Source organism: Rhipicephalus sanguineus, chromosome 10 (genome assembly GCF_013339695.2).
Source record: "Rhipicephalus sanguineus isolate Rsan-2018 chromosome 10, BIME_Rsan_1.4, whole genome shotgun sequence".
Taxonomy (NCBI): Eukaryota; Metazoa; Arthropoda; class Arachnida; order Ixodida; family Ixodidae; genus Rhipicephalus; species Rhipicephalus sanguineus.
The window spans coordinates 24,030,686-24,102,624 of NC_051185.1; the positions used below are offsets into that span (position 1 = coordinate 24,030,686).

The 71,939-nt window shown below is 46.9% G+C and overlaps 2 protein-coding genes across 2 annotated transcripts; both read right to left on the reverse strand.

Annotated features, from left to right (window-relative positions):
- Positions 1-15,791: 15,791 nt before the first annotated feature.
- Positions 15,792-30,429, reverse strand: LOC119407270 (class E basic helix-loop-helix protein 22). Its single transcript, XM_037674159.1, has 5 exons — positions 29,860-30,429; positions 26,608-29,254; positions 24,039-24,144; positions 18,937-19,307; positions 15,792-18,115 (listed from the first exon to the last, which is right to left on the reverse strand). Exons 2-5 carry the CDS (start codon positions 26,848-26,850, stop codon positions 17,858-17,860), a joined length of 978 nt encoding a protein of 325 aa, XP_037530087.1. The 5' UTR covers positions 26,851-29,254; positions 29,860-30,429; the 3' UTR covers positions 15,792-17,857.
- An 11,684-nt stretch (positions 30,430-42,113) lies between these two features.
- Positions 42,114-58,941, reverse strand: LOC119406269 (uncharacterized). The gene is made up of 9 exons (XM_037673002.1): positions 58,643-58,941; positions 52,125-52,317; positions 49,953-50,123; positions 48,623-48,736; positions 46,174-46,369; positions 45,357-45,545; positions 45,086-45,252; positions 44,082-44,357; positions 42,114-42,557 (listed from the first exon to the last, which is right to left on the reverse strand). The coding sequence occupies exons 1-9, from the start codon at positions 58,939-58,941 to the stop codon at positions 42,114-42,116; spliced, it is 2,049 nt and encodes a 682-aa protein (XP_037528930.1).
- Between the last annotated feature and the right edge of the window lie 12,998 nt (positions 58,942-71,939).

The window sequence follows — 71,939 nt, forward strand, 5'->3', positions numbered from 1 at the left end:
CACATTGGAGTGTTTCCTTTAACAGTGGACCCTACTGCACATGCATCAGATCGAAGGCAACTATTACTTTCAATATGATGGAGCCGATGGCCTTCGTGAATGAGGAAATAGACCCGCTCATGTACTCGGCGAGAATAAACGCGGGTTCAGAACATCTTAGCCGAAATCGAGAAGAAATGGGTAGGAGCAGGGAATGTAACGAGAAGGTAAGATAGCCGCTGGTCATTAGGAATAACAGACTGGATTACAAGAGAAGGCAAGCGCGCGAGGGGGAGAAAGAAAGTTAGGTGGGCTGATGAGATGAAGTCTGCGGTGATAGCTTGGCCGCAGCAAGCACAGGACCGGGTTGATTGGCGAAACATGGGGGAGGCCTCTGCCCTGCAGTGGGAGTAGTGAGGCTGCTGATGGGGATGATGGTAGTGGTGATGATGTCCTCGGCGATGTTCTCCGACGGCGGTGGCATCAACCATGTAGCTTTATGACGTCATTCTAGAGCCCGTGCTTTTTGGTGCAGGCTTGCGTGCATCCGCCTTTGAGGTGGAATTGTCTCTGCGTTTTTAAAGCTGTACCCCACCAAAGTACTGAACAAACATAGCTGCGATCAAGAAGATTACGCGGAGGCTGAAAGTGTTTGCTAAAAATTGAGATAAATGGCAACACCATCACTGTTCCGAGTGCACCGTCTAACTTAGTAAATTTCATCTTAAGATAGAGATTAAAGCAATCTTGGTGATCGAAATATCGATAGAAGATGATCAGCCAATGGAAACGTATGCTTACGAAATAAGTGCTGTATGAGTTCGGACCTACGTACGCTTACATGCGACTATCATGTTTCTTGAACTGAGGCTTAAAGTGACATTTAGGTCACGTTGATTATGTTTCCAGGTGTTCAAGGTTAACCCTGAGTCCCCCACAGCAACGTGTGTCATAGTCAAATTATTGTTCTTAACCGTAAAACTGCAGAATATAATTGATGTTTTATTAACAGCTTTCGTCAATGTAGGCTTGCTTAACTGGCATATGTGTGTAGCAATGAATGAATCGCGCACCATGAAACGTTCCGTGATCCCCCCACTACCTGTAGTTACAGGCTAATATTCCAGCTGGAAGTAGTTTAAAAAAATCCTCACGGAGTCCCTCATGTATACTCGCCTAAGACGACTGCAAGGCGAAAGCCATCTTTTTCTTCTCAGTCGATGCATTGATCCTGCCCAGACCCCCTCTGAGAGCTTTCTGCACCTAACGTGGTTTTGCACTGCCTTTAGGATCGGCCCACCTTTGACCAAGCGATGATTTCATGCTGTGACGTCATCGTGTGAGGTCACGTTATGTGGCGCCATGTGGCGTCATCACTCAATGAAGATTTTTTGCATGACTCGTGCTGACGTCGCCTACGCCAACGGTCATATCTTGTCAAGGCGTATTTTTGGGCTAGTTCGTTCGTAGTTGCTGTAAAAAAGCGCCAGCGAGCACAAGGGACCAGAACAAGAGGAACGTTACGTTCACAGGGCGCTCTAACGACTTGAAGTTTATTCAGCGCTTGCGCAGAATAAGTATTGGCTGTACATGAATAAACATATATCTTGTATTATATCTTGTATTTTCTTACCTTTTGTTTATTTATGTACAGCCAATTATTGTGCGCAAATGCTAAATAAACTTTCAGTAGCTTCAACAGTTGCGCAGTTTCAGCATTTTCAGTTGGGGGGGGGGGGGGTACAGCCTGCGTAAGTGTCGTTTTTCTTCGTCCGGTCCGTTGTTGTCGCTGGCGCTGTTTTACTGCAAGGGACGTGTCTGCCAAAATGTATGCAATCTCTCGCCAATACACTTGTGAACAAAGTGTTGCATCTTCAACTTTCTCGTGGCGCAGGAGAAAAACTAGAACAGACGAGACGCATTTAGCCAGCCAGTTTAGCCATCCTTATTAAACTATTGCAAGCAACCTTGATCCTATTTCTCTAAAGGCTAACTAATTGACTTGTTGTTAACGTTTTACTAAGCAGAACCAACGCGGTCGACTTTGCGTAGGCTTTTTCTCCAACAGCAGGCACACACGCTGAGACAAGGGGAATGTTCCAGAGAACACGCGCAGAAAAACCAAATCCCGCTCTTCATTTACCACCATCGAAGTGGCGAAAATGGGACGCACAAAGAGACACTCCCCTTCTTTACTTTTTTTACGCAGCTTTCACAGTTCCTGCTTCCTCCTTTCCTTGCCTCGGGCGAGCTTACATTTCTCGCCGACGACAAAACCCTCATCCCCACGACGACTCCGACATCCCCAATTTCTTTTCCCGAAAGCCTTTTTTCGGCATCCCGTTCAGCGTCAAGCCCGAGGCGTCTCCAGCGTTGATGGGAAAATCCCTTTCCCCGATGACGAAGAAGACCGAACTCTCTGCTCTCGTTGTTTTGTTTGCTTGCTTGTTTGTTTGTTTTCATTTCCCTTTATCTGTCAATATACTCCAACACCCATTCTTCCACCACACACGTACACGCACAGATAGAGACACAAGTACACACATAGACAAATGTCTGTGGGCCCGCCAGGCGAAGAATTCTGGGGGAACAAAAATCCACTTGTCCATTATTGATCATAAACGTTAGTCGAATCACTTTGCGCCAGGCACCGTCGTACAAAGCCGCGAAATGACTTCTTTCTCCGGCTTTTCTTTTTATCACTCCATCTCTCTCTGTCTTTTCGCCGCTCCCCCCCCCCCCCCCTCAGCACCCCCCCCCCCTCACCGTTAACCCACCCCCTCCGTCAACCTCGGAGTACGCTTCGGAAGCAGCCCGATATACGCACCCCGACGACTCCGCCCCCTCGTGGGATTCCACGGCATTTCTTCCCTCTTTCTTGTTCGCCGATTTCTATAGTTGTTTCACTACGTTATTTTTTGCCACACGCTCTATTACGCCCGTTCCCAACCGCACCTTCCTCTCCATTGTCGATCGCTACTCGGCTTTAACGCGTCGCGTCATCGCTTTTGCGCTTTTTTTTGTTTCTTGGCATCTCGGTGGCCTCTCATTTTCTTAAGTGGTATAACATCCCCCCCCCCCTCCTCTCTTTTATCCCCCACTCTTTCTTCAAACACTTCATGCCCTAACTCCCCTCAACTTTTTTTTCTTTCCAGTGTTTTCCTTGCGGTCGTATTCGCACCCCCGCTTCACTACGAACTCTTCTGTGGGTTCTGCTAATGTTCGTGTTATCGTGGCCTAGCTACTTCCCTTGTAAAACACGGGGACAGATTCGTTCGCTCGCGGTTTTCCGCAGGCACATTAACGGAGCTCTTTTCTTTATGACGACGGGGTGCTTAAACAGCTATGACGAGGACACGCGTGATATTGGCTGCTTAAATCGCACGAAGCCTTGTATAGACAATTTTACGTAAGAGACATAGCCGCCGCCATCGCGGGCTGTTAAGTGAACGTCTTTTGTGTGTGTGTGTATGTGTGTATGTCGTGACGTGAAATTAACAAGGATCACGAAACGTCGAATGCACCAACACAACCGTTTTCATGCGCATACGTCTACCATAGCACTGTTCGTTTTATTGTTAACAATAAAAACGGCAAGGATACACCCCATTATGGTGGCATCGAAACCCGTACGTAAAATATTCTATACTCAGTGCTTGGTGCTCGTTAGAGTCGTAAGGATCAGTGCTGGCAACGTTCTAATACACTCGCTTGATTGCGGCATTCGTTTAGCGGGTAGCATTGGCAAAGTGAGGAGGCGTCTATTACAGTGGGTAAAAGCCGACGCCAGAGCGGCGAATCGAGGCCGAGATAGATGTGGTTTTCATAATTTGGCCGAGAATTTCCGTAAGTGTATAACTGTCGCAATGCGCGCGAATTACTCAACCGAGAGCGACAGAATAATGCCAATACGCGTGTATTATTTTATTACACCATTGCAAAACCAGGAAGCGAGCATTATCCAGCAGTAACGAACAACAGTAGGCAGTGTTGTCATCATTGTAATAAACACGGTAAACTTACATCCAACCATGCACTGTTGTCAGTAATAATCAATGTTCTAATGTACGTTTTCTCTTGAATGTTGTTTGATGTGACATATCCTACGTATTATTCTTGCACCCCTAAGCTTTTTTCTTTTCGTTTTTTGTTCAGGAAATGTTTCACTTTTAATTTTATGCTAACCCAAATATTGTTCTTGAAATCTCTGTGCCTTAAAAAGATTCGCATTAAAAAGAGGAGTATATCCAACGCAAGGCAAATAAGGTTGGATGTCAACAGTTTGCAGAACTTGTGAAAATGTGTATGAGCACAGGGCTATGTAGCAAAAATATCGTAATTCCCGTAGTCAAGCATGAAGTTTCATTTTACCCTCCTCCCGAGTTATGGCTGAACCTGAGTGTACAGGGTTGGACGGAAGGTGACCTAGCGGTGTGTACTAAGGCTGGTGCGTCTAATCAACGCAAACAAATAAAGAGCAAGACATCGGGAAGCCCATTCCGATCGTACACCGTCAGGCACAGTATGAGTCAAGCACGAAAATAAGAAGTTTCGGTGACGCGAGTAATATTATATACGGTAAACGAAAAAAACTTCGAGCACGCTTGAGCTGTGCCTTCAAGAGGACAACGCGATAGCGTAATCGGGCCCCGGGCGCATCGCCTCCAACCAGACCTGTAGCCAAAGGGGAGCCTATGACCCTCCCCCCGCCCCCCGCCCCCAAAATTTTGATGGAGGGGAGGGGGTGTATTACCGAAAATAAATAACGAAAATAGGTGTTTTCTCAAATAGTCAAGGCCTTCAGCAAGTCCCCCCCCCACCACCACCCCCTCCTTGAAAAAAATTCCTGGCTATGGGCCTGCCTCCAACCGTGCCGCAATGAAAGGCACAATTGTGCGCATAACATTGGCCGTTACGAACTATCCTAGAATACCTACTACAAGTACAGTTGGAAAGTGCCCACTATGCCATAATTCTTCCTTTTGGAAATTGGCGAAGTAGCCAGTACACGTCCTTAAGGTGCCCCGCGCAGCTGCAAACTTTGTAATGGGTGGGTAGCTTTAAACCACCCACTCGTTGCGTAGTTCACATGCTTTCACGCCTAGTGCGATAGCACGTGTGTTAAATGGAAGCAGAAGAGGTTTCAGAATTCAATAAAACTTCGTTGTTAGCAAGGACCGACATTATTGTCGGCGATGTAAATTTTTCAGCGGTTGTTGCAGCAGGAGGCTCTAGAATACGCGAAAGAAAAGTTTGTCTCGCTCCGCCCACGCGAGCGCACCGAAAGTGGGGACGTGGAAACCTGCGTCATCCTCGGTTCCTTTGGCAGAGCCGCGCTGCACCCTGACAGGAGGTTCCCGCCGCTCATTGATACGAACTGCGAGAGCGCTGCGACGCTGAAAGTTCTGCAGATGGATTACGATATCTGGAACAACAAAAACAGCCGAGCGCTACGAGAACAAGCGTCTTTTGTATCTTCAACCATGGCCTGCGTGACAAACTCGTGACGTGCCGTTGCCGGAGCTAATCGAGGAGACCACGCTTCAGCAGCGCTGCTGTTGCAGATAACGCGGCATACCGGGGATGAGGTCACCGCATCCGCTCAGCATCTCACGAAGCCCTGCGGGAACAGCATCTGATTTTTTCCAAAAAGTGCTGTTTGCGTTCACTTTTGAGGACTCTCACATCGCTTTTCGAATTCACCAGGAATCCAACCATCCTTACACGCTCCAAAGTCACATTTTTTAACACGAAAGTGCTTTATGCCGGGGTCCACCAAGACTTTCCTGACGTACTTCCGCCACAGAAAGACGTCAGCAAAATGAACGTCATCAGATGGCAAAGAAAAAAAAAAACTACAATAAAAAGTTCCGTTGTCGGGAGTCGAACTCATGGTCTCTCGAACCGCGACGATGGCTAGCGGGCGTTTAGCCCACTGAGCTACCGCTAAACACATTACGGAGGCTACATGTTTTAAAAAGTTCTTCAGTTTCCCTTTAGGGAGACTCTTTCCTCTACATGGAATTCTTGTAGCATTTTTTACGAAGCTCTTTCAAGCACTGGCGTGGCTCTGGGGTAGAACAACTCCTTGGCCCGCAGGCCTCGATTCGACTCTTAATCGGATCAAGTTTATTATTATTTATTTGCATCTATCTCGAAATAACTCTCACGGACAACGCAGACTTTTCCCGCACAACCAAAGACGCCGCCGCCACCGACGCAGGAATTCCGGCGAAACGAACTCTTTAACGCTATTGCGTTAACATTTGCTGACTGATTTTCAAGTAAAATAGCCCAGTCATAAAAACTCATTAACGCTATCGTGTTGAAATTTGTTGACTGATTTTCAACTAAAATAGCCCAGTCATAAAAATGCGTTTTTAGTATATGGGTTCGGGATGTGCCCTCTGCTAGTACCACAAATGAACTTGCGTGCCGCGAACGCAGCTGTCAGGGAAGCATACAACTTGTAGTTGGGGAGGTTCGTTGGAGATTATAAATTGTATATTGGCGTTACTAGAAAAGAGAGACTTGGAAGAAGCACAGAAACGATATCATCGAGCGCCAAATGCCGGTACGTCACCATTGTAATCATGCGAAAAGTGTTTCACAAATTTCCTACACCCCTAACGGCAGGAGCATTTCAAGGCTGGAGCTCGATTCTTTCATTTCTGTAGCTTTGTTCTAAATCGGCCTTTCCTATGGTTGCGACAATGAGAAATGTGTAGCTCCCAGAGCTGCGATTTTTGACTGTTTCTTTTTAGCTTTATTTTCTCACATACCTTGCTTTGTTGTATCAGGGAAGGCATGCTGAAAATCACGCGTCAGAAACGCCGTCCTTAGGGAGGCTAAGATAGTTCCAAAGCACAGAATAAATTCGTGACCCAGAGCTCCTAATTTCCCTTTCGATAAATTAATTTCTTCATTTCTTAATTTACCGCTAAATATGAACGATCCGTATATAACGGACGAACATTAAATATTTGTTTATTTGCATTGGCGAATAGCATATAAGAGTACACTTTATATTGAACCATGTCTAGTGCATAGGGTGTTTTTTTTTTTGTTATTATATAAATGATGAATATAACATAATAATATCTGGGGTTTAACGTCCCAAAACCACCATATGATTATGAGAGACGCCGTAGTGGAGGGCTCCGGAAATTTCGACCACCTGGGGTTCTTTAACGTGCACCTAAATCTAAGTACACGGGCCTCGAACATTTTCGCCTCCATCGAAAATGCAGCCGCCGCGGCCGGGATTCGATCCCGCGACCTTCGGGTCAGCAGTCGAGCGCCATAACCACTAGACCACCGTGGCGGGGCATAAATGATGAATAGGAGAGGCCATTGCCATTATGGCGGCACTGGCTACTCGTTCTCGCTTAGCAAAAGGAATATACCGTATTTACTCGATTGTAACGCGAGGAAAAAATAGTATTTCGGTATTTGAATGTAACGCGGGGGTCGACTTTAGGTAGCAAAAATCTGGGAAAAAACCCCGTGTTTCATTCGAGCAAATGCAGTACGATAATAAAAAGAAACTAGAAAGGGCACAAGATGTGTCATACAAGTAGAGCATAATATGTGCAAACGCAGTACCATTAACAGCACACAGTCACAACTCTTTACAATAATCTTTAACCATGACTTTTCATTGCGTCCGGTGTATGTTTAGGAAACAACCGGAAAAAATAACAGCAAAATATAAGAACCTTTGTACCAGACGCATTCGTGCTTTTGTTATTCAATTACGGCAACGTAGTCTTCGCGGCACTTAATAATTGTTGGTAGAAGCGAAAATTTTGAGGCCCGTGGTTCGACATTAGGCCCTCCCTAGCAAAAATCGTGGTTTTGGGGTTAAACCCCAGAAATTGTTGTTGTTGTTGTTGTTGTTGTTGTCTTATCCCAGAACCAAGGTAATGTCGCGTTACATTCAGAAAATGGCTCCTCATAAATACGGCACTGTGAGGAGGGAATACTCCGGCGGAACAAAAAAAAACAACAATATTTGGTTAAAAAAGGCACAGCGCGAAATGTGAAAATATTTTTCATACACTCGCGCTACGGCGAGAGCCCTTGGCCCAAGATGCTAAACTAATATGCAAACACGGTGTTTAAGTACCGCCGTTCATTCCCCTTGGTTTTTAACTTGGAGTTTATTCTGCGTTGTGCACACGAGTAGGCAGCAGCACATGTTTGCAGCGTTGCGTATCTTTACGAGGGGCCTTAAAGGGCGCATATTGCTTGTGCATTTTTAACCGATAAGAAATGACGCCTGGTAGCCAAAATATAACAGTTTTAATAAATACTGCAATTATATCACACCCTATGCCAACAAACGTAATAATACAAAAATCAAGCACTATATTTGACGATATATTAACACGTGTAACTCAAGGCACGAATTGTAGGTACAAGTTCACCGATAACAGGAAATATAGTAGGACTGCAACGAAGGAAACCGGAAAATAAGAACAGCAGAATACAAGAACAACCTCGCTACCAGACGCATTCGAGCTCCGTATTCACAGAACACATTGCAAAAGACCAGAACACTAGGTGCGTTCATGCAGACGCAGCGCGCCTTTCTGCACCGCCGCAAATATACGAGCTTTTCGTAATAATTAAACACTTGGCATCGTTAGAGTCATCGTGGCATCTTTAATCATTGTTGGGGTTTTACGTCCCAAAACCACGACATGATTAGGCAGTTTTAGAATAGCGTACGCAAAGATAGCGTTCGGTGCGTATGCCAGCTATTTTCGTCACTTAACGGGGGCCCGCAAGAGGATAGCGTACGAGGCATGCGCAGTGGCGACATACGCGAACGCAAACCTTTGCGTACGCTATTCTAAAACTCCCTATTATCAGGGACGCCGTGGTGGTGGTCTCGGCGTATTTCGACCATCTGGCGTTCTTTAACATGCACCTAAACCTAAGTAAACGGGCCTCAGGCGTTTCGGCTCCATCTAAAATGCGGTTGCTGCGGCCAGGATCCGATACCGCGACCTTCGGGTCAGCAGTCGAAGACCATAACTGCCTGACCACAGTGGAGGGGTATGTCTAATGCATAGGCTGTTCCTTATAATCGTGTTGAACCGCAGTATAACAGTACAGCTTCCAGCACCATCAAGGACACGTAACCGCACTATACGTTTAAGGAAACAAACAAAAAAAGTAAAAAGTACAAAAACATTTTCACTTAGCGGCTACCAGACGCACTCATGCCTTCTATTTCTTACTGCAACCCGCAAATATACCTGACGCATCGTTACAGTCTTCGTGGCATCTTTATAGCTCGTAAAGCTGGATATGCTTGGCCCCTCCTGCAAACGAGCGACCCCGCCACTTAATTCGCACCCTGAACCCAGCAGCATCGTCCATCATGAGGGGTTACCCCATAAGCATGGGAGATGATCTCCCGGCTTACAACGATCGATTGGGTAAACGACAGTGGCGATGGGGAAGCATCCACTTAGTTAATTTGATTCGAGGAAGTAAACGCGTTGTCCGACAAGTTCCTCGCTTCTACTGTCGCCTTTTTGTTTTCTTTTTTTTTGATGACCTGAGAAACAAACGATATATTCGATAACCGCGGCATTGCGTTGTCGCGTGAACACCATCTTCCAACCCCGGGTTCAATAAAAATCACGTGAGAGAGAGATACAATACGAGAATGCAGGGAAGTTAGCTAGACTTTGTCTAGTTTTCTACCCTACACGTGGGGAGTGGTTCTACCCTACACGTGGCGAGGTAAAAGAGAGAGAGAGAGAGAGAGAAAGTATGAGCGCACACCATATTCACGACACACATGCACAGTGCAGCATAGAGCTATACAGACCACCGCTCAGGCCAGAGGAGGTGGCTTCGGCCGCCGTTTTTTTTTTCATAATTATGCACAGTCCAACGTCGTAACGATACCAAGCATAGTGGTACCGCCTGCTGTAATTCAAGCACGAACGGGAGCTTTTAGCTATCGCGAGGTAGCAGCTGTGGACGGCGCCAGCGTCCACAGCACACGCGCTCGACCGCTGTGGACAAGTGTGGGTCAGACTGCACTACGGAAGTCCAACCGGCCCACTCGACTGCTTATACCAAGCCCTAATGTTGCTTCGAGACGTTCAGTCAGCTAGAGATTCATACGATCAAAATGCAGTTGCTCTTACCGGCGAATTCAGGTCACCGCAGTAACGAAGACTCCAGGCGCTTGAGCCCGGCATGGCAACGACAGGCACGAACATGTGTACAGGCACTCGGCATGCCGGACAGGTATACACCAGCAGAAAAATACAGCCATGGTCCCCCTTTAGCAAAAAAGTCTCGCTTCCTTGTGCATCTGGAGTGGCGTTGCCGTCCATCAAAAGGCTAGCGCGAGGTTTAAGATACATAACGTTCGGGAGGTTTGTTCGCGTGGCGCGATAGACCAGGTACAATAGCAAACGCACGCATTCCCGTCGGTCGGGTGACGGCAGCGGATGGATGGATGGATACAACTTTTTTTGAGACAGCAGCGGATATCTATCGGCGGAATGACGTAACTCCGAGACAAGAAGGTCCTATCTCTCGTTGCTATGGCAACCGTCGCTCCGCAGGATATTCGGAATGATTGAGCCGCGCGGCGAAAGTAGGTCAGTGGCAGACGGAAGAAACCGCCTTCGTCATGCGCGTCCGACAGCTTGGTCAGGCGGGCCGAGTTACATGAACGACCGTCAGTACCGCGAAGAGCCGGTTGCTATGGTAACGTGCGATAAAATTTTTTCTATTATAGGAGCTTTGGCCATCGAGTTTCCCAAAATATTTACTAGAGAACCGGGGCGCCGCGATTGTTTAGCCGTCATGCGAATGGTGGGTAGCCACCTCCGTGTGGGTAGCACATGATTTGCCTAGTCTTCGTGCTTGCGGCTTCGAACGCACTTGTGGCTTTGTTAATTGTTCAGTTTTAACTTTTGTATCGTATAAAAACGTGGCTCGTTGTGAACCTCGTGAGCTGATCTGAATAGGTCAGCCTAAAGGAGCGCGACTGCTGAACTTTTGCTGAAGTTCGTCTTGCGACAGAGCGGCTGCAGGCAACACGGAGCCGACAGTACGGGGCTTAGCCAAATCCATGTACTACCCATCATTTCCATGCTCGCTGAACTACCATGCGTTGCAGCTTCCATAGACACTAGCGCCACATTTCTCTCTAATGTACTAATATGAATTTCTGTGGTATTGCTGGTGGGCTCCGCGATTAGGTCCGGGAGTGTGCCATTGCTGCCGTAGCTGATCGCGGAGGCCACGCTTTTGTCGCCCCTCCGACAGAGAAACGCTGCCATGAACAGTCTGACGGGCGTGCGCCGTTGCAGTTTTATCTGGCAGATCATGCCTGGCGATTTTCTTCACCTACAGAATATATATTTGACACCATTGGCTAGCGCTAGTTGAATCTTAACGCTGTGTCAAGAACTCTGGGACGTTCCATGACGCTTCAACGGTTTCCATGTGTTCGTAAGTCGTTATCAATCGGAGACCCGATGCACCCACTTCTGCATGAGACAGGAACACCGGGCTTTGCGAGCGCTAGCCACGGTTGCACACAGGCCAATCGCCGGCGAAGCGCACCGTTAGAAATATAGTGTCATCAGGGTGTTCCCGTATAGGGGCCTCAAAGAAATAGCGTCGAGGCCACTGCAGATGCGCGAGACCCAAACAGCGTTTTGGTTTTGCGATGGGGACCCTATTGTTCGAATTTAGCGGCAGCCCCAAAGCCTGCCCCAACAGGTTTGCGTCAGACAAATATGGCGACACCCACTGAAGCGATGGCTCTCGGCCAAGGCCAGAAATGTCCCGATTTCTGAACAATCGATGGCATCATGAGTTAAAAAATGATGGCATATGCTATCGCTTTCTGATATCTCGTGAATACAACAAAGATTGGCCGCAAAATAGTCCATGTTTTTTCATCCAGTTGTCGATTTCAGAGCTCGTAGGCTTAACGCAGCTAGGGTGGTTAGAAGTTCCATTGTCTGTGGACTCACAGTTGAAGTGGAAAGAATTTGGACTCACAGAATTGATAGAGATTACCCGTGAATCCATTGCCACTGCACCTTGAAAACTAAACTGTTGTAGAATACATGTACCAAAGACAATTTTTTGTGAAAATTTCTAATTATTATTCGCTGGGGCGCTGGAAGCACAATATACAAACGCTGAGTTCAAGACCCTATTAGAAAACTCTTAGCTCCTGCTTCACCCAAAGCTAGTACACGCAAAGCGCTCTGGGGCCACTATTCGAAAACTCTCTCTTGTCCTCGCGTGTGCGCCGTCCTAGAGCAAGTTGGTCTCCCTGATGCATCTAGAATGGCACTGCCTTGCTCCGAAAGGATAGCGTCAGGTGCCTCTTAGCGCTAGTCAAATACCGGGCTTTGCCAACGGGCGCTGTGCCATCATGGGAATGGCGGTAAATCTGTCTGCGAGGCTGTGTTGGCTCGCGTTGAGCGAGGCTCGCCTAAAACGAGGATCCGGCTGCCCATATAAGCCTTCTCTAAAACAAAACCTTCATAAACAGATCTCATTCAACCGTACAGCATTCTACAGTAAACTATCACTCAACCACAGGACATAAGCAAACGGTGAAAGGAAGAAACAGACGACAGACTGTCGCAGAGTGAACACTGACCTTGTCGTCTGTCTTCAAACTTTAACGGTCGTTCGCTACATTTTACGTTTCATAAAACTGCACATCGAAGCAGAAGTTCTCAAAGTTAAATAAATCTTCCTTCTTTACAACGCTAAGAAATAATAGCTTATTTTGGGCTCCTCCAAACATAGAGTTTCCTACAATACTTACTAGAGGGAACTCTGGCGCTAGTGTCTATGGGAGCTGCAACGCATGACGCTTCAGCCAGCATGGGAATGATGGGTAGTACACAAATTTGTCTAAACTTCGTACTTTCGGCTCCGTTTGGCTCTGCGTCGGCTGCAGCCGCTTTGTCGCAAAACGAATTTCAGTAAAAGTCAGCAGTTTCACTTCGCCACTTTATCTTCTTTAGGCTCAGCGATTAAAATCTGGTCACGAAGTTCACAACGATCCATTCTTTTATCCGAAAGAAAACCAAAACATAGCAATAAACAAAGCCACAAGTACGTTTGAAGCCGTAAGCACGAAGACTAAGCAAATTTGTGTACTACCCATCATTCCCATGGTAGCTGAACGATCGCAGCGCCAGAGTCCCCTCTAGTTAATTTTAGGAAACTCTATGCCTCCAAAGGAAGGCTAACCAAAAGAACGGTTCTAGCCAGACCTGGTACCGAGGTGACCGGTCTCTTTGTGAACGATATCAATCCGAATCCGACACATCCCATCATTCGCATGCATACAACAGCTCGCAGCGCCAGTTTTCCTTCCAGGTAATAGTAGGAACTCGATAAGCCCCTGGCGTTAGCCAGCACGCGTTATGCGAGTAAAGCGAGCAGACGGCAGCACCTAAAAAAAAGTGACATGGCTGCGGCCATTCACGCTGGCGCCCTCCGCCTCGAGTTTATGAATTCGTCGTCGTGCCTAGTGTGACCCGCAAGTTCCAAACTGACGCTTCTATTTGCTTTAAATTTATGTCCTGACGCTTCGTCAGCAATGTATTGGTGACTACATTGCGCTATTTTCATGAACCGTTACCAAATTCTCGGCGCGTTTGGCTTAGCAGGCGTGGCTAAACAAATAGCTGATCTCGCCAATAACGACACAACGTACCTTATGTTTTGTCCTCAACATGGGATGTCACAGAGCGATGATCCATTTCAGCATTTATTTGTTGCTGTCAGCGTTGTGGGCAAGAAGAAAGCGCAAGTTCAGATTGAAGCGGGCGGTCGCGTATGCGTGGACGCTGTCATGTTCACTTGTAACCACAGTTACCGGTGGTCACTGATACAACAATTCAATAAATATGACGCAAATGCGATGAAGAATAAGCACATCACGTACTGATGCGAAGTTCCACGAGCTAAACAAGCGAAAATGTCTCAACCCTGCGAATCGTAACGTAATGATATCTGGAACTACGTTGTGCTCCGCAAGCTGTGCACGTGGTTGGCTTACGCCCAGTTGCTTTGGTGCTGAACGGTAGCGGTGAGATGGAGTATAGAGGACAAACTGGCACTGCGACGTCGTCGTACGCATGGGAATTCTGGGATATGTCGAATTCGGATTGGCATCGTTCGCGAAGAACCTGGACATTTCGGAGACCTGTCTGGCTACAACGCGTTCTTTGCATCAAAATGGTTAATTTCGTAGTGAAGCAGCACGTAGTAAGGAATTTATTTTCTAACATTACGCAGAAACGAGTTTTATTTAAACTTGAAAACTTCCTGCACCGATGTACGATTTTACGAAACGTAAAATGTAACGAGCGGCTACTAAACTTTGAAGGCAGACGACAAGGTCAGCGTTCACTCTGCGACTATTTGTCGTCTGTTTCTTTCTTTTGCCGTGGCGCAACGCATAGAGTTTCCTACAATACTTACTAGAGGGAACTCTGGCGCTAGTGTCTATGGGAGCTGCAACGCATGACGCTTCAGCCAGCATGGGAATGATGGGTAGTACACAAATTTGTCTAAACTTCGTTCTTTCGGCTCCGTTTGGCTCCGCGTCGGCTGCATCCGCTTTGTCGCAAAACTAAATTCAGCAAAAGTCAGTAGTTCCACTTCACCACTTTAACTTTTTTAGGCTAACCAAATCAAACCTGGTCACGAAGTTCACAGCGGTCTATTCTTTTATCCGAAACGAACGCCAAAACACGGCAATAAACAAAGCCACAAGTACGTTTGAAGCCGCAAGCACGAAGACTAGGCAAATTTGTGTACTACCCATCATTCCCATGGTAGCTGAACGATCGCAGCGCCAGAGTCCCCTCTAGTTAATTTTAGCAAACTCTATGGCGCAACGCCCCTTAAGAAGTTCGCATAGATGGTGGCGCCAGATTTCCCTCTAGGTATTACTGTGAGAAACTCTATGTCGCCATGCACGTGGGTGAAGCAAGGTGTGTGGGAAAGTGTTACTTGAAGAAATACTGTCACAATACGTCACGTCGTTGACGGCTTTAGTGACACACAGTAGAGCGCTTTAGTAGTGCCTGTTAACCGTATGGTAAGTACGGAAATACCGTGCCGTCGTGGTCGGCACGGAGTCGTCTTTAAATTTATTCGGCCGCGCGACTTGCGCATTGCGTACGGTAACGTCATAAGATGAAAGTGGTAATAGAGGTCTTGCAGTCTAAAAAGGCTACATGCCAACCACTACAGTACGTTATTGTCGTACTTACCGTAGGGTATTATGTTCACTGCTAAAACACGAAGTCTGTTCTCTTATTAAGTCGAAAGCCTTAGATGTCTCGTCCAACGCGAGAATTCACCGTCGGCGTCGACCGTCGTCCCGTGGCATCAACACGAGTGATGCAAAAAATCATCGTGACGTCGCAGGTCACCAAAATTTCTGAAATCATTATCACTTCATCGCATAACATTGTCACTTCGTCAAAGGTGGGCCGATCACGGAGGCAGTGCAAAACCAGATGAGGTCCAGCAAGCTTGTAATGCCTCCGATCCTGGAGGCAGTGCAAAATCACGTTAGGCGCAGAAAGCTTTCGGATGGGGGCGGGGGAGGATCAATACATCGACAGAAAAAAAAAGAAGATGGTTTTCACCTTCGAGTCGTCTTAGGCGAATGCATTAGGGAACCTGTGAGTTTTTGAAGAGATGGTGCCGTGGCGCACTGGTAAAAAAAAAAGTGAGGCCCAGACTCTCAAGTTGAAGTCGACTCTTCAGTCTTTTTATGCATAAATCTCGCACGCTCGCGTTCACACCGCGAACAACCGCGTTTTGAAAAAGTCCGTTGACGGAGTCTTCTTCACCGAAGAGCTGGGACACAACGAACACTCGAGGAACACAAGAAAGTCAGGGGCAGCACTTTTGTTAACACCTACAGACCAAAGCAGGTAAGTTGAAAAGAAGATAAGTTGTTAGGCCTCGGCCTAACGTACACAAGGGATTATAGAAGACCAAAAAAAAAGATGTTCCAAAAATCACCGTTAAAGCACTTCCGTACAGATGATTAACCGGCGATGCTGAAACGTGTGGATCCAGTGTTTTATCACTGCGTTGATCCTGACGATTCGTTAAAGTCTTTCTTAAGTACTGGTTACGTCTATCCAGAAATCTTAATTGATGTTTGTCGCCCGTGTGTCAAATTCTTCATTTTTAGTGGATCAGTGGCGAGTAGTGAGAATCACCCAATTTCTTTGACAGGTACGCGCTAGGAGTTTTCGCGCACATAGGACGGACGAATTTTGGTTCCGCATAGCCGTACAGCTTAGCTGTAACAACAACTAGAGAATCGCGTTATTTGGCGCATTAGCCATTTGAACACATAAATGTTATTTGCGGCGCTTGTAGTTGCGTCGATGTTCTGGCTACAGCGGTTACCGAATTACAACCTGTGCTCTTCAACAACCTCTCCCTGGTCACAATTGATTCGCGCCTTTCGCAACAGTTTTGCAACCCGAACAAATTTTTCGAGATAACAAAAAGGCGAACTGCTCTATCAAAGAGGACGTCGAGGCGCCCTCAATATTTTGTGCTAATTTCTGACAAGAGCTCTCCGGGTAATTGCATGATTTTTGAAACCCAACTGAGACAAGAGGTTAGCACTGCTATATTGAGGCTATGGCGCGTCACGCGAACGCAGTCAACGCATTCAATAGCGTATGATACGTCGAGAAATTTAGATGTCGTGTAAAACATTACAGCCAGTGTCCTATATTATATTGATATGCGACTTTTTTTGTTAAATGAACTACTTTTTTAATTAAGATCGTGAAGTGATTTTTCCAATTGTTGATAGTCATTTGGCACAAGCAAGTCACCGGTACAAGCTAGCTTGTGAATGCCACTGCCCTTAGTTCGTATGGCGGTAGATACTGTAAGACATTGCCACTAAACCAAAGTACGTGTATAATTATTGATTTCTTAGTGATGTATACTTTACCTGCGGAATATTTCAGTCATACGAAACGTGTTAACTACGGCTCTCTTGATACTTCATTTTCGCGATCGACTCCCACTCGCGAATTTAAAAGAGCGCTACGAACGACGAAATTAGTTGGGGTGACCAACAACTGTGGTTTATCAAGTGACACCTCTTAAAGAGTAATCGCCTCGTAAAACACGATTTCCTGGATATTTCTCGCTCGGCTCCTACAGTACGACTCGTGACATCGTAAGAGCAATGCCAAACAGCCTGTTTTTTTTTTTTTCTTCTCGTTTAGAGCAAGGCCTAAATATTCCAACGACTACACCTTGTCCTAGGCTTGACGGGAACGCGTGCTCATCCGTGCCGTGTAGCGACATGTGCTCGCAAAGCCGTGTTTACGTTCAAACCTTAACCGCACAAAACGTTGCCGTCCTTGCGGTGACGCTTCGAAGAGCGCAGTGCGCACACTTATCCACTGGCCACGCGGGCCACGAAAAGAGTACCACGACTCAACAGCGCAGATGTGTCCTAGCGTCCATCTTCGCTTTGGGGAACGGCGCACGTGCACTACTCAACGAGTCCAGGAAACTCGGCTTTTGGTGACGTCACTGTTGTCCGCCGTGCACGTGACGTAGACAGCAAGCGAAATCACAACAGGAGCGTACGCACAAACGAGCACGCGCATTCGTCAACGAGTCCAGGGAACATGGCTGTGGATGGCGTCACTGTTCTTCGCCGATGACGTCACTGTTTGTCCGTTGTGAACGTGACGTAGACAGCAGCGAAACCGCATTGTCACAACAAGGACGTACACAGAAGCGACATATAGTCAAGGTTTGCGACGCGTTCGCGTACAGTCACGGCTTGCCGTCACTGGTCCCGCCTCCGGAGTCCGTAGGGCTTCCGCCGTTCAGCGCGGTCGCGAATGGCGAGAAGAGACCGGAACTCGGGGTTCCCTGGAACTTGCCTCCTCTTCCGGTTTCCCCGCCGTGGTTCTGGCACCGAGGCCACCTGTGCCGGCACGGGGCAGCAAGCCGCCAGGGGACCCGCGGCTGCGGCTGGGATGGCCACGCCTCCGGCCTGGTTCATGTACGCGATGATGCGACGCAGTTCCTCCAGGGCATTGGCCTGCGAGGATAGACAGTTTCGAAGGGATAGATGTCTAGGTGAAATAAAACAAATTGACACTAGAAAGCAGAACCAGTTTAGACTTGTAAAGAAGCAGCCCAAACGTCTACACTGATCGTGTCCTAGGAGAGCAATGAAAGAAAAGTCAGGAACACTAATCAAGAGCACGCCCGATTAGCTATCGTACGCCTAACCGGCCGTATCTGTCCACAGACGGATACAGGGAAGGACCAGTAGACCTACGGATAGGCAATCCACCAGATGGATGAACAGACAGACGAAGAGAAGGATTGAATATTAGACCGACTGATGGACAGGACACCAGGCAAACCAACAGACTGATGAACGTATTGACAGAGACACAGCGACACACAGGCGTACCTTACACATACACAGACCGAAGGATGGACAGATAGACCAACCGACGGATAGACTACCTGGCGGGCACGCCAACAGGTGGATTAGCAGACAGTCCCACAGAAGAACGAACTGATAGCACAACGGACAGATAGGCCTCTAGACACACACGCCGACACCCGTTTCTTCCCTGACTCACTCTGCTCTCTTCTTGTCCCTTAAGGTTGCAGCTGTCATTTTCCTTTCCGTGGGTCGCTGCGTCGTCCTCAGTTTATGGGTGACCCTTTCCTAAGCCTCCAGATTTCTGCCCTTGATTTTAAGCGTGATTTAAGGGGTAGTTTTTGAGAGATGTTCCGAGAGGCAGAGACGCCTGCACACTTAAGCAGGTAGACCCTGAAGGACCGATAAGGAGGTGCAGATAAAGAGATGAGGACATACAGGCAGAAAGTTTAGTACGTATTTACCTGCATGAGGATGTAGTTTTTGGCGAGCAGGAGCGTGGCGATCTTGGAGAGCTTGCGCACAGACGGGCTGTGCGCGTACGGAATGACGGAGCGCAGCTCGTCGAGCGCGTCGTTCAAGTCGTGCATGCGCCTTCGCTCGCGCGCGTTGATGCTCAGCCGCATGGTCTTGGCGTGCCGGTGCTTGCGGCCCCCGGCCATCATGGCGGACGCCTGACTCGCGGGCGGCGCCTGAGGAGGCTCGGGGGTCGACGGGGCACGGTGCCGCTCACCGGGCTGGTGGCCCGGCAGACTGGTCAGGCTCGGCTGCGGCGCCGATACGGCCGCTGTGACGGCTGCGAGGGAGGGTCGTGCTCCGACGGAGACGACGGAGCCTGCGGGTCACCAGCAAGGTCAGTTTCACCCAAAAGGGCGTACTTGAAGGCCGGATGACTTTATTGGCAGCATTAAACTGTGCTAGACATTTTAAAAAGTAAACACCCTTATCAGGCTTCGCTTTAGAATACTATAAATTATTGTAACAATATATATGTGAATAGGGTAGTCTACATGTTATGGTGCTCGACTGCTGACCCGCAGGTCGCGGGATCGAATCCCGGCTGCGGCGGCCGCATTTTTTGATGGAGACGAAAATGCTTGAGGCCCGTGTACTTAGATTCAGGTGCACGTTAAAGAACCCCCGCTGGTCGAAATTTCCGGATCCCTGCTCTACGGCATCGCTCATAATCATATCCTGGTTTTGGGAGGTTAAACCCCAACACCTGTTATTATTATATTACCGATTGTCCATTTACGTGCACAGTGAAGAATTAAGAATTGCTGGGATTTTAGGTCCCATAACCACGATATGATTATCAGGGTCGCCGGAGTAGAGGGCTCCGTAAATTTCGGCTACGTGAGGTTTACTAATATCCACCTAAATTTGAGCACACGGGCCTCCAGCATTTTGCCTCCATCGAAATGCGGCCGCCGTGGCCGCTATTCGATCCCGCGACCTTTGGGTCAGCAGTCAAGCACCATAGCCACTAGACCCCCTAGGGGGTCACATTTAAGAAGTTATTATATGAAAGTAAAGGTTGCTACGCGTCTTGGTGATGCGTTTGTTTCTGGCTCAACTTATCTATCGCGTCCCCAATAAACTTCGTAAGGAAGCTGTGGAAGGGTCTTCCACAACCGTTTCATGCGGCGATGGTGAAAGTCTAAAGATGGTGGCACATCGAGTCAAAAAGCAGTAAAACAGCAGTCAGCAACGTCACCTGCATCGAAGTCACCCATATTCGCTATGAAATGTAATTATTGATTATTGCAACATAAAATATGCCTTTGTTGTACCCATTCAAAAAATCAACTGCCTTGTTTTTTTATTTCTCTATTATTCATTTTTAACAAGGTTAGCCACTATCCTATATACAGCACGTATTTTGAATCGTCAAACATTTTTTTTTTTCTAAACCATTTCGCTTCCGTGACGGAAATGATGTCAATCTGTCCTCCTTGGAGCTCGGTATAGAAGACTTTCGTGTTCATCAGCGATCACGTAATAAAGGACTATGCTAAGGTACAGCAGCAGTAAGCAGTCTCTTTTGACTATGTTTAGAATTAATGTTGTTCTGTCCTTTGCGAAAGCATTTAGAGCAAGAGGTGAACACTTCAGAGTACCGCCCCCATTTCCGCCTCAGTGACACGAAAGCGTCTGCGTTAGAGACAGATCACTACTGGTATCATATTCCAGATGCACTCTACCCGCCTTCCAAAATGGGATGGTCATCTTGGTAGTGTTCGTTAGCATATTGTTTCTAGTTATTAGCCGATCTGATCTTTTTCAAAGCATTTAGGGAGTGTTTTTACGGCTACATATGGCTTTTATCTGAGACTTCGTAAGGTCCCAAAGGGAAAGAAAACTAATGTAATATTTACTTTTAATTTCGGCAAAGTACACGCTGAGAATGCTTCAGGATCCCTGAGCTAGACATTACAGGTGTCGTGACCCATATGAAAGAGGCATCAATCGTTTTTAGATGCGAATCATCTTTTGGCGGAGTTCAAAGCGGTGGTGTGCGGCGTGACCACCCTACTGCACATGCACAAACCCTCTCCATACAGCTCCTCTCCACTCCCCCTCTCCGCTTCCCCTCTACTACCCCTCTACACTACCCCTCTGAAACGCGGGCTCGACATGCCGAAACGCTGCTTCGCATCGCCTCATGGTCCCCTTTAGCGGGATATGGCGTGACTTTTATGGTGCCGGTGGGAGATTTTTCCTGTGCGTTGTGAACAATAAAAAATTCGCAGCGTTAGCTAAAAGCCGACTTCTTCTGTCTCTCATTCCCATTAGCAGCCATTCTTTACCTCCAAGGTAGTGCCTGGTGAGATTTCTCCTGTGCGTGATTAAACAATAAAAATTTGTTCAAAACCGCCGTTGATTGATGAAATAAACCAACAAAAGACGCCAGATGTTTTGTAAAAGCAAAACGAAAGAACGCCAGATGTTTCTAAAGCAAAACGAAAAGACGCCAGCTGCTTAACGAAAGACGCCAGATGTTTTCTAAGCAATGGTTTTCTAAACAATGAAAATTCACAGCGTACATGTAAAATTAAAGTGCGCTGCAAGTCGTCATAACTCATCGAACCTTTAGTATAAACGCGCCCGATCTCACGTCGGTGATGATGTACTGGGCAGAATTCACGGAAGATTCACGGTTTACCAATGAACCTCCGCAGCTTCGCCCACTCATCATTTTTCTTTTGTAGCCATCAGTGAGTAACTTTAGTTACATTACGTCGCTTTCGACCAGTTAGGTTCCTCATGTCTAGGGCTCCGTGTTTTCGGATAAATCCGAAAAAATCCGATAAACACTCGCCGGTGAAATTATTTAGAATTCGGATTTATCCGATAAACTCCGATTTTAACGGTCAATATGACCCCGTTCCGTTATTTATCGAAAGGACGTGTTCCAGCGGTCGGTTTGGCCAATATAAACTCTACTACACGTCAACAGTATCTCGTAGACCGCACCCATCGCACAGATGGGTCACGCCTCAGTATGGCGCGACCCATCTGACGTATTCACATAAGATGTCGCAAGTCTGTTCGAACTTGTTGACGAGAATGACTGCTCAACGACAGTCGTAGAACCTCATAGATACTACGCTGCTTTCGCTGAAAAGCGGAGAAAGACAGTTGAGAGAAGCCTTTGCGATGCACTTAAGTGCACGAGTGAATCTTTTTGATACCGTGTTCAAGTCGGCGTGTTTAAAACCTAGGCGCCGATTTTTAGGTTAGTGTTTCTTGAAACTGGCGACATGAGCCAGTCGAGTGATTTGGAGAACTATCAGAGCTACGAAATCAGTAACATTGTCAAATCCCTGCCGTCTTGGAGGCTCCATACTGTCCAGTGACCAGCGCTTCGTCGCTGTACGCTGAGTCTTCTGGCTACCCCCTTTCTAGCGCAAACGTTGAAAGGGCATTTTCAAAGCTGAGAATCATCAATCGAAAGGAGCGTGCTTCCAGAAGTGCAGCAACCTAGTAAAATATGCTTGTGTCTATTACAGCAAGCTTTTAGAGTTGTGATAGGTACAAATGTAGGTGTTTTGTATTCAAGTATTTGAGCCTGTATGCATATGTATTTTTGCGTTCAAACCCTCCAGACAGCTAAACTATGCCTCGTGTGTTCAGATATCATTTATCTGAGATTTTGCAGTATTGAGAATGCAAAATTAAAGAGACGCTAAAGAGAAAAACGATTTTATTGCGATAGCAATTATATGGACAGTCTCGGCCGGTTTTTGCCGCCGCCGTCATGCACCGTATACGAATAAGGATCTATATGTGTGTATACATATATATATATATATATATATATATATATATATATATATATATATATATATATATATATATATATATATATATATATATATATATATATAAATGGACCAAAGAAAATAATTCAGAAAAATGCTTCCAAAGCGTGGAATCGAACCAGCGACATCTCTCTCCTCAGCGCGTGGCGCTAACCACTACGCCACAAAGCGCAGATCCTTCAGGTAGCTAACGGCGAGCGTTATATACACACCCTTTACCGCTGGCAGGACTCGGATACGGCAGGCGCTTAAGCGTTTCTTCATTACCAGTGAGATGGCGCGAGGAGTGCAACGGGCGCATTTAAAGGTCGTCGGCCAGCTCACTCGCTTCTTCTAATATTTGCGCGGGGAGAACCTTGCCCTTCCGCTGCCTGCTTGCGCGGTAGTTGCTGCCGGGGGGCAGATGTTTTTGCAGCGTAGCAGCGCGTCCATCACGGGCCGCTTTTCTTGCTATCGCATTCATTGATTCGCCCTTGCGGCAAAACTGCGACTTTTTTCCAGTATTACTAAAATGCTCTTTCACAATACGAAAATCACCGCGCTTGCCGCAAGAAAATGCGCAAGAACAAAATACGGGTGGCGAAGCCACCTTGAAATTCCCGCATTAATCGCCCCGACATCACACATTTCGACGGCGTTTAGTAGGGCCCGCGTAGTTTCTAATCGCTAAAAAGTAAATTGTCCTCTAATAGGGCCAGAGACTTAAGACACCAAGTTTCAACAAATTTCGTTGAGCCAACCTCACCAAAATAGGAAATAATAACTTTGAAATTCGTGACGTCACACGCGGAAATTTCGGCACGAAATTTAAAATGAAACTTTGACCCTCATGTTCTTTTCGATTATTATGCATACGATGGTATAAAAACGACATTACGTTTTCAGGGTGCAATTTATCAATCCAAACCGACTCATTGTTTTACTTTGGAGTCCCATTAAACTAAGAATTTCGGAGAAGTGGGGATTTAAGAGAAATAAACTCCGATAAAACCCAAATTTCCGCCCAAAAAATAAACTCCAAAAAACACCCTCCGAATTTCAAGAACAATAAGCTCCGAAAACACGGAGGCCTGCTAGTGTTGCATTGAATAAGTCAGCAAGGGGTTTGTACGGCTGCGTGGAGCAGCCAAAGCTGATAGCATGGACAAGCGACGCAACCTGCGTTTTATTGTTAGCAAAATATAAGTGTCACAGACACATACGGCAAGTATTCGGCTACTGGCATTGGCTGTCACACTCACCTGGGTGCAAGTGGTGTTGCGAGTGCGGGTGCATTTTGCCTCTGCAGCGCGTGATGGCCTTGTGTGGGCGACATCTCTGCAGCCAGGGTGGATGGGTGGACTGACACTACGTTAAGGAGAGTCGCGTTAGAAGCGTTCTATCTGGAGCTTCCGAGCAAAACATAAACTTTGCATCTGCACACGATATTCGCGTTATCTTATAAACAATTCGACATTCTTATGTAGTTGTGCTGAGCGAAAAAAAAAACAATTGTTGGGCCTCTGTCTCTCTAGATCTAATTTCCTCGGGACTGAAATAAAGTTCTAGTCATGTCACGTTCTTGTTAATATCCCAAAAAGACTATTTGATTATGAGGGGCGCTGTAGTGGAGGGCTGCGGAAAGTTCGACAATCTGGTCTTCTTGAACCTGCACCTTCATCTAAACACAGGGGCTTCAAGCATTGCAGTTCCATCCAAATGCGGCCTCCGCGGCCGAAATTCAATCCCGCGACCTTCGGGTCAGCAGTCGAGCACCACAACCACAAGACCACCATGGCGGATTGAGACACGAAGTACTAAGGACAAAAAAAAAACAGGACAAGTAGGGGCTCCGTTCTATGCGTCCTGTTGTATGCATCCTGCTGTTTGTGTCCTGCTCTCTCCTATGTGTCCTCTTTTTTCTTAGTTCATTCGCTCGCTCAGCGCAACCACATTAGAATGTCATAAGAACTAACCGAAGTTGAAGCTTTGCTGAACAATTGGAAACTTTCTTCGGGCTCTCCAACGCTCTTTGCATAATTCAGATATCCGTGTACTTTCTTTCACCATTTGCGTCAGGGGCGTAGCCAGAACATCTTTTCCTTGGGGTAGTCGAACTACATTTTATGTGTCTTCGCGAGTGCGTTTGTATGTGTGAATGTATATATATAGATATATAAACGTGCAAAACTGAAAATTTTCAGAAGGAGAGGGGGAGGTTGAGACCCCCAACCCCCCCCCCCCCCCTTAGATACGCCAGTGTTACTCTTGTTTCGTAGAATTGGCAAATTTTATGCATCGTAGCCCGTGAAATGATTGTGCCGATGATTCCGTGTCAAACTATGAATAGCAGGGCAGAAGCCCGAAATCTTGCGCACAACTCTTTGAAATAACTGTAGTAAGGCATTTATCTGCATGATGAATCGCAGGTCTGCATATCCAATCAGATTTTTTTGTGGAACACTCAAAAGAATGAACAATTCGGAGATAAGCATAAACTAACAAAAAAAGGCAGAAGGGTGTGCCTGGAAGCATCTCTATAGAGTCACGCTCGTAAATGGACAATCCATCTGCATTCATGGGATTATTAAAGCTTTACAAGTGAGTTGTGCTGTGGCGGTGGTGTTTTCTCGTTACTATATGTAAATACGGCATATCATATACGAAAAGAACTGCTTTTACATTGACGTATCTTGCTAGTTTATACGGCAATGGGTCACAATCGAGTGAAATATCTGCAAGCATTCATAAGACTCAATAAATTCAAAGTCAGGACAATTGCACTTGTCGAAGTGCCAGCTCCAACTTAGGCCGTTCGGTCACCTGCTGATAACTTCGTGCACTTTGTTCCGTCAGTACATGCATACGCGTACGCAGGTTCTCCACATGAGGGGGGCGGGGGGGGGGGAGGCGTGAAGATACAACGCAGTGGCCCCGCCTCCTCCCAGTGGCCGAGTCGGAAAGAAACCCAACGTCGCACTGCGTGCACATACGAATGTGGAGGGAGGACGTGGTTCCCACAGTTGCCTGCCTTTAGTGCCCGGCTTCTAGGGGGTGAAGCTGGGAAGTAAAATATTCTGAGGAGGCAACATCAGGGTTCCTCGGTCGCCATCATCGTAAAAAACTGGCATGTTCGTAAGCCTGCACTTTAAATAGATACAGATTGCATGTGACCGAATACAGGTATAGGCCTGACTAAGCGACCCTTTACATGATCGGGGGGTGGGGGCTCTCCACCCCCCCTTTCGGACGCATATGAGTACATGCATCACCATCGTCAGTACTTAGGCCCGTATTCACAAATCAACCTCACCTTATATAGCGTCTTCCTTATCGGTTCTGTGCCCTTAGTGCGCTTGATAAACACTCTAGGCAAGCATTCACAAGCCAATCCTGTAGTTATCTTTAACTTTTGGAATGCTATACCAGCCGATATGAAAGCAGCACACAACTTTTCTGCGGCCAGGAAGCGTTTCATGTTAGCCAATAGTGGTGTAGTTTGATAATTATTTATGTGCTTTTCTTTGTCTCTAAAAGTACATTGTGTAATCTAGCATATGCATTTATACCTGTTCCGTTTGTCACTGTTGGTACCGCTTGCTGAGATATGTGATATGTCTAACCACTAGTCCTGACACTAGCCAGACAGGCTATGGGACCAAAAATGTTTTTTCGAAGTTTTTGTATAACATGTTGAAAGTGGCAATAAAAAAAGAACTGTTACAATTTTCGTGCCCTTATAACGTACGTAGAGAGTACAGAAACTTAAGGAAGACATGGGCTAAGGATAAGGTTGGCTTGTGAATACGGGCCTATTAGCTTCACACTCACCGCCGAAGCATGAACTGGTGGGCGGCAGACCCATCCTGTGGGCGACGGGTCCCGGTGAGTCGTCGTCGCTTCGCAGCTCCTCGCCCCCACCGAGGTCCGCCACTTCTGCCCGGGTCGTGCCGCTGGCTGGTGGGGAGGCGCCGCCGCGACCACTGCCACCGCTGCCTCGAAGAACGGCAGCGGTCGCTGAGTCCCCGGACAGTGGGCTGCCGAAGGACGACGGGCCGTACAGACCTGGAGCATGTAGGGCGTACGGGAAGCCGATGCGAAAACCCGCGCTGGCTTCCATGTAGCGGCACTGCTCTGCACAAGACGTCTTCGAAGTCTGGACCAACGACCGCGTGCTCTTGGACGCCTTCAATTGAGGTCTTCCGGCTAGGACAACCGATGAAACGTCGTGGGTCAAGATTTTGGCGATGACTTCAGATGAAGACTCCGTTTGAAGACTCCGGCCGGTGAAGAGTTCAAGTAGACACTTCTGGCGACAACCTCGTGAGAAGACTTCCAGCGAAAGCTTGCGAACTGACGGCAAGCTCGCAGAACTGAGGCTTCCGGTTTTCGCTTTTTATTAGTCCGGAGATCTGCTTACACAGGTGACGGTCAGTAGACAGGGCACAAGAAGGACTTGACTGTATGCCGATGTTTACAACGTCGAAGAAGATTCTTCTTGTAAAGGAGATATGGCGTAGTTGTAGCTAAAGCTATCGCCGCTTTACGCGTCGTCTAAATGTGCAGCATTAAGCGATAGTTTCATTAGAGCAGTAAATCTGTTTTTCAATCTTTTGGGTCAACTACTTCTCTGATAAAGGGGAACAGCTGGACCAACTAAGTTTCTGTGATCCTGTCAAAAAGACGCCATTGTTCTTAGAGCTGCAGGGCGTCGCGAAGAATAGTATCGAACTCCAATGCGGTTAACCATCACAAATTTGAATATCAAAGTATCTTTACATGTGGTTCTGATGTTTAGGCTACCATGTTATTTATCAGGAAACCCTTGAAATGGTCACTTCAATCTGCAGTTTGGTCAAAACTTCATAATTATGGCAGAGATTAAGTGATTTTCGGCTTTCTAGAGCCTGGAGTTCTTTTGGTTAGATTGAAGGTGCTGTGTTTGATGACTGGTAAAGCGCGACACTAGTTTTAAGCTCTAGGTAATGACTGCCGATATGTTAAGATAGGTTAGCAGGGTTTAATATTAAGCCTCATACTATTCTTGCACATTCAATGAAGCGATGATTTCTATGTTGTAATGTCACTCTTAAACTGTCTGGAATGCAGGCTAATCACCGAAGCACGCAAAACAATGATAAAGACTTTCAACGAAGTTATTTTCGGAAGAACTGCTGTACCGACAGCAGAAAAATCCGAGGATTAAGAAAATTAGCGGTTGCGATGAAGTGTGTTGCAAATTTTAAGGCAGTTTGCAGAAAGTAAAGGCCAAAATTCTGACGTAGCCTTTCTAAGAATACGGGAGATATCAGTCGCAGAATACGCGATGCTGTTGTCCTCCCTAGTTTAACCTTTTATAGCAACCCTTCCGATCAGGAGCAACGGATAAGATGAAATTATGAACATCGAGTTTAGCAGAACGTTAATAATTTCTTCGGACGCACAAGTCCGGAAACACTAGTACTAGTTTGTGCTGCTATTGCCTTTTAGTCTGCACGTGTGCTGATCGCAAGTAGATTCAGCAAGATGATTTCCAAGAGAAACTCTAGTGTCCAGTGTCCCATGTTGTGTACAGCACCGGTATGAAATTTCCTTTCCGTTCAAGTTTTTCCTTAGCATTCAGCTGACTCACGGAGCATCACCATCCGTTTGACAATTCATTAGTTTCTTTTACAGAACGCGGGTTATCCGAAATAAATTGCAAGCGATATTCAAACTACTCACCCATTAAATTAACGAGAGACGAAAACCTTTGGTACTCCACGCGAATAGAAGTTAGTAAAGATTGCTGCTCAAAAATTGTAACAGAACAGCGGATACAATTGAACGCTTATGTGCGGCATAATCTTTTCTTGGTTCTTCAGCTACTACTTTTCCGATGATACGTATTAATACACAGGCTACCTTTCCCGACCTGAGACTCTTATCTGAACATATATCACACCGTTTCTATCAAGCCGAGGCAGTCTTTGCGTGTTCAGACTCCGTACAAGTTTTTTGGCTTCCAAGCTAGGGGTGTAGTGTCATCCCCTTTCAGAAACGAATTTCACTGACAAACTGTTGCCTGGCTTCGAAGTTTCACTCCAAGCATTAAATTATGTGCTCTTGTTCTTGATCTTTCACCTTCAATCTACATATAAGTTGATATCACGAGCTCTGTGCAAACAGTTCCTCCTGTCTCATTCTTCATGGGTGGTTTCGCTTGTGAGTCCGCTTGCAACGACAAAAACATCACATTGTAGCCGCCGCGAGCATTACAGTTTATCTGTTTCGTTCATTTAGCCACATTTTGTTTTATAAGGATGCGCTTCATCTTCAACCTCACGTGATGTTGCGATACTGTGCCAACGATCGGGAAATTCATCTGTTCCCTCGGGAACGTGGTGATCGCTATCGCCACAAAGGATCGGTGGCAAGTTTGCAGTGTTTCTGACTTCGTTGCCGGCGGCTGGTAGGAGGCGCCGGTAGATGAGTGAATCTGTAAGGCATCAAAATGTGGAAGTAGATTCAGTACAGGAAACTTACTACCTATTAATGTGAAGTGCTAGCTTTGTGCAAAGTTTGTACATGACGTCAACAGGAGTTGACACAGAGTCTACGGTGCGTAACGGCAACAAGAAAATACTTACGAAATGCTATAAATCGATCAGTTAGGTTTCAAAACCTGGAAGTTCTTCATAAAGGCCTCTTCTGTAAACTACATCTCCCAGAAGTTCAAGATTTTATGCAGCTGTTTGTAAAAAGATCATTGAAGGAAAACCACAGCAATCGTAATCTCTGGTGAGCAAGTACAGTTCCTTCACGAATCCTGAGTAATTCGCCGTCTGGATACTGAAAAGCTATCGGGAAACGTTTTAGCCCACCTCCGCTTGTAATTGTAGTGCAAATTGTCGTGAATCAAATTTCGCTTTCTGACACGTAACCGAAACGTCGATTACAAGAAATATTAACTTGATCATAAGTACTCATATGTACTCATATCATAAATACTCATTGCAACGTTTGATAAAACACCTGGTATGCTAATGGTTGTTCAGTAACAGATATCGTTAGATTGTGTAAATATGCAAGACATTCACTTACCGGCTGTCGATCCCTTGCATGAAGAGAAGCGAGGTACAATCAGGCGCAATCCAGAAATCCTGGTTTTGTTGGAAGTACGCTTTGTTTTCGAAGATTCGCTAGGCTGTTTTGAAGTAGCTGTACACCGGCGGCAGCCATCGATTCAGTTCACGGTATCGGGGTCCCAGTAAGAGCAAGAAGCGTTCGATGTTGGATCCATAACGCGATTTTCACACGACACCATCGTCGATTTTCTTCACGATGCAGCTCATTACCGACCGAGATGCTAAGTACCCCTTGTCATTCATCGACGACGCGATGCTTCAAGCACGGCACAAAAGAATCCTGCCCTCATCCTCGCCGTCCATCGTTGCAACCTGAATTGTTCTCACATTCACCGACACTTTACGCACCGCGAAATAAACAAAGAAAGCAAAGAACGTTGAAAGAAAAGACGCGAGAGTTGATCGACAAACTAACAAACAAACCCTCTCGATCCGGGCAGCAACGTCGCAGGTTCACTTGACGGCGACCATCGCGAGCACAGCGCCTCCACGCGAGGCTACGTCAGCTCGACGTCGCTCACACTTCGCCACTGAACATGCGGGAGTTGCTGGGAAGGGCGCTTTCCGGGAGCAGCAAACCAGACAAGTTTTTCGGGGGTAAGGGTGGGGTGGGGGCATCCTCTCGAGGTCTGAGAGAGGGTGAAGGAGGGTGGGAAAGGCGAAGGGTGGCCGAGCCAACCCCTCGCCGGTGGTCCACCGATTGACACCTCCCCGCAAGTGCACCCTTGTACTCCCCCCCCCCTTTTCCCCAAATCTATCTTCCCCCGTTTTACTTTTCTTCTGTCATTTATCTTTTGATTTTACGTACCCTCTTTCTCATTTCTTTCCTCCTTGCATCCTTGTCCCGGTCGCAGTCATATCTCTTCTCTTTGTTTTCTTTCTGATCTTTGCGACTCCCTCTCCTTCGTCCCTGCCTTTCAGGCCGTCCCGATTTCGCTGCTGTGCTAACGCGGGAGCATCCCTTTTCCTTCTTCTGATTATAGCTTCCACTTCCTCCCATCTCTGCTCACTAAGACTATCTTTCCCTAAATCCCATCCCCGATCATGTCAGCCTTATTTGCAACACCGTTACCGATGAGCCATATCCTCTTGCGCTTCCCATTTATGAGCACTTCCCGTTATTAATTAGCATTCAAAAGGCCTTCTTTTTTCCCTGCTAACACTTTATGGATCTCCGCTTTTCAGGAGCTTCGCGATGTAACTGCCACCAAGGCTTCCGATTAATTTTGTTGTTTGTAGGCGGTTGTGCTTTTTTTGCACACTGGAGAAGGGCCACAGTCCGGAATAGGGCAGGTGCTACAATAAGTTCATTGTTTCAAAGTCGCACGAAGACATACCGAATTTGAATATAATAATAATATCTGGGGTTTTACGTGCTAAAACCACGATATGATCGTGAGGCACGTCGCAGTGGAGAACTCGGCGAATTTTGACCATCTGGTGTTGTTTTACGCGCATCTATATCTAAGTACGCGGGCTTCTAGCGTTTCGCCTCCATCTAAATGCGACTGCCGCGGCTGGTATCGAACCCGCGACTTTCAGATATTGGTATAACACTCCGAGCTATGTCACCTCGCTATAACTAGTTCCACTCGAGCTGTAAGCTTAGGATTGCTACAGACTAGACTTCCACGCAACACTTTAGATACATCCGCATTTAGTACGTATGGATGCTAGAATTACGGGATTTCTGTCCCTAAAACACTGCACTCTTTATAGCCTCCAATCGTCGTCAAAAAAAAAAGCACGATGCTCTTCCGTTACTAGCATCCGCTATAATTTTGATTACAACTACTAAACGCAGCAAACAATACAGTTAGAGCTCGCATTTCGGGATCTCGTAATCTATTCGATGGTTTCAAGCAGGGGCGTAGCCAGAAACTTTTTTCGGGGGGTTCCAACCATACCTTATGTATGTTCGTGCGTGCGTGTGTGTGTGTGGGTGCATATATACGCAAGCAAAACTGAAAAATTTCGGTGGGGGTTTAAACCCCCCCCCCCTCTTGGCTACGCCCCTGGTTTCAAGCTTCCACCGCCTGGCCAGAACAGCAGAGAGAACTGCGACGTCGTTCTTTTCTTCCCTACGCTATTCTTTCTTCCTTCTCTGCATCTTCACCATACTGATCTTCTTTTTCTCGTTCGTCACACATCGCGTTTCTTTCGGGAACACCAAATGAAAAACGCTTTCCCCGACAACTTTTTGTTTCCTTTTCTTTCCTTAAACTCTCGATGTTTCCCCTCTCCATCCCCTCGTCGCCGACAAGAGAACAGTCGATTGATCTTGTTCTTCGGAGACCCCTCTCTGCTTCCTTTATCTACTTTTGGCTGTCGTTATCGTTGCAATAGATGAGCAACTGGGGAGGGAGAAAGGCGCTTTCGGTAGCGCCTAGTGGGGGAAAGGGGAAACAAATTCCCTATTCCCCCGTTGCTCTTTCTCCTCGCCTCATTCCTTCTCTATCATCTCTTCCCTACTCCACCACGCTGTCCGCCCCGGTCTCTCGATTTCTTTTTCTCTCGGGAAGCCTCCTTCTCGAACCAATGGGGAAATGCGCACGCCTCCCGAAGGATCCCTTTATTCCTGAGGAGCCGCGGGCGGAGTCTTGGCCCGGGGTTCCTTTCGCAGCGCCAGCGAGGGAAGGCGATATCGGTCGTGGCGATCCCGCCCCTCGTCTCGACCGACCCGTCCCGGGAGTGGCTCGTTTTCTTTTCGTGGCAGAAGCGGGGCCCACGCTTTCCCCTCCCTCCTCCCCAGCACTTTCGGGAAAGCGACGAGGAAGAAGAGGGGAGCGAGGGATCTCTTCGAGCTAGCAGCGATCGAAGTAGTTCTCCCTCCGACGAAGATGAGGAAGGAGAGGATTGTCGTCACTTCGCAGGAGATTCGGCAGTCGGTCACGTGATGGGAGTCGAGGTGAGGGCAGTGGGGAAGAGGACTGACATTAACGCTTTGTTCTTGGGGAAAAGGGGGAAGCATTCCCGTTTGGGCCGTCCTGGAGCGTGAGAGCCCGGCGGGCGTAGCGCTGCTAATGTCTTTACTTTTTAATGCCCCGCGCGTCTATGCCTTTCTCTCTTACTTGTTTTTGCACTTCTACGTTTCTCTACTTTATTGCTTTACAACTCTAGAAGATTTTGCATGTGAGAATTCAAGCTGAAATGCGGAATGGAGTCGGCAAGAAGCGATGGTTTGCTTTTGGCGACTTCCTGGTTGCCTCGTAAGCTTAAAGAAAAGCAATATTGAAGGATGGTTGCTTGCTGGGCTAGTTGGTTCATGTCGACGAGTGGCACAGCACTCTGTCTCTGTTGTCGTTCTTTCCTGTTTTACGCGCTGTGCCACTGGTCAATATTGAAGCCTACAGAAATAAAGAAATGAAGATGATGTACAGGGTCGACCACATCTAAGCTGAACACCTCATTAGTATTCAAATCGGTAAAACTACAACGTTTCTTATACTTCACGGGTGCAATGCCCATTATAGAACGTCTGATCATGGTGTCGACAAACACACTAATGATTTTCCGAATTATGTACTAAACAACAGTTTCAATGAGGTCTTGAATACTAATGAGGTGTTCAGCTTAGATGTGGTCGACCCTGTACCTTATGGTGATCAGCAAAAAAAAAGAGGGGGAGAGAGAGATTCGCTAGAGCAGAACGGTTCTATTCAACGTACGTTACAGTACCTGCAGTTTGGAAAAGAACATGAAACTAATGTTTAGAAAAGACGATGGACAAGAGCTATGGATAAGAGCACAGTATAAGTAGGCGATGAAAAATCCTTGCACACGGGTTATCGCTGGAGCCAAGGTGATCTTGTCTTCTTCAAGGCAGCAACTATAGGTTACTGGACGCATACGGCGACTTGTCGAAAGAAAGCAAAGCTTAGAGGCCATTCCTTCCTGCAATAGGAAGGGAAGGAGGACAACAAAGAATAGCATGCTAGGATGAAAATTAAACACAATTAAAGAAAGGCCCCAGTAACGTAACATTTTCTATTACAATAAATCAGGATGCTATTTTTAACGATAAGAACGAGAAACGTTTACCACTGCTTTCTGAAAACAATGCTCCATATCCTCGGAGAAGGACTGCACAGTTATAATATTATTTAGATAGCGCAACAAAACATGGACGCTAGGAGAAACGAAGAGGATGCGACAAGAGCTAACTTTCAACAATGGCAATTTTATTTCCGGGATTGGTCTTACTTATACGCCCAAAAAAAAAAACCACGTGCAATGAGTGCCTTTGCACCCTTCAGTCCGTATTACCAATCGCAATCTGTTATATTTCGTTTAATACCGCAGCGACGTTCTCAATGGAGAGAAGCTTGGGCAGTGTAGCTTCTGACAGATTGGCGTCTGACGTCACCCTAACGTCACACGGCACCCAACACCTGGCACGCGTCATCATTCTCCCTACACCCCCCGGGGGTGTGTGCGAAGCAGTTTTAAATAGTATTTAAACTAGCGCGACGTCATTCGAGGCTTGGTGGTGGCCGGGAGCCTGCTATGCGGGTTTGATGCAGAAAGGCAAGAGGGGGGGGGGATGTGAGGGAGCGAGGTTGGGATATGAGGATGGGGGGTTGGGGAGGTGAATTTGGTTCCGGGAGTGGTGTTGGGTGCGGGGAGCCGAGAGAGACTTATTTGCGAGTCGCGCCACGGTCGTGATTTGGTGGTCTGTGAGTGGGGGATATCCCGGGGGTCGCAATCGCGTCAAACGCTCCCCTGCGTCCAACTCGCACGGTGCTGAAACTCGAATGCCGCAGCGGTTCGGTTTTGCGGCGGCCGACTATAAGTCCCGTTCCAGAACGACGTTTCCGCAGTGAAGAACGTCCTTGTTCCAGATGCGTCATGCGTAACAGTATTACCAGAGAATTTGTTGGTGGGCTAATTGGTTCATAATGCTAAAGTGCAGAGCGCAAATTCGGTATAGGACATGTGCTGTGTGTGCTCTTCTACGTCCCGCACCGAATCCGCGCTCTGCAGTTTAGCATGCGCAGTAGTGTTCGTATTAGCCACACCTTTTGTGATAGGGCATGAAAAAAAAAAGTCTCATTTTCCGAGGCAGTCTATTTCTTTGGCTCTCAAAACCTCTCATCCAAGCATGTCACCATATCTAGACGTTCAAGGATGCAACAGAGTAGGGTCATCAGCTGCGAAATCCACAAAAGGAATGGACAAATGTTGCTTCTTCATATTGAAAATTCCCTCAGATGAACGCTACAGATAAACGATTCCTTCAGAACAACAGAATAGACTGTACCCCCCTGCCCCACTTTTTCCCCGAAATTACTGTAATCAAACAGAATAGCGTCTCCAGATAAGCGGTTTTCTTCTATATAATATATGTCAACGTGATCGTATGTGTAGATATCAGTTAAACGCTGATTCTCCAGAGCAACGGCTCCTTCAGCCTGATTTTGTGACATGCTCAGCGGTGTGATCATTCCGTCTTCTCGACAGTGTCTGACAGTGCCTGCCTTTCCTTCATTTCCTTCCTCCTCCTCCTCCTCCTCCTCCTCCTCCTCCTCCGTCTTCTCGACGGAATACTGTACTTAGAAAATTGAACAGCCTTACTTCCGTTTCCGCTCACTCGGCAAAGAATTTCTTCTAAAACTTCAGAACTAAATGCAGACTAACTAGACGAACGTTTTCTCCACATTGTTCCTGAAGTCGCAACAAGCTTCTGCGCACATGTGAGTTGCTTTACCGAGCTTCGCTTTGTCAAATCGTTGCCAACAAGATAAACAAGCCATCCTTTATACCGGCAGTGGTGTCCTAGTGGTTATGGTGCTTGAGTGGTGACCCGAAGGTCCATCGAATCCTGGCCGCGGTGGCCGCATTTTAGTGGAGGCCAAATGCTAGAGTGCAGTTTGCTTATATTTAAGGGCACGTTAAAGAATCCCAGGTGGTCAAAACTTGCGGAGACCTCCACTACGGCATCTCTCACAATCATATCTTTGTTTTGGTATGCGAAACCCCAACAATTATTATAATTAAACAACCGTTCATGCCTGCTTTCCCGCAGCATTACGGATCAGTGGGCCTAGACACAAAGTCTCATTTTCTACTTGCATTTAGTCTATGATTTCTCCGCGTACGTCCCCACGAAAACTGGTATCAGGCGCGACTCCCCGGTTAAGTCGCCCATGGCCAATTGTGACGGACAAGAACAAAAAGAAAACAGGAAAAAAGAATCAAAATTCACCACGCTCGCGGCTCCCTGCCGATACGATCTGTCGGTACCACGCACAATGCGGCACTTGGCCGATGGAAGTCACCTAATACGCTTGCATTTTGCACGGACTTTTGGGCACCCCGACTCGAGCGGTGGCTGTAGGGGTGGTTTCGAAGCACGGAAGACAGACGCCCGTCGCTTTCAGCGGTCGGTGTTACTTTGCGCATGCGTGACCTCGAATGGAAGAACCAGCGCCACGTCACGGCGTACCGAACATGACACAGCATAAAGAAAAGAATCAACCCACGGACACGGTGACAGAAGGGGGCGGTGTGTGCAGTTCTGACCGCAGACACGCATCTGGCCGTAGCATAGACTTACTGCAATGTTTACTAGCGGGAACTGTGGCGCTGCGATCGCTTAGCCACCCTGAGAATGACGTATAATACATGGATTTGCCTAGTCTTCGTGCTTGCGGCATCGAACCCACTTGTAGCTTTGTTTATTGCTGTGCCCTGGCTTTTGTTTCGAACGAAAGAATGGATCGTTGTAAACTTTGTGAGGTGGTTTGGATTGATCAGCCTAAAAGGGTCGAGGTGGTGAAGTGCAACTGCTGAACGTTTGTTGAACTTGGTGAACTTCGTTTTGTGACAAAACGGCTGCAGGCCGCACGTAGCCAAACGAAGCCGAAAGAACGAAGCTTAGGCAAATCTATGTGCTGTCCATCATTCTCATGCTGGCTGAAGCGCCATGCGTTGCCGCTCCCATTGACACCAGCGCCAAATTTCTCTCTAGTATATTAATATGTAACTACGGTATGTAGGGTAGTCTCAAGTGTGTTCAACGATATATCGACCGAGTTCGACTCAATGTCGGCGCATGCTCACAGTAGCTTAAAGAAGCTATGAGGCAGTTGATAAAACAATACCGTGCTCTTTCCGTACACAAGAGGTAGCCATGTGACAACATTTTGGTGTTCTCGGTACAAAAGCGTTTATCTGAACCCTGTGTTTTCGTGCTTTCTTTTTACTAAGGTGTTTTCCTGTTTGAGTGACTGTGCATTTGTCGAAATACTTAGTGAAGGCGCTCAAAAAAGGACCGTGGTCTGCCTCACTCAACAAATAAAGGTCCTTATTCAGTTTTTCATATTGCAATATCCACTGATATTTTTGAGGTTCGTACTAACTCTCCACTACTAACTCTCCACTACTCCCCCACGGCGTTAAAGAACTCTGGCGAGAGTAATACAGTCGCTCTACCCTCGCAGTACTCCCTCTACATCAGTCTGTGTACTTATGATTCGCCCATCGTTAACTGAATATCTAGTCGCTTTTGTGCCACTAAACTAAGACTGTAACTAACTAAATGTAGAGTAGCTGCACGAATAAAAAAGTCGATGAATGCGTGATGTACTCTACAGCAAATCGAGCCGCAGCCATGCCGTACAAGCATCCCGCAAGAAACACCTTCCTTCCCCTTTAATCTCTTAAATTTTACAGCGATAACTCCTCAGACAACACTAGGAGTCCCAAGGTTTTCCGCGCCAGTCGCACGCATGATGATTATCATGGTAATATTTTATCATCACCTTATGTCATTCGCGGAGGAGGCCATCGAAAAACTCTTGTCAGAACACAGGATTTGATACAGAGTCCCCAATGTGAGAGTTGTAGACGTTTCCATGCCGTTGTGGTGCAGTTGCCCATTGTTTACACTCATAGCATCCTTGTTGTTGTTCCCAGGATTCAGTCATCATTGTCGTGCGTGTGTACAGATTTCGGTGGCGGCAGCGGCGGCGGCATAATTCGCGAAAAACCCGGCGTCCGCGAGAGTACAGAAATGAGGCCCTGGCAGGTACGCCGGTCCCATGCGCATTTGTATGTGCCGTTTTTCTATAATTGATGCTCTCTCCACAGTCGCCTTGTCGGTGGTCAGCAGTTTCTGATATGGCAATCTGATCTCTTATCGAGGACACTTGCCATTTCACGTTGCCACATTTCACTATTGCATTTCATTGTTTCACGCATGCCTTTCGTTGTTGCCTGTAGCGACAGAAGCGTTGCGCTGCTGAGCACGTGGGTGAAGGTGCGATTCCCGGCAGGTAGGAATGGAAAAGTTGGGAGGTAGCACTGCGCCATTGGAAAGAAAGAAAGAAAGAAAGAAAGAAAGAAATCAGCTCAGGCCAAGCTCCCCTTGCCCACATTTCGCGTCATGAGAAAGGCTCGCTATTTTCTTATTTTTGTATCACCGATCCTGTAAAACTCTTTTTACGCGTATGTGCATTTTTTAGTCATACAGCCAGCAATTTATTAGTTGCCGGTGAAGCTTCGCGACTCATCCCGTTGACAGCCTCCATCATCCACTGAGAAACACGTGGGAAAACGCACTGTTTACAAAGCCTCGTTTCCCTCTTGACACCATGTAACTCTCAAATCTCTTTAATCAGAACGGCTCTAAATTTCAAAACTGAAAGCGGGCAGAAACCTTTAGCAAGATGACTGTATAAGTCAAGCTACGACGGCACACTTCGCTGCGACGTACCCGTTTAACGAACAAAACGTGTACGATCTAGCGATGCTGAGAGTACAATTTGAAGAAAAGATAGTAATGTATATATAAGTGAACGTTTCTGCTTGTGTCAGTGATAATCGCTTTTAAATTTCGCCTTATTTAGGTGGTGCTGTTTTTCTCGCTCGGCAACTGATTGACGTCATTCCCATGGGTCGGGGCACACGAGTGACAAATTAATTAGGCTGCCTTCTTCCCATAGGCTTATTTTTTGTTTGCTGGCGTTTGTGAGTATTTGAACGCTTCGATCCCATACAGTCAACACAACTAAGGAAAAACTGGGGAACATTTGTTTCGTTGTACAGTTTTGAAGAAAAATCACCGTCATAAAAAGACAATTCAGGTGAGTTTGATCAGTCATCAGTCTAATACCATTCGCATAAATTTTAGTTCGGTACGAGCGTTCGTAATCTCGAATACAGAAGGTGCTGTGCTCATTACTTGATTCGCACTTCCCACTAGAATCGACTATTTAAGAGGAAGAGAGAGAAACAACTTTAAAAAAAAGGTTCCCTGGTTACTGTAGGTGGAGCCCCTCGTCCAGGACCTTCATCATTGCGTCTCGCCGGGCCTGGTGAAGTATCGCCAAGTGGCTTCCCAAGTCCAGTTTGAGTCGCGCACCACGACCAATTTACGAGTACGTCCTTAACTATAGCGGCAAGACGGCGTCTGCAGGCCGCTGCGTGCACTGTTAGGTCATGTATTCGAGTGTCGGGAGTAGAGGCTCACCACGGACATCTGTCACTGTGTTTTTCAAAAATGTCTTGACTATCGGAACATTTTCAACTTAATGAAATTCAGGGCTATAACAATATTCAATAAAGTAAGTCCCTCCTGCCATACTAGACTGATCGGGCCGTCTGTTATACCTGATGACAGTGCATGAACAAGGACCTCGCGTTTATTCCCGAACACGCTCTAACGTCATTCCCCTCACCAGAAGCCATGTGGCGACGCATTCGGGATGCCGTACTTTTACCCACCGCCACTACAGCCCTCCCGCGCGCGCACGTACGCACGCAAGTGAGGTTTTAACAAGTTTGGGAAAGGGGGAAGAAAAGGCAGCCGCACAAAGGTGAGGGAGAGAGGGGTGAGCACAATCTGTGTTGGGGGCGGTACGCAAACGAGCTCGCTCAGGTCGGGAAGTTGAGAGGTGCGACCTCTCGCTGTAGTTCCGTACAGCACTGCTGAAGGCGTATAATACAGCCCGAACTAATCGGGGAACGCGAGCACCTGATGCTCGTATGCATTGACGCGCGTTTTTGTGGTCTTGTCGCCCGCTCGCATACTGGCGCGGAGTCCTCTTATCACAGACTTCCAGCGCACCGAACTTCAACAGACGAAAAGTGGAACTAAATCTTCCATCAACGTTTTCCACTGACATGTCGTCATTGGTATCGTTTAGGCTATGACGGTATACAGTTGATGCAATCAAGTTCAATGTTACAACAAGAAAAGCTTGCGACACACTCGTGCCACGAGAACGACCTTTTGTGCAGTCTCATTTATTCTATCGCGTGCGCGCGTTTTGCTAGCCTTCCTTTCCCTACGAACTTGCTCGGTTTCCCGTCGTTCTAAGCGACAAGTTCGTGATTCGTATGTAATAAATGTCGCAAAAAAAATTGCAGATTTTTCTAAGCTGGTAGGCGGCACGATCGCCGTGGCTAGGTCGTTGGAGCTGTTTCACATAGAGAAACGCTTAAGTTAGACGCAACTGGGCTTCCAGTCAAAGTGGATGTACAGTATGGTCCCCTTTAAAGGGGAACACTCGGATGTGCACATTTCAATCTGCTGGCCCCCCTAACTGCGAGCGGAAACGTAGCTCGTGCACGGCACGAGTCTGACCAAAGAAGTAAGAACTGTGAACACCGTTATTCTTAAGAAATATACCCCACTATGCTGTTTTTGCAAGAGAACGAAATCCGAACATGCCTTGAACGCAAGTGTTCCCTTTAACAGTGAACCCTTCTGTGCATTCGCGAAACTCGCAGGGCGCAGCCTCGACAGGCCCCGTAGCTGTGAACAACGCTGAACGGAACTACGAAGTGAATCGGGATGCGTACACTTTACCACCAACAACTTCCCGCACTACGTGCACCGCGTAGTGAAAAGCCAGCCGCCTCGTTCCTCCTTTCCCCACCTCGGTATCCCTATTTCCCGTTTCCGCACCCCGCCGTCGCCGCGCCATATGGCAATCCACGTTTCGGACGCCGAGCCATCGTCGTCGGTATAGGTGGATTGGAGGGCGCAGCCCCCTCCCCCTTTCACCTCCCCATGCTGCCTGCGGATGCATGCTACATCGCCACATGTGCGCTGCGCGTGTAGTTACCGTCGCCGCCCGTGCCGTATAGTTACAGAATGGAAACCAGAGAAGGAATATGCATGACAACAGTGGGAGGATAAAGGTCGAAAGGGCGATCAGCTTTGGTACGTGGGATAAGAATGGGGAAGCGGTGGTTCCTTTGTTGAGCCGCCATAGGGAAAAGAGGATTGAATGTGATCGTCACGGAGGACCATGTATACGTAACGATGTATATGGTATGGACTGGGCATGCGTCAGTGAGCCCTAGGTGCCCTCTCCATAGTTAAAAGGGAGTTTCTAAATTGGGCCCTGACGAGGCTTGAATATGACGGCAGCGGATCTCCCGATTAGGGAGAGAGTAGAGGGGGGGGGGATAGACCGTCTGTCGTCGGGATCGGGTGGCTCACAGAAATCGGTAAGTCAGGTGCGATGGCACGGATCGGCATGAAAAGCAATACTGACGGCATAGTCGTAATTAAAGTGACATTGACGTAGCTATGCCAAAGTACTCTGAAGCACTTCCGACTGGTGCAATGTTGTTTCAAGGATATACTTATTACCGGTTGTTCGCTCGTTAGCGACGAAAATAAAATACAGACATCTGTGGTTCTCATGTCGATATGAATCTTCAGAGCTAGCGACGCATCACAGATTTTTGTATTTCTATCTGAATTGCAGATATAAATATGGAGAAAGCAATTGCAGTAATTGAGCGAAGCGAGGTTATTTAACACCAGCACAATATAATTAATACTTTACACGTCTTTTTTGGGGCAGAAAAAATATATGGGCGTACAAGCAGGCAAATTCAATGTGCATAAATCTCGTCATTCCAGTAATTACCCAAGAGCCGTCCAATACCACGACACTCATGTCTTGTTATAAATACCATGACTCAGTTGGTATCATCAAATGATTTCACATGCATATTACAAAATATCTTGCCAATATTAGACGCTACCTGCTGCTATGAACATAGCGTCAAGGAAAGAAAGCAAATAAACTAACCCCACCTAACCCCACCGTAGTTCTGTGATGCCATGACACCACGAATCAAAACTAATTCATGAATTGTATTAACACGTACTATAAGGATCTTGCACAACATCAGGCGCTACAGACCACATTGAACGTATCGTACAAGTAATGAAACGGAAAAAAAAATCTAAGTATGAACGGTCGTCCTCGGAGACGTGTCTTCAATCCCTCCCGAAGAGGACGTTCGGCTTCCTCCATGCGAGGCTAAGAACAGGCCATCGGACAACTTCGGGAACAGCGACCGCACGAACATGCGGTCCATGCGCCGCTCTTCCTCTTCGAAGTAGTCCGCGAGGTCGCAGTCCAGCTCCGATTCTTCGACCTCGATCTCCCGGGTCGCCTCGAGGTCGCTCGGACCTCCCCGCCGGTTCCTCATGCGCACCGCCTCGGCCATGATGGCGCCTTCGTCACCCATCTGCTTGCCCACGGCATCGTCGTCCTCTCCAGGACTGGGCGCGTAGCCTGCGGAAGCCTTGGCCTTCAGCAGGGTGATGGAGACGGCGGCGAAGGCGACGACGCCGATGACCAGGCCGACGCAGTACGTGACCATCTTGGTTACGCCCCACAGTCCCTACATACGAGAAGGGCGTTCCATACTCTGAGGTGGCCGACAAGTATAGAAACGGTGTTCTGTCAAAGGCTCAATTTTCGTCGATCGCTTTACAATGAGCTAGTCGAAATGACCGCAACGTTTGTCGAGTCACCCCCTGTTAGGATTCAAAGCGCCCGGTGTGACATAATTGCTGGTTTTTCTTGACGGAAAGTAGACGCTCGAAACTGTTTCTATTAAAATTTCAAGCGTTACACTTATCTTGATGTAGCTCAATATCCCGGCACGTCCAGCTTTGCGGCCGAGGTCGTTGACCTCCACGGTAGTATTATCACGGCGGCACCGTTCCGCAATAACTACCTTACGTGCCTTAATACTAACTTCTCATACTTAAGCGTAACTAGTTACTGCACTAGTGATTACGTTCTTGTTGTGCTTACTGCATTACTACACTACTGCATTAGTGATTATGTTCTTACTGTGAATATGCCATCACAGTCATTACTGTTATTAGTGATTATGTTCTTACTACTACATTAGAGATTATGTTCTTGTTGGTTGATTAATTTGTAACCTTCAAATTTGCTGCTTCTGCTGCCCAGCGAGGTAAGGCCTACTCAGGAGGTTCAAGTCCTCCTTTCGCATTACTTCGCGGCCAATGCATGTATGTATTATGCCCAAATAAAGTTTATTAATTCATTCACTTATCTCACAGTGTATTACCCTGACTACCGTGGTGTGCTGTACGTACCGTAATCATTGCATTTTTTTTTAAATTCTACGAGTCTCTATTCGACCATATTCAGCCCTCGGTATATTACCATTCTGCCTACCTGCAGCCACCCACCCATGCGTCTCTTTATCTATGAAGCTATCTACACAGTAATGACTCTGTTCCATACTACCGTATGCACCCTAATTTTCCTTGCATACTACTTGTCTGTTGGGACCTATCCATTCATCGGTCTTTTTATCTACGCAGCAATCTAGAATGTCATAGCATTGGCATTCATTCTGGGCTACGTTCCAATCCTGGACAGCATCGTAGATAGTCTACGCTGACAGCTTCGAAACAGCATCGAGCCCTAGTTGTCCGAGTAAGAAAACTCGTCCGGATGACATCTGTGCGACGTGATGCCACCTCACGTCGACAAGAGGAAGCTAAGAAGAGACAACGTAACTGCAATTTTTTTTTACTTCTCTCGCGTTTAAGACTACGAAAAATTCAACGTATCTTACATTGAGCACGTGCAAAAGCGTCTGCTTCTGTGCAGACGACCATACCGGCGAAATGAGAACTATCCGACCATTTCGCTGAGCCACCATCTTGTTTGGACAACAAAGTAGCCTGCGTCATTTTTGTCTCCGATGCCGTCTTCTTTGAGCTGTCCAATTCGCCGGTTACGTGACAATTTTAATGGGGCTTGATATGGCCGCTGTCCGCGTAGCTCTCTATTAGCCGTCTACGGTGAGTATTGGAACAAACCCCTGGAATCCATTCCGGCAAATGCAGCTGAGCACGGAACACAGGTCGAGTCAACCCACCTGCGCTACAGTTCTGGAGTCGTGAGGCAGCAGGCAGAAGCCGCTCTCTGCCGGCCTGTCGTCGGGACACACGCAGAGCCCGCGCTGACAGCGGGCAACCGCCGACGCCGCCGTGCAGTCGGAGTCGATCGCGCACGAGACGCGAAGGCAGGTGCGCTCGGCTGACGAGAGGGCGAACACGGCTCGGTAGCCCGGGGCACAGAAGCACTCCCCTTCCTCGTGCAGGCAGGTTGAGTGGTTGCGAGGACAGGGGACGTCGAGGTTGCACTCGCCCACCTGCGAACGCATAGCCGAGAACGTTTAGCTGGCATGAAAATCGCCAGCGAAACGTTCTGTTCTCGAAGAATGCTCATGAGAAGGCGTAAGCTTCTGGAGGAAAGCTCCCGGAGGAAAGGACTTCCAGATGCGTAATTCTGGAGTAAGGCTTCTAGGGTACAGCTCTTCCGGAAGCTTTCAGAAGCTTCGGGAGGAAAGGGCCCGAGAAGGACTGGGCACGGAGAGGAAAGGAATGTCGGCAGAGTGGACCTTTAGACAGGGTTGTTGTCTTTGACAGGTCAGTTGCTCCCTTGCCTTCGAACACCTACATTCCATCAACATTACTTGTTCAGCGACTCCTCATTCAGCTTTCCTGCATGAAAAGCATACCTGCGGCAGCCAAACTGATTGGCACTAAGGCGTCACCGGTGCTGGTGCTTGCCCCTTCAAAGCAGACAAGTTGCTGCCTTGTCTTCGCCCAGATTAGCAACTGCTCCGACAAAGACAAGTCATTTTGTGGAAGCGGTTGCTCCAGTGACATTCCGCCTTCCACAACTTCTTGACGAAGACAAAGTGCTACCTTCTCCTCGTAAGATTAGTAACTACCCTGAAGAATATACGCCCTCTTGTCGAAGCGTTTGCTCCAGCGGCATTCCCTCTTAGAAAACATCACTTCCCATTATTACAAACGTATTCGCAGTAACGACACCCGATTTCCTCTTCATTGACAGTGTAAATAGTTTACGCACCTTGCTTTTGCGACACTTGTTCTCAACGAGGTCAAAGTCGCTGGCACAGCGGCAGTGGCGGCCGATGCAGCGTGTGTTCTCCTCGGTACACTCCGAGTCGTCGAGGCAGTCGACGGGATCACATCTGCCGTTGGTCATCACGTGACCCGCAAGGCACCAGCAGCGACCTACAAGGACGTCGCTATTTGTTACGTATTTATTGATTTCTAATGTTATCGATGGTGTTCTTTTTCTGTAACATCTTACAGGTGTGCTCGCACCAACGGCTCACCCTGGTGGCAGGACGAGAAGGCGCCGTGCATGTCGGTGCACATCTTGTGATTGAAGCACTCGAGGGGCATGCAGCGCTTGTGCTTGAGCACGTGACCGCGGCCGCACTCGCACTCGTGGTCCTTGCACACGGTCGTCTTGCCCAGCTCTTGGCAGTCGGGGTTCGAGTGGCAGTGCAGCCGGCAGACCCCTGCGGCGATGACTTTTTTCTCCTTTTATTCATTTAACTATAACGTGAAACCGTGGTTAGAGATCCTTAAACAGCCCAGAAAATTACAACATGGCGGGTGTCTACGACAAACTCTCTGAACCTAGCAAGTGTACTTTCTGAGACATGTGCACCAGGGCCGTGGATAGGATTTTATTACGGGAGGAGTCCGACACAGCTATGATGTGCGCGCGCGTGTAGAGCACAATACAAACTGCCAAATTTAGAAGTGGGTCGCCACCCAGACCCCCCCCCCTCCCTTTGGCTACATCCATAATGTTACACCCAGCTGAGTGTTTTTGCTTCCCCGCAATCTTTCCTGGCTGGCAGAAGCTGTTGTCGCGTTTACTGTCGTTGTATTCTTATTTTTCATGTCGTTGTTCACGTTGTTGTTCTTGTCGTCGTGTTATTGTGATTGTTGTAGTTGTTCACGTAGTAGTTCACGCTTTCGTTCGCGCTGTTGCATTGCTATTACTCATGTTCTTGTTATTGTCCGAATGCTTCAACATGCATCACCTTCAATATTCGGTACCGATTCGCCTAATCTTAAACCTTATAGCAGAGTTCATGCATTCAAAAACACCCACGCACGAAAGCGTGCTACGCGTACCTCTGCTCTCGGTCCAGCCTTCGGCACACTCGCACCGGCCGGACGGGGCGCAGTGAGCGTTGATGGCGCTGCAGTTCTCCTCCTTGCACGAAGACCAGAGCACGCTGCGAGACATCACCGCAGTCACAGACTCGCTGACGCGCAGGTCGGTGTGCCTTAGCTGTGCCTCTACAGTCAGCTCCACGTGCCTGGCAGCCTGCGTTGTTTTCGAGCACCCGTCAGTATGGACGATTTTACGTGGGACACATGGGTGCCGCCATCTTGGGCTGTTAAACGAATGTTTTTGTTTTTGTTTTTTCAGTGAAAGGCTTGGATGCCTCATCAAAAGCGAAAAGTGACCGGCATCCCGCGTCGGCATCTCCCGTCGGCGTCCACACGAGTGAAGCGAAAAAATCATAATCACGCGACAACGTCACCACAGGACGTCATCATGACGTCACAGAAGACATAATTCGTGGTTTCGTCATGACGTCACAGTGACGCCACGTAACGTAACGTGATGGCGTCATCACATGATATCGTAGCTCGGTCAAAGGTGGGCCGCTGATCACGGAAGCAATGCAAAACCGATGTGCCTCCGATCTTGGATGCAGTTGAAAACTACGTTAGGCGGAGAAAGTTTCCGTAAGGTGGCGGGGTAGGATAAATGCATAGACTGAGAAGAAAAAGAAGATGGCTTTCGCCTTACAGTCGCCTTAGGAGAGGGCATAAGAAACCCTGTGAGTTCTTTATTTTCCTTTTTTTTTATCGCGACATGAATTAATAACGTCATGAAACGTCGCATGTACCAATCCAATCGTTTTCGTGCGTATAAGTCTACAATAGCACTGTACGTTTAGTTGTTAAAGTGTTGCACAGTTAACAGCCCACCACGATGGCAGCGAAACCCATCCGTAAAATACTCTATACGCTGGAACGTGTCACCCAACCGTAGATTAAGTTCTCGAACATTAAACTGTATGGCTTGAGCACTTATATCCACAGAGTTTCATAATAGTAAGCCAGAGAGAAACCTGGCGCTAGTGTCTATGGGAGCTGCAGCGTTAGAATGATGGGTAGTACATCGATTTGTATAAGCCTCGTTATTTCGGCTCCGTGTGGCATGCAGCCACTTTGCCGCAAGACGCGGTTCATCAAGAGTTCAGCAGTCACACTTCCACCTTGACCCTTTTATGCTCACTACTTCAAATCAGCTCACGAGGTTCACGACGAGCCATTCTTTTATCCGAAACAAAAGCCAAAACACAACAATAAACAAAGCCACAAGCGCGTACGAAGCCGCAAGCACAAATACTAGGCAAATCCATGAACTACCCATCATTCCCACGGTGGCTGAACGATCGCCACAGCGCCATAGTTCACTCTAGTAAATATTGTAGGAAACATTATGCTTACATTATCGACGCCACCATATTGCAGTACAGCCATCCATACAGTTTAATACTTAGGTTACTGGAGGGAACACCGTCGCTGCGAAAGTTCAGGTACGACGGAAGCAATAACGTAGCACACGTATTTGTCTTATCTGTACGCTCCAAGAGGCGGAAGTGTGTCATGGCCGCCACGTTCTTGACAACACCAATATGTTGCGCTGTAGGCAGTGTTTATTGACGAAAAAGACAACTAAACTTGCCATAGTCGAGAACGCTCGCTGAAAAGCCGTTTATAGCAGCTCTGCCGAACAAAATAGTCAAGATACGCAGTTTGTTTTAACAGTGCTGTCGGATGCATGATTATGCAACGAAGCGAATCGAAGCGGGTGAAAAGGTGCTCAAGGCTCATATATACTGCATGTGTGTGTGTGCGAATCGGGTTCGTTAAGGTTAGTAAGATTAATAGGGTTAGTAAGGTGTGATGACGGTCGGAACGAGTCCGATAATGACCGATAAAATTCGGATGCTTCCGGTGAGATTCGATAGGGGTCGGATCGGGTCTGGTCGTACACGACTAGTGTCCGGTCCCGTTCGATCTAGCCCGTTGAGGTCTCATAGGGATCGGTTGAGTTCGATACACTTTGATACACCAGGTACAGCGTTATGGAAGGTTGCGAGACTCGCACCAAGAAACTACCTGTAGTAAGATTTTTTTTTTCTTTCTTAGACTCTAATAAAAGAACATATTTTGTTCCTTAGAAATAATCAAACTCCGTTAATTACACGGTTTTCAATAGGTTCCGGATCGCTTAGTGTCTGCTTTCGTATCGTGGCCTACGCGATTGGTTCCAATAGCGCGCAGCAGGAGCCTATCGCGGAGGCCACGTTTACAACGACGAAATCCAAGCGCGAGACGCGCGGGCTTCACATTTTGCTGACCAAACTTTTTGCATAGCTTCTACAGCTTTGCATCTGACGTTTTAACGGTGTATAGCGCGTCGTCATGTCCATTGCGTAGAACGTAAGAATACTTATGTGTACGACAACTGCGAGGCTTCTGTATGATTTCTTTTTACCTTCGGAGATGGGTCCAGGACGAACCTCTTGCTGAAGGAAACCAAACCTGTCGACTTTTGGGGCACAAGGACAGTGTGCGTGTGGTAGACTACGTTGTCGACCAGCCATGTAACCTGCAGGTTGAGGAGACGGACCCATGCAGTCTTCAAAAGTGAACTTACGATCGTTGCCAGGACTTCATGTTCGAGGTACACCTAGCACGTTAGAAGCCCCGCAAGTTGGACAACACTTGACGCAAACACAACATTTCAGCAGCCTTTTTTACCGAAGCGGGCAAGACGAGCAGCTTCAAGAGCCTTGCCTTGCGGGCTCAGTTGTTCGCGCATTGTGCATACTTCGGAGAACAGCATAAAGCCATAATTTTCGTAACAAGTGCTTTTTGTAAGAGGAGGAGGGGAGGAGAAGGGGAGGAGGAAGGTTTCATTTATCACGAAAGGGAAGGGAAGGTGGAGTAAGGAGCGGAGGATTCTACCCCAGAGGTCTCCGCTAGCCTCTTGGCCCAATCCAGGATCTGGTCCTGGACATGGGGCGCCGAGCTGCACATGGCAACCTCGTTACTATTAACGTTAAGAGGTTTAGGTGGTCGGTGTAGTGTACAGCTCCACATAATGTGATCCAGATTGGCTCTTTGATGGCAGAAAATGCATAAAGGGGAGGGATATATCGCAGTGTATATCAGATACCTTCGTAAGCATTTAGCTTGGAACGCTTAATTGTATGTTTTACTGGCTGACAGAGTCAGTTAACTCGTTGCTAACACTGCACAATTCATCTAGCGCCATTCTCTAAGTTGCCCGGTAATGTATTTCGACGCACAATATTTTACCATCATTTTATTCAATAACTTACTTATCATGGCAGTGTATCCGCTTAGCTACGATTGCGGCTGCACGTATTAATTGCGAAAGAGGCTAACTAAATAACAAACATAAAAAACCTGCTGTTTTTACGAAAATTTCAATAACCTACTCACCGTCACGGTAAGGAAGAGTGCAAGAAAACGTACTCTATAGACAAGCATCACTTACTAACGGGCGTGCTCTTTTTAAATGATTCAGACGTTTCACTACTTTATTTACAATACATCGAGCCGTAGCTGTGGCCCAAGCAGGGTCAGGTCTTACACACAAAACCCCGGTCAGGTCTTACACACAAGAAAAGGTTCGCGTAGCATACTGACATTATCAGAATAAGTCAATCTAAATAAATTGAAGCGATTTAGCCATGAGTGCATAAAATAACAAAGTTGAAGTACACTACACTAGAAACGTACATGTTGTCGACAGAGTCAGCGAACAAGTCGAGCACAACGAACGCCGCGACACAAACCTGCGTGTCTCCGTAGGCCCGAAGTTCGTACTCGACGACGACTGGCTCGAACTGCTCGAAGGTGTACAAACGTCGGCTCACGTTCACAGCCATCTTGAGGTCGTTGCCCAAGTGTCCGCGCGGAGTCTCGTAGCAGGTGAACGCGCGACTCTTGCCGAAGAAGGCGCGACCCTGCGTACGTTAGCGTCAGATTCATGGCTTCTCCTTGCGCATGCGAACAGTAGAGATATTCAGTTTATGCGCAGATTTAGAATTCGCGAATTATCCACTATTATACCTGAGGAGTAAACGTGAGTGACATGATCAGTGCCGCCACTTGCCGTTGCAGAGCTCAACTAGAAGAACGCAAATATTTAATGCGGTAACGAAAAGTGCACTGCTGTTTATCTAGGCGAAAGCCTTCGATGCCTCATCAAACGTGAAAACTGACCGTCGGCGGCGTCAACATGAGCGATGCAAAAAACGTCACGGGGCGGCCGCCCCCCCCCCCCCCCTAGTCAGCTGAGAGGAGGGGTGGGGGCCAAAGTCTGCCCATTAAATGGACTTTAAAGGGAGGGGGACGCTGCTATGAACCTTCACCCGCCTCCCCCCCCCCCCTGAAGGGGAACCCTGCACACGATGGGTATAGCACGAAAGTGAAACGTGTCCTTACAGTAGAAGTCGAACGTTTACTTTACATTAAAATAAGAGAGCTTGCACAATGTCTGTTGGTGTTTGGCAACTATAGCACCGTTTGACGTAGACGCACCCGCGTTGACGCTTGGTGCTACATCTCCATCCCGACGACTCACCTCCATGATCAATGATTAAACGAACCTTTGTGGTGGCTGTAGTAGCGAACGGTGAGAGCGTAATCAGAGAAAGTGGTGTGACAGCCAAAAGAGCGTCGCTGATTATACGCAGAACTTGGGCTAAGGTCACCATCCCGCGGCATGTTAAATGGTTACGGAACACCACGCCCGGACTAGAGGTAAACGCAGCGCGCGTCGTGTCTGCTCTCTAGCCCGACCGCAATTTTTCTCGGGGCGAGCGTGAGCCGGCAAAGCGGTGTTACAGCCAGAGGAGGCATTCGTGCGTCGCAGAACTATTTTTAATATGGATGAATGCTATGAGCGAGGCGAACGCTTGGGCTAAGGTCGCCACCTCGCGCTGTGTTAAGACGTTGACAAAATTGGACTTCTCCTATTGGAAGCGCGCCGAATGGGACGGACGCGTAGCAACGGCGCGTTACAGGAGCTAATTGGGATAGCCACGGTCATGATGCCTTAGTTCGCTTTAGCGCTCCCAGACGCCGACACCACCCCGCCGACCAACAACACTGTGAGTGGAAAGTGGCAGATATAAAAGGGGCTTTTCCAGGGCGTGCGGCCGTGGCCTAGTCGATATCATGCGCGGCATCTGATGTCGCGGACGGAGAAGTCGTGGGTGCGACACCCGCTGACGAAACTTTTTTCTTCATGTTTTTCATTGCGATCTGATCGTGTGCATTTTTCGACGTCATTTCCGTGACGGAAACACGTCACGGAAGTCTTGGTGGACCCCAGAATATAACACTTTCGTGTCAAAAATCAACATCACGTTATGGTGTCATCATGACGTCACATATCGCCAAAATTTGTGACGTCATGACGTCACATGATCATGTCATCGCATTACTTCGCCGCATGGTCAAAAGTTGGCTGACCGCGGAGGCAGTGCAAAACCAGGTGAGGTGCAGAAAGCTTGCAATGCCTCCGATTCTGGAGGCAGTGCAAAACCACGTTAGGCGCAGAAGGCTTTCGGAGAAGGTCGGGGGATAATCAGTACGTCGACTGACAAAAAGAAGATGGGTTTTGCCTTCGAGTCGTCTTAGGTGCATACATAAGGGACCCTGCGAGTTTTAATGTTTATTAATGTTTGACTTTACTCTTCCACAATGCTTCATATATGCCTACTATTTGCAAACGTTCTATCCCTTAATTATAGCATTAATGCGAAAAGCTACCCTTTGTTTCTCGTAGTCGATGTATATGAACTGCTGTAACTTATTTTGTATTTCTTTTTAAAGGAGGTACCATTGCAGGCTTCAACTTCTGGACCGTCTTTTGCATATTACCATCCAGTCTTTCTTTTCAATCATCAAAATAATCTGATACTGAGGGACGTTTCGAGAAGATGACCCTAACCGCGTACCTGGGGACATGAACAGGGCGTGCACGGTCGCCCCTGCGCCTCCTGACAGGGCAGCACCGAAGGACACTGGTCACGTGTCCGCACTCGCACCCGCCAACCGACTGCTCGCGAAGCGTTGCCGCTGCGCGCCCGGCACAGGTAGCGTCCCGCGTTCTCCACGGAGGCGTTGCGCACCAGTAACAGGCGACGGGCCCTGAAAGACCCACGTGACCATCAGTGTCGACACCAAAAGCTTCGGGCGAGGATGTCAAAAACTCCCGCCAAGAGGTAGAAAATATGTTTCTTCATAATTTAAAGGTTAACATTGCGCAGAATTCTGTCTGCTTGGAAAGGAATTTCCAAATGCGAAGCATTTCTTAGTGAACTACTGCGACTTTGAGAGTATCTATCTATCTATCTATCTATCTATCTATCTATCTATCTATCTATCTATCTATCTATCTATCTATCTATCTATCTATCTATCTATCTATCTATCTATCTATCTATCATTCTATCTATCCGCCTAGGACTTCGTGCTCTCCTGGCCGTTTCGTTAATGGGACGTATACCAAAATTGGCATGGCACAACATGACTGTAGGACAAACATAAATTATAGGTCGTAACATGAAAATTATGACATGCATGTTATGAATGGCATGATTTACATGCCACGGCTTCGGTGCTCTTGCGGCCGTTTCGATAACTTGATATATACCAAAATTGGTGTGGCGTGACAAGATTGTCTGACAAACATAAGTGACAGGTCCTATCATGCAAATCGTTACACGCATGTCATGTACAGCATGATTTACATGAGATGGTCTCGGGAAGCTCGCGACCGTTTAATTATATGGATATATACCAAAATTGCTACGACGACGCATTTCTGTATGGCGAACATAAATGACAAGTGGTAACATGAAATCATGACATGTGTGTCATGTACACTGTTTTTCTCATCCGTTAGTGTGCATTTTACCAACGCTATATCCGTAACGGAAATACGTCAGTGAAGTCTGGGTGGACCCGGGCATAAAACACTTTCGTGTTAAAAAACCTGACGTTTCGTGTCCCACTCAGAACCTTCTTCAGGGGTGACTGGGGGCACCAGAAAGCAGTGCTTGTATAGCCTTCTGTAGGCCGTGGGGTCACGCCTGTTCTCAGTGGTGTGCCGCAGTCGATGGACTTCAGTGCATCGTTAGCCTTTCATTTTTGTAAAGTGAAAAAAAGTTTTTACTTCTAATCAGTACCTTGGTTAGTGTCGCTCTGTTTCAACCACAGTTTCAGAATAGTACGCTAGAGGGAAAACTAGCGCCAGTGTCTATGGGAGCTACAATGCATGGCGCTTCAGCCAGCATGGGAATGATGGATAGTACACAGATTTGTCTAAGCTTCGTTTTTTCGGCTCCGTGTGGCTTGCAGCCGCTTTGTCGCAAGACGAAGTTCAGCAAATGTTCAGCAGTTCCACTTCACCACCGTGACCCTTGTAGGCTCACCAGTTTGAATCAGCTCACTAGGTTCACAACGAGCCGCTCTTTTATCTGAAACAAACCTCAACCACGCGGAGATAGAAATCCCAAACACAACAAGAAACAAAGCTACAAGTGCGTTCGAAGTCGCAAGCATGAAGACTAGGCAAATTCATGTGCGTACTACCCATTCCAACATCGATGCATTCCAATGGTGGCTGATCGACCGCAGCGCCAGAATTCTCTCTACTAAATATTGTAGGAAACTATACGACGAAGGGTAGTAAAGCTTTGACGTTAGCAAACTAATGTGCCGCCTGATACATTTCACACTTGGGCTTCCACTTTGTGGCACCCGTTCTACCGCAACGCATAGCCGCGTCTCCCGGCAGCAAGACCATTTCGTCGTCGCTGTCGATGTTGGCGAAATGCGACCATGAGCGTCCGCCTGGACGCGACCAAGTGGAGGTGGGAAACCATTCAGTTTTTGATCCGTCGGCATCGGAAGCTGAAACGTTTTCATACTACGCGTGGTCGCAGCCATCCTATTTGCCATACACATCTCCAACGTCACACCTTTTGCTGCTCTCTTGTGACGTTTTCGCTAACGGTTATTGCGATAAGTCTGGTAAAGGAGCCAAGCTTCGTTTCTGGACTTCAAAATTCAATCAAGTTAGCTTTACGTCATCTGTTGTCTGTCAAAATACGCCATAACAGCTCTAACAACCACGCAAAGCTCATGCTGTAATCAGTTTCGTGTCAGGTTACCTTCTTATTTTGCTGTTTGCACTCATTCATTTCATTTCATATTTATTTCCTTAAGGACCCCCTAGTGGGTATTACATAAGGGGAGGCTCAATGTGCAATCAATGAGGCTGTCACGATGATCATTGTCAAGTTAAATTTGATATGCTATGCATGAAGCTTGATGGGCAGGTGATTGTGGCGACATCGTGGGAAAGCCCTTTAACTCGAAAGTCAGGATTCTCAAGTTATAACTGAGAGCCATCTTCTCTTATCTGTCCCCGACACACCCCGGAGTGCCCGAGAACTGCGTACGCGAATCTCATTGGCTGATGGCACACCCTCGTGGAGTGCAAGACTGCCAGTAACGGTTAATCGAAGGGACCCAGTGGACCTCAGCGAAGCTCTGTCTGCAACAGCTTTTTAAGGCGAAAACCTTTAATGTCTCATACTCGCGGTGTCCGTCCATCCGTGCCCTGGCACGGTGCCAGCTGTGGCCTCTCCCCCTCACACTCTCAAAGCAATCACGTGATGGCACAGCGGCGCATGGCAACAGTTGCGCGTTGCTCCTACCAACGCTCCTTGCGCAACTCTTGCGCAACGTGGCGGCGGCGTCCATCGGCGCCGTCCGTCCGTCAATGCGCAACAGTTGCGCGTTGCTCCTACCAACGCGCGTTGCGCAACTGTTGCGTAACGCGGCGGCAGCGTCCATCGGCGCCGCCCATCCGTCAATGCGCGAAAATTGTGCGTTGCTCCTTCCAGCGCATGTTGCACAACTGTTGCGCAACGTGGCGGCGACGTCCGTCGGCGCCGTCTGTCCGTCAATGCGCAACAGTTGCGCGTTGCTCCTTCCAACGCGCTTCGCGCAACTGTTGCGCAACACGGCGGCGGCGTCCGTCGAACCCGTCCGTCCGTCAATGCGCTACAGTTGCGCGTTGCTCCTTCAACGTGCGTTGCGCAACTGTTGCGCACCTTGGCGGTGGCGTCTGTCGGCGGAGTCGAAATGGCCACAGGCTTTCGCCGAACACACTTTGGAATTTACAAAGTGTCCTTCAATTCTTTCAATTGTGATGAAGTGGTCGATAAGTTGAATACGACGGAGTATCAGAGGCCTATTATTTTGAAACTCGATACTACATTATCATGAAATAAAAGTTAGTTTGTGCATGTGTCATTCGAATCGACAGCTACAAATACGAGCAAGCTCATAAGCAGCAGCCTATAGTAGTTGTTCTCAATTCATGTTGCATCTGCAACTCTTTGGTGGACTGCTACAAAGAGGTAGGTGCGGCTGCGACGAATAATGATGACGCAGAAATAAAACATTCACTCCATTTTGACGGCAGGACTATCGACCTGTAACATGTTTTTTTCGAGTTTTAGGGACACTGCTCACGCGTAGTGGAATACATATGATAGTCTCAATCGTCAGCAAATTTTCCAAAGAAAGATGATGACTGAGAGTCGGTTACCTAAAACTCTCTCAGAGTAGAGTTTAGATTACTCCGAATCTTTTAGGTCTTGCTTCTGAACCGCTGGAAATCAGGACTCAGCGAGAAGCGCATGCGATAGCTTAACACTATACATTCGAAGAGTACTCAGTACTCTGAAGTCCTCTCTGTTTTTTTTTTCTGGAGAATCACAGAAGTGTAAGACATTTTTGCAGGGACAGCTGCACAGAGTTCTCTCCTAGCATAGTATGCAGTAATCCAAAGTTCCCATCTTTAAATCAAGCTTCTATGAGTTAGATTTCGGGGGCGGCGGCATAATTCGCTAAAAAACCGGCGCCGCCGAGTGTGCAGAAATGCAGCCGTACAAAAATAGTGGCCAGAAAGTGCGCCGATCGCGTGCCTATCGTATGTGCCGTTTTGCGATAATTGATGCTCTCTCGATCGTGGGCATGTCGGCGGACAGCCGTTTCTGATGTGTCAGTCTGATCATTTAATCGAGGTCACGTGATTTCTGGCTGCCACATTTCATTGTTGTCTTCCATCGTTGCACTTCATTGTTTCACGCGTGACTGTCGTTGTTGCCTGTAGCAACAGAAGTGTTGCGCTGATAAGGACGTGAATGAGGTCCGAGTCCCGGCATGGGAGAAGATAAAAAGTTGGGAGGGAGCTTCGCGCAAAGCGATGGAAAGAAAGAAAAGTAGTACGTCAGGCACGCACACGCTAATCTTCGCAGGCCCCAATTTTTCCCATAGGAGAAGGGCTCCTAATTTTTTTAAGGGCGCCCCACAATCTTTTGAGGCAGGCGTGCCCTCAGGACGAGGGCAGCTTACGACGCTCAAATAGTACAGTACCCAGTACTCTAAACAGTCCCCGTTTTCTAATTAACAGAAATCATCATCTCTAGGCGCCAGATTTTCTAGGGACCTCCAGTTCTTCCACAGAGAGCTGCATGCAACTTTCCTGTACGTAGCGCTCTGAAGCGTTCACATTTTTTTTTTGTTCTAAACACGTCTATTTTTGCGAAGAACAAAGTGTAAGCTTTATTTAAAATAGCTTTCTTTCTGAATAAACAATAATCCGATTTCTTGTATGGCCGAACATGTTCTAGGGGAAGCTGTATGGAGCTCCCCCATAATCGCGTACAAAGCTCTCTACATCACACGCATAATTTTTTTTGGCACCATATCCAATTAGGTCGGTGGCTCCGCTGCCAGCGTGCTACCACCGCATTGTCGAAGGGTAATCTTAAGGACCACTTACTGCGCTGCCGCAGTGCTCACAATAAACAGTGTTCTAAAACGACTACATTTTTACTGAATACGCTTTGTTACCAGTACCAAATAAAACTCTGTGTAGATGCGGTTAACGGTTCGACGTTCTCCTTTCGTACATTGTTAATCTTGCGTACGTCGCTGTTCGGATTCGGGGAGTGCTGCATAATGCTCTAGGTCAATGACCTCAACCTAGATTGGGCCAATAGGGTAGCGGAGGCCTACCCCCGGGTAGGCCATTCTTCTTCCACCCCTTTCTATCCCGGAATAAAAAATTCAGCAGCTGGCTAAACTCTTTCTGCACATGAAGGCAGAAGCCTGCTTCGCACTTCGTAATGCGTTACGTTTTACAATAGGGAATCGGACTCCTTGTAAGATGTAGGGAGCCGTAGTGTGAGAGACGCGCGTTAAATTACCTCGACGTTATCAGTAGATTGGATTGTTCCTCCTCCGATGCGTTCGGCAACTCACATGGTGTTGCAATAACTCAAGAGTTGTCCCACTTTTGACCAAGCGACGATGTCATATGATGACGTCATCGCAAAATGCTAGAGGCCCGTGTGGTTAGCTTTAGGTGCACGTTAATGAACCCCAAGTGGTCAAGATTTCCGGAGCCCTCCACTACGGCGTTCCTCAATCATATTGCGGTTTTGGCACGTAAAACCCTTAATTATTTAAAGAATCCTTAATATCGAGGGTTTAACGTCCCAAAACCAAGATATGATTATAAGGGACGCCGTAGTGGAGGGCTCCGGAAATATCCACCACCTGGGGTTCTTTAACGTGCACCTGAATTAAATACACGGGCCTCAAACATTTTCGCCTCCATCGAAAATGCAGCCGCCGCGGCCGGGATTCGATCCCGCGACCTTCGAGTCAGCAGTCGAGCGTCGTAACCACTAGACCACCGTGGCGGGGCGGCACGTAAACCCTAATTATTATTATTATTATTATTATTATCTAATGACGTCATCAGGTAGTGTCATTGACGTCATCTCATAACGTCAGAACAAGACTACATCGTACTCTCCAAACGTTTCTCGCAAGGAGAAGGTCACGTATGTTTTTGTACCCCTTCATTCACCGGCCGCGTTTTGCTCAAGGTCATCACTCAACGAGACGCTGAAGGCTTTGGCCTTAAGGAACTATTAAGGCGAAAGCCTTAGATGTCACATCAGACGCAAAATGGTGACCGTAGGCATCAGGGGCGTCAACACGAGTTATCCGAAAAAATCAGCATCACGTGATGACGTCACTCTATGACGTCATCATGACGCCACATGTCACCAAAATTTCTGACGTGGTCGTGACTTCACTATGGCGTCACATTCTGATGTCATTACATGGCATCGTCGCTTCGTCATAGGTGGGCCGATTCCGGAGGCGCGTGATGTGTAGAAAGCTTGCAATGCCTGCGATCCCTGAGGCAGTGCTAGATCACGTTAAGGGCAGAAGACTTTCGGAGGGAGGGGGACGGGACAGGATCAATACATCGACAGAAAAGAAAAAGAAGATGGCTTTCGCCTTCGACTCGTCTTAGGCGAATGCATAGGGGACCCTGCGAGTTATTTGACCTCCTCCTCCGTCTTCAGCAGCCTACCTGACGGTGATTGTGCGCGTAGGCACGGTGAACAGGTAAGCGCTGACCAGGCGGCTGTCACGTGTGCAGGTGACGTGCGTGTCGGCCTGCGTCTCGAGCACGTACGAGAGGCGGACGGTGTCTCCCAGCGACCAGTCGCCCGCGCCGGGGTTCTCCGCTACGAGCGTCAGCGAAGACGTCTGCGATGCAGCCGAGCCGCGCAGGCATTCAGTCCTCTGAAGTAGCAGGAGCAGGAGAGAAGTCGCTAGGCGGATCGCCATGGCGTCCATGACACGAGAGATAATCTTCTTCTCGTTCATGATGTGACGATGATGAGGATAATTTTTTAATGGAACGTACCCAGTGAGGGATATGAGCCAATAACCGGGTGCCATACGATAAGAATTAATCAAGTTAAGAGAGACGGAAAATCTAAATTAAAACAATATACAAATTTTCTTGTGCATGTGTTCAGCGTCTACAAGATAAACTGTGGGCCGTCCAGAAGGTCCGGGAAAGGGCGGAGAGCCTTGGGCTCTCTGCCCCAACGTGGGAGGTGCCCTCTACACCTAGCGTTTAGCCAGGTGTTCTTCAGACGCAAATAAAGTTTCCCGACTACCACCACTTTTGTTCTCTTCAAAATCTTATACCCACTACAGAGCATACACCAAGAAGCAGGCTATCTTATGGTGGCGTTTTATAGAATGCTGGCAAAAAAAATGTTTAGAATTTCCCACCATGGGTGGCAGAAGAAAGATGTAGAAATGACAATGCAGATCCATTTTTTTTCGATATCATATAGGAACGCAGAAGTAAAAAAAAAGGATTATTCGATAAGTTTTGGAGTTTGATAATGTAATGCAATTGCATTTTTTATGTTTCCAAACAGCTTAGGAAGTACCGTCGTAGTGTAATATCAGCAAGACGCGCCAAAGAACGAAAAAAAAAGAACTGTCAAGATTAATGATTTGGCCGAGAAGGCGAAAATTTTCTCGTGTTTTTCTGGATATCAGTTATTGGTGCTTTCTAACAGATGTTTGATAGGTCGAGCTACATAGAGCAAAACATTTGGGGGGAGGTTTTGTTCGAAACGCGGAAAATTAAAGTTTATCCTTGCACTCCAACTCATTGGACAGTGTTCTCTAACTACAGGCCGGTACGACGCGTTGACGTGATACACAGCAAGCAAGGTATCAGTTGCTGGGAGCAAGCATCAGCATGCCTGGAGCTATCAGGCGTCCCACTGTACTAGAGTAAAGGGTACAAGGCTCTCCCTAAAGGGAGCCTATGCAGTAACTCTACACTGGAGTGATGGAGGGCGCCTCCAGCGGCAATGCAGGCGTCGCACCTCACTAGTGCATAAGATAAGATCGACGTGTAACCGTTGGCGTCAGTCGCCACTGTTTTCCTCGGCCCGAGTAAACATAAGAGGACGTTATCTCGGTGTTTCCTGAGCGTTTCGATCAGACCAGGGCATTCACACAGCAGTTCAGTAGGAACGTGCTCTACTGAAGTTCACTTACAGTACGCTCACGCGCATGCGCGGACGCTGTATGTATGGCGGGATGTCAAACGAGAGATACGCTTTAGCATTACCCTTAATACCTCTAACTACCTTCAGTTGCCCTGACAACCTTGCCACACTTGTAGGTAGCGCTGGTTGTGAGCAAATACGGTTGTCTGCAGACAAGCTGCTCACGTGTTTGGCCACAGTACCAGCTTATCTTTCTGCATTAAATAGAAGGTCTCGCCTCTTACTAAACGAACTAATCGAAATCATTTGATTTACTGTTAGTTCACTCTTAAGTGACGTGGTGCATTCTTGATTCACACTTAATTTACCCGATTCACTCTTGATTATCTTTAACTTATATGCTTCTTTTAACATAGCGTAGCTCCTAAGTTTCCACATTGAAAAAGATAGTCTCGCCTTGAATCAATCTGATCCCTTTACAGCGTGTCGCATTTGTGTCAATGCGTCCGTATCGGTGCGTCTGTGCCAATGCCACGCATGCGCACGCGGGCGTGACTGTAGTATATATACGCTGATGTGTCGCAAACGTATAGAACCTGCAATGCGCCTCTGTTAAACGGTACCTATGACGTTCCAACCCCTCCCTTTATTCGAGCCCGTTCGCACGTCCATTAGGCAAATCGAGCGTGAGCGGACGCGTTAAGCACGTGGGAGTCTCGGACGAAATGTTTGCTCAACACAGTTTAAACGGGGGTCCTCTATTCTTCCGCGCCCCAGTTGTGAATGCCATTATGGAGGCATACAGTACATTCCGAGAAATAGACCAAGCGGGGCGCGTGCGCATGAGTGCCGGCCTTGATGCTACATAACGGTCTTACCAAATGGAACGGTATAAATTATGCCACCGTGCGGGAGTCCACGCGAACAGCTGTGCACATATGGGGCGCGAGCAAACATACTAAGTTGATGCGGAAAATTCTACGTTCGCTGAGCTGTTTAACTGGCGTTAAGTGAAACGAAACTTTCGTCTGGCTTTTATCTTTGCAGGCTTCTGGATACGCCTCTCTCTCTCTCTCAACACAGTCGCTGTGTTGTGTGTATCATTGTCTGTTTGTCCGTGTTTCTTAAACTTTTGCGTTGCTGTTCTCGGGATCACGTGCAACCAACTAGCCCGCTAGTACTACCAAAGCAAGTAGGAATTTATAAGAAGAAGAAGTATAAGAAGAAGAAGAAGAAGAAGAAGAAGACGAGTGAGTATGATGATGATGAGGAGGAGGAGGAATAGTACTGGTAGTAGTAGTAGTAGTAGTAGTAGTAGTAGTAGTAGTAGTAGTAGTAGTAGTAGTAGTAGTAGTAGTAGTAGTAACGAAGGAATATCAACTGATCAAGCCCTCGTTTTCTTTGTTATGTACAACCTAATCAAACCAACCGAGAATGAAGCCAAAGAAAGTAAATGGTCATTACTTGTAGTCTTTAATTCTAATGTGCAAATTATGATATAAATGTAAAGAAATTAGAGTGGACGTAAAGACAACTGCCGCTGGTAGGGACCGAACCTACAAGCTTCGGATAACGCGACCGCCGTGGTGGACGACCACCGCTGTAGCTCAATCGGTAGTGCATCGGACGCGTTTTCCGAAGGTTGCAGGTTCGGTCCCTAGCAGCGGAAAGCTTTTTCGTCCACTCTAATTTCTTTACATTTGTATCATAGTTACCACATTACAGTTAAAGACTACAAATAATGTTCCTATAGTTTCATTAGCTTCATTGTCTCGTTTAGTAGCAGTAGTAGTAGTAGTAGTAGTAGTAGTAGTAGTAGTAGTAGTAGTAGTAGTAGTAGTAGTAGTAGTGGTTGTTGTTGCTGCTGTTGTTGTTGTTGTTGTTGTTGTTGTTGTTGTTGTTGTTGTTGTTGTTGTTGTTGTTGTTGTTGTTGGTGGTGGTGGTGGTGGTGGTGGTGGTGGTGGTGGTGGTGGTGGTGTGGTGGTGGTAGTGGTGTTGCAGACATGGAACGAGGGAAGTGTGCTTGCACACTTCCTTACAAATCACAACTAGAGCTCCGAAAGGCTGCTCCCAATCGAGCACATATTTCCGCAGCATTAGAGGACTATTCCGTTCGGCTTCTGCAATCCCCAGGACGCCGCTAACAAGCATCGGCTTAGAGTCAAGTTTGCGTGGTAGGGAGGGAAACCGAGGGGAAGGTAGACGACAGAGCGGCACGCAGAGCCGTGACACGGGGTTCCCGCGAAAGCAAACTGACGGGGGAGGAAAGGGATGCAAGTAAGCCACGGCATGAGTGCCGAGCCGGCGATTGGCCCCCTTACAATGGCCCTTTGTGATGTTAACTGCGCGGGGAGACAGCCGACTTGTTTCTGCGGCTGCCGATAGGGGCGCTGATGGGGAACGGACGCCGTCACCGCGAAAGAGAGAAAGCGGTCAGGGGAGTAGGTAGGAAAGAGTGAGGAGCTATCTGAAGCACTGTATAGGAGTTCTGCGGATTCGCACGTTCGCATGGCAATATGCGGTTCCAGGCGATCAGTATGGAGTAGAGCTAGGCAGCATTCGTGTGCGCCGCCTACGTTTTAGAAATCGCAATTGTGGCTTATTGGCTATGTTCAGGGCTGGGCAAAGATACTTCGAAATTGTATCGCGATACGATACAAGATACCGAGGCAAAAAGTATTGGAGATACAGATACAAGATACTGCCGCAATAATTGTATCCGATACGATACTTGGCAATTGTATCTTAAGATACTTCGATACATTCTCAAATTTGTTAATATACATCCATATAGTGTAGCAGCAAATGCCTATACATGAGAATGTATGCTTGAAAATTTCCTAACCGGGCTGACCTATATTGTTTCACTTGAATGAAATGTCTGTTAATATCTTAAAAGTTTCGCCCTTCTTGCTCAAAGTACATTAGTTTCCTTCCAAAACAACTTATTGGGGCTTGTTTTAGCTTCTTCACAGGACAACTCTTTATACACTTCGCTGACAGCGGTTCTTGCTTGTCAATTTTGCAGTTGATGAGAGTCGCTGCTCAGCTTGCCACAAGCTATAGCGGGGTTGCCATATATCAGAATAACGTCACTAAGAAGCCTTCGCACGGCGGCGCAAATACCGGCCGGTGTGGACTTTTACCTTGTCCGTAAAAGACAGTTTGCACAATACCATATATCCGGACAGGTGTACAGCAGCAGCAACGCTGGTAGCGACTCTTTTTTTTTTTTTGGGGGGGGGGGGGGGGGAAGGGGGAGGGACGCATGGTGTATACGGGGGTTTGAGAGCGTTCGCTAGCGGCCCGGCCGGCACACATGACCGTCTCCGTCCCATTTGTTTTTATTTTCTAAATAAGAATGTTCGTGAGCTACACAGACATATGACTGGTCTCAAGCATTTCTTTCGTGAGGAACATGTGGTCACCATGTGCCGAGACATAATCGTGGAACAAAGACTATATTTCAATCCGCGTCCAGATTTCACTCGTTGTGTACATCGGTATCGATGTTTCTCGAATCCTGACTCCAAATCCCCTTCAGAAATGACCTATATATGAGATATTGGAAAGGCTTTCTTTCAAATGGCAACGTCATTTTGTTCAAACTCTCTCCGACCCCACCATCATCACTGTCCCAGCCCTTGGAGCTAAATTTCGCGACTGCGGCCCGCCGACCATAAGCTGAGTTTGAGACCCCTAGTGTATACGTAGATGACGTAAACTGCAATGAATTTCCATGTTCTATTTAGCGTAAGGGATTCTTTGTTTATATCTCACTAACGTAGAATATTTTAGCAATTTTTCTTCAACGAGAGAACATGTGCACCACAGAAATGTCTCAGACGTATTGTATAGTAGCACAAAAACGTCGCAGGACACCGCCGCTATTCGCGCTATTGCCGCTTATAGCTTCCATTACATGCGATTAGTAATACGAAAAATATTTAAGGAGGCCTAAGACAAGAAAGACAATATATGTAAAATAGAGAGGTGGTTGTGTATCAAACATTCACATTGAATGAGTACAGAAACACACTACAGACGGCGCCCTTATTAGCTATCAGCATGAAGTATCGTCAACTTACCTGTTGAGACAATAGAAAATTCAGTGCCTATGAAGAATTGCCTGAAACGACTCGTTTGGACGCTCATGAGTAAAACGGAGCATTCAGCAAAACAACTTTTCTCAAATCCCCTTCCTAACAACTTTAAGATGGCTCCTAATGATTTCCGTTCTTATAATGAAAACTCAATTTCGCTATTTTCTTAAGTGGTAAGCAGAATATTTTGTACTGTATACTCAAGGCACGCCCACATAATAATATATTTGTTCTCAAAATTGCCTTGGCAACGTGTAAATCTGTAAACAGTAGTAGAAATAAAGCAGATAGTTAGAAGAATAAAGCAGAAATCTTGTTTTGGGAGCGCGTTACAAAAGACATACTGCAGTGACCAGACCGGAAAAACAGTGCAGCGGCCTAGGTAATGTATGTGATGCAAAATGACAGCTAAGAAAGCACTTGTGCTAATAATCAAATTATGATTTCATAAATTCTTCGAATAAATGTAGATGAAAGTGAAAAATACGGTACGCCAAGATATTTTCTCTTAGGTAAACGCTTGCTCTATTAGATCTAGCATCAGTACCAGTGGTGCTGAAGTTGTTAGAATCTTATTTGCATATAAGTTAATTAATTGCATGCAAGTCAAACTTACATCCACGAGGTCCTTCAAATCGCTGATATGTAAAATCCACGCGACGCAAAGCAACCCCATTCTTGCACGCATCACATTTCGTTACGGAGCAAGAGGCAAGAGAATCTTCATTAGAGAGTTTTAGTGCCGGGGCCCCCGAGCGGACCGCCTACGCACGTTCTTGCGTTCCTTTGTACTCCCAGCTGCATCCACGGAGAATACAAAGGAACGCAAGGGCTTACGTACCCAAGCCGCTTTGGGGCGGCGGCACTAAAACTCCCTAATAACGACACTGTAACAACATCAGAATTTGCGCGATAGACGCCGCACGCACTGGAGTACGTGGTGCAAGACAGCGGCTAAGAGCAAGTGTCGCAGTAATGGCGCAATTAAAAAGAAAAGAAATCGAGAGAACAAAAGGTACGTGGGCTGGGCGTAGACGTCCGCATGCTTGTCTTCCTGATCTTCGACCCTCACTGGATTACTCTGGCGTAAAAATAAGATAACGTCACTGCCCTTAGACTTATTCAGATGGCTTAGTGGCACCAGTACCAGCGTGAGAATTTGAGCTTGGCCAGCGATTATTGTTTCGCGTGGTTGTGTTGCGATAGAAGTATCTTGTATCTTAAGATACACGATACATCTTCTAATGTATCGGAAATACACATACAGATACTCGTCTTTCGAGACGTATCGCGATACAGATACAAGATACCCATAGAGTATCTAAGATAGTATCTAAGATACATGTATCTTCGATACTGCCCAGCACTGGCTATGTTTGTCACGTATGGACATGCTCGTTATTTATTTATTTATTTATTTATTTATTTATTTATTTATTTATTTATTTATTTATTTATTTATTTATTTATTTATTTATTTACTTATTTATTTGTTTATTTATTTATTCAATACTGCGGGCAGATGGTCCAAGCAGGGTTGTCAACACACCGCGCCGGTGGTCTAGTAGTTATGGTGCTCGACTGCTCACCCGAAGGTTGCGGGATCGTATACCGGCCGCGGCGGCCGGACTTTCGGTGGAGGCGAAAATGCTTGAGGCCCGTGTGCTTTGATTTAGGGTCACGTTAAAGAACCCCAGGTGGTCGAAATTTTCGGAACCGTCCTCTGCGGTGTTCCTCATAATCATGTCATGGTTTCGGGACGTTAAAGCCCAACAATTATATATATATATATATATATATATATATATATATAGTCAACGCAAATACAAAAGGAGTAGCAATGACAGAAAAACACACACAACAACGTAATTCATTTTCGGATTTTGTGACGACAGAAACGCTACTTAATCGGCAGTAATACAGAGCAAAACGTTGAACTTCTGGACGAACATCACGGTACACCTGCAAAAAATGCCATTGTTTTTCTTTAAGGTGTGCTGGATAAAGTGTATGTCGTTTTTGGTTAGCAGATGGCAATGCTTTAAGTTCTAATCGTGTTGTCACTGATCGGAAATATTCAAGCGCAAGTTGCGTCCATAGGGAGTGCCAGAAACGGTTAATGTCACTCTTCAGGTCTCTTTAAAGAGTCTTTATTATACGTTACAGTTCTGACCACGAAAAAAAAGCAAACGCATCTCGTGAGACCCTTAACTTGTCATTGCATCGCACCCAAGGCTATCCACGTGTTTGCGCCCCCTTCGACCAGGCTTCACCACATTAAGGTCCTCCTCTCCCCACGTGACTCCGGTTCCCGTTCCCCATTGGCTTATTGTCCTCGGCTACGGTCCTGACTCCCGCTTTCTCATTCGCTAGTGCGTGGCGACGGTGGTTTGTTCTTTGGATTGTTTAACGCAACGCTTCGCTGAATAGAGCGGAGGATTGGGGAGTAGATGGGGAGCGAAGTAAAACGTGCCGTACAGGAGAAGGGGGAAGGCTGGGGAATATATATATTTATATATCTACCCACCTCGACACTTGAATGCCCGAGTGTGTCGCCGTGCCGATTGTTTAGTTCCGCTCTCTTTCATGTTTGTCCCTCTGTTTCCTCCTGGCGGTCCTTCTCAATTTCGCCGGTAGGGAGCGTAAGGTCGTTTTCGGGAATGACCTTGGCCATCTGCTCGGGCTTCGCAGACGACCGACAGGGCAGCAAGCGCGCTGTTGATTTGTGGAAGCTCTGGGGAGTGGAGTTGGTGTAGACCTTTGACCATCCCCATTAGAAATAGCATTGCAGTAAGGTTGAAATCGGGGGCATTTGGTACATAACGCTGAAAGAATGAAGCAGTGAAAACGACGAAGGACGAGAGAAAGAAGTGGCGCACACAACGGCTGGACTTCAACTACACCAGATGAGTTCACTACACTGTAAGGATCGCGCACATTACAAATTCAAAAACTGCAAACGTCGCTGCAAATACTGGCCCACTCTTTGGGGAGTATAGAGAGAGGCGGAGAGCTGGCAGAAGCTTGTGGGCCAGTGTTTGCAGCGACGTTTGTAGTCTCTGAATTTGCAGGATCCTCATAGTGTATGCTCATCTGGTGCAGTTAAAAGTCCAGTCGTGCGTGTCACCTCTCTCTTGTGCTTTGTCCTTTTGACTGCTTCATTCTGCGGCAGCAGTGCGCGCTGCCGCAGCTGCCCAGCTAGATTCTTATCTGTCTTTTTTTTTTCCTTTGCCCTTCCCATGCTTCAAATCACGGTGCCAGAGGCGCTCATAAACAATCAAAAGTCGCCCTGGGAAGGTCCTCTTATTTTCATGATTTCCTTTTGCTATATTTTCCTCTAGCTCTTCCATCTGTGTCCTTGTGTATTTGTGCATGCATATCAGATAGTAGTAGTAGTAGTAGTAGTAGTAGTAGTAGTAGTAGTAGTAGTAGTAGTAGTAGTAGTAGTAGTAGTAGTAGTAGTAGTAGTAGTAGTAGTAGTAGTAGTAGTAGTAGTAGTAGTAGTAGTAGTAGTAGTAGTAGTAGTAGTAGTAGTAGTAGTAGTAGTAATAAGAAGAAGAATAATAATACGACACCAATTCATCAGTCGTTATATTACCGTCGTTGACGGTATATCAAATTAACAAAGCAGACCGATGGGCGAGTTAGTACAGCATATCTTGTGGTTTAGCTCAAAGAAACGACGCAGGAATTCAGAAGAAATGGGGACCGAAGGCTACTGTGTCCTCGTGTCTCAGCTTTGTTTCTTTCCCTTAGTCCTCGAGGTCTTAAATTTAAATTGTTATTTACCCGAACCAAGGGAAAGGGAGTCACTCGGGCAGAAAGCGGCCGCAACAGTTTGTCGAAGGATCAGGGGTCAATTATATGGCAGCGTCATTATTTGAATGTGTGATTTTCTTTTCACTCATTTCAATTTTTAACCGACAGCGTCACCAATCCCCGACGTGGGCTATAGGAGCCACTTTACCTTAGGATGCAAAAAAAAAATACAAGATACATCCACTAACGAGGCGGAATTTCACCACAATGAACCGATATCATTAGCGCTTTTATTAGCGCTTTTGCAATGACCTACATCTCCAAAAAATAATCGAAGCGTTTATAGATACTTGAAAAATGTTATGTAAAATTCTGTATAATTTTGTATTCAGAGTAAAACACCATGAAAAATATTTAAGACGGAGTAACTTGAGCCGTGTAATAAAGATATGCATAAATCCACTACTGCTCTTTGTTGTGAAAAAGACGCGCAGTGCTTCTCGCAATCGTCTCCGCCATCTGCCGAATGCAATGTCAAGCGAAACACATCATACAAGCAGCGCTTCCGAGATTACTGTTGCAACCAAAAGCTTTCCACATTATGGGAGCCGCACGATTCTCTAACTAGCGATATGCACAGCATCAGAGACCACGACAGCGTCAGAAAGATTGAATCCAGAGGCCCAGCCTCCGAGACGGGCGGTGTTCAAGATTGGCCCGCCATCCATCGAGAACAGTGACAAGCGATGGAGGTCAAACGTGGCCTCGGAGATTGCGGCAGCCCTGTGAAGCTGTGGCGGCAAACGTTCAACCATCCTCCAGCACGGCCTTCGAGAATCGATTACTGATTGTCATCGTTAACTTGCAAACTCTCGTTTCAGAAAGGGGAAAAACCATGAATAGGAGGAATACGGTCTCTAGACTATAAGGGAGGAGTAGGTGGGTAATAAACTTTATTATAACTAAATGGGAGTGGGAATGGGGGAGCCAGACAAACGAAATATCATCTGCAGCTTTGGCGCCACCTTCCTTCAAAACTTGGATACAGCCACCCACTCAACTAACGTTTTCGTCGATAGGTGGCGAAGCTGCGGGCCGCCGAAACTGCGCACCAGTTTGAGTTCGTGTTTGTTCAAGCATATGCAAAACGCATATAACGTTGCTGTGAAGACAAAGATTCCAATGTACGAATATGAAATCGATACATCCGGGTATGACCGCGCATAGGAAATGTAACTGCTATTTCGCTGAGACAGGCGCCGGGTCTTTCGCTCAATGAGCCATATCATGCTTTTGCATCAATATTTTATTAGAAAATTATATGATAATTGACGTGTGTTATCTATCATAACAATCTGCCAATCGCACGATGAGGTGAAGCGATGCATATTTTTATTCACTGGTGATGTCTGAAAGCTAGAGGATGCTGATTGATATGCTGATGAGTACCCCTTTTACTTTTAATAGTAGTAGTAGTAGTAGTAGTAGTAGTAGTAGTAGTAGTAGTAGTAGTAGTAGTAGTGGTACACTCTAAGAAAAGATCGAGTAAAAAGGGCGTCTTTTTGTCCCACAACAATAATCGTCATTTATTTTGCCTTCCTTTCCTTGCACTATCGCCGTGCGCCCGGCACTTTCTGGTCACGAACGACATGCGCGCTATCAGCGTGACATAGCATTCTTGGTAGGAAAGCGGCCAGCGCCGAGTTTTCAAGAAAGGAAACGCAAGCAAGCCAGATGACGATTATTGTTGTGGGACAAAAAGGCGCCCTTTTTACTCGATCTTTTCTTAGAGTGTAGTAGTAGTGGTGCTAGTGGTAGTGGTGGTGGTAGTAGTAGTAGTAGTAGTAGTAGTAGTAGTAATTCTGAAACGGGCCGTTACTGGCCTGTTTGGCTAGTCACATTTAATTGTACGCATATGCTAATTATTTTCTGATATGCGAGTACACAAAGTGCGTCTTCGCTAAAATGGTGCTTTAATGTTGTGCTATTACAGTTCACATAACCAGGCGAGCTTGCTGACGAATAAATTTCTTTATCGAATACTTAGGTGGTACTTCTGTACAGCAGTACAAAGGCAATGCAAGTTTCTGACAACAGAAGTTGTTGTCTTTTTCTTCCTCGAATGATAACTAGACGCAGAGGAGATTTAGATAAGTGCTATCGTGTGGACTCGATGTGCAATCTAAAGTTAATTAATTCGTTCATTCTTTACTAACTCCTCACTCTTCAAAGAAGGTGTTAGGAAAGTTACGTTTTTTTTCACTAATTGAACAAAATGCAAGCACGAGTCAGCTACCGCTGTTGAATATCAATTATATATGCTGACTATTCACGACTAAATATGAGCCGTAGCGAAAGTTCATACGTATTCGCACGAGACCTCAATAGGACAGCCGTAAACAAAGGAAAATGAATATGCCTCATAAAATGCTTTTAGTATTGCTGAATAAAATTTACTAAGGTAATTTCAAAAACATTGCTGCGCACGCGCTAGTGCCAGTTTTGGAGGAATCAAAAATACCACAAAAGTACAAAATCTGATAAAAAAAAATTGCGTTAGCATTACTATCAACTTGTATTCTTGGCTACATCTTCTTTGTGATTTCGTGTTTGTGCAGAATTTTTTTTTTGCCGAAACGTAACTGTTGTAGTTAGAGTGCGGCACTTAAGAGACAATGTGCAAGTGACTTATGATCGGCTGTGAGAACATCTTGTCGAAATTTTATTTTAAGTGCGGACATTTCATTTGTGTAAATATTTACGTTTTGTAAATTTTTCTGTTGAGTGGACGCTTTCTTTCTTTTTTTTTATGTGAAGAACTGGGACCGTGTTCTACTATGTGCCTTTGTATAGTTTGGTTTTGTTTACTACTTTGCGACGGCAACTATTATGCAAGAGGAGTAGCCATTGCCACGCATCGGTACCAACCTCTGCTTATATACTTTTAATTAAAAACAACGGCATCCCCTCCTCCTACGGTAACATATTCCACTTTAAGGCACAAGGCGAAGAAAGTGAATATTCGCACGAGTTACCACTGCGTTTGATTCTTCGTACCTCGGAATGTGTGCGAAGTGCCACCGCTTCTGTCCTTAAGCGTAATGCTGTTGTTTAATATCAAATGGGACATTTGTCGATAAATGCGCTGAGAAACGGTGAGTTTATAAATAAAGAGCACCGTTTCTACAGTGTGCCCTTCGAGATCGGCACCGCCCCAAATCACAGAGGTCACCGCTGCGGCGACGAAGTACAAGCTGCAATCGATAGATGGAGGCACCAGCTTACTCTGGAGAGAAGAACCTCGCGCACTGTTCTCTCCTATCGACAGATGGCGTAAGCTCACAAATATCGGTAGGGAATTTGGTGGTTGGTGGCGTAAAAACTATGGAACACATGGGATGCCTCATCCTGCCTTGGATGCCTCATCAAACGCTAAAATTGAACATCGGAGTCAGCGGCGTTGGCGGCGTCAACACGAGTAATGCAAAAGATCATAATCACGTGGTCACGACATCACATGACGTCACCATGGCATCAGAGATCACAAAATTTTAAGACGTCATCGTGACGTCACGTAATGCGCCGCCACATGAAGTCGTCATCATATGATATCCTCGTTTGTTCAAAGGTGAGCGGATTACGGAGGCATTGCAAAACAAGGTGAGGTGCAAAAAGCTTGCAATCCCTCCGATCCTGGAGTCAGTCAAAAACCACGTATGGTGCAGAAAGATTTTGTAGGGGGAGGGGGAGGACCAATATATCGACTAAGCAGACAACGATGATGACTTTCGCCTTCGAGTCGTCTTAGGCGAATGCAAAAAGGGACCATGTGAGTTTTTTCTCTTTTTTTTTTCTGATGTCGGGGTAGCGAAGATCGAAAACTGCTCAAAATAGAAACACAAGTCCAAAACGTACTAATTTGAAGGGTGGATACAAAAAGATTCGACCTAGCTGAGCAGTGAGAAGGGCTTTAATACAAGCA

What these genes read in the sequence shown, in the direction of transcription:
- LOC119407270 (XM_037674159.1), bottom strand. Translation starts at nt 26,850, where the DNA reads ATGCTCCAGGTCTGTACGGCCCGTCGTCCTTCGGCAGCCCACTGTCCG. An exon ending in GCAACACCACTTGCACCCAG is followed by an intron (nt 19,308 to 24,038) that starts GTGAGTGTGACA and finishes GGTGACCCGCAG; the next exon opens with GCTCCGTCGTCTCCGTCGGA. An exon ending in AAAACTACATCCTCATGCAG is followed by an intron (nt 18,116 to 18,936) that starts GTAAATACGTAC and finishes CTATCCTCGCAG; the next exon opens with GCCAATGCCCTGGAGGAACT.
- LOC119406269 (XM_037673002.1), bottom strand. Translation starts at nt 58,941, where the DNA reads ATGAACGAGAAGAAGATTATCTCTCGTGTCATGGACGCCATGGCGATC. An exon ending in CGCCCTGTTCATGTCCCCAG is followed by an intron (nt 50,124 to 52,124) that starts GTACGCGGTTAG and finishes TAACGTACGCAG; the next exon opens with GGTCGCGCCTTCTTCGGCAA. An exon ending in AGGCTGGACCGAGAGCAGAG is followed by an intron (nt 45,546 to 46,173) that starts GTACGCGTAGCA and finishes TCATCGCCGCAG; the next exon opens with GGGTCTGCCGGCTGCACTGC.